Source organism: Myodes glareolus, chromosome 7, assembly GCF_982192425.1.
Source record: "Myodes glareolus chromosome 7, mMyoGla1.1, whole genome shotgun sequence".
NCBI classification, from domain to species: domain Eukaryota; kingdom Metazoa; phylum Chordata; class Mammalia; order Rodentia; family Cricetidae; genus Myodes; species Myodes glareolus.
In genome coordinates, this window is record NC_142032.1 from 49090059 (window position 1) to 49162147 (window position 72089).

At 36.0% G+C, this 72089-nt stretch overlaps 2 protein-coding genes and 3 pseudogenes across 2 annotated transcripts; all 5 read right to left on the reverse strand.

The window, feature by feature from the left end:
• Positions 1-2146: 2146 nt before the first annotated feature.
• On the reverse strand, positions 2147-3083 carry LOC125398041 (olfactory receptor 5B3-like; annotated as a pseudogene).
• Positions 3084-7947: 4864 nt separating this feature from the next.
• On the reverse strand, positions 7948-8883 carry LOC125397665 (olfactory receptor 5B3-like). Its single transcript, XM_048430115.3, has one exon. The coding sequence runs from the start codon at positions 8881-8883 to the stop codon at positions 7948-7950; it is 936 nt and encodes a 311-aa protein (XP_048286072.3).
• A 19865-nt stretch (positions 8884-28748) lies between these two features.
• Positions 28749-29681, reverse strand: LOC125397415 (olfactory receptor 5B2-like). Its single transcript, XM_085692571.2, has one exon. It carries the CDS (start codon positions 29679-29681, stop codon positions 28749-28751), a length of 933 nt encoding a protein of 310 aa, XP_085548697.2.
• Positions 29682-39757: 10076 nt separating this feature from the next.
• Positions 39758-40685, reverse strand: LOC148121380 (olfactory receptor 5B3-like; annotated as a pseudogene).
• Positions 40686-57260: 16575 nt separating this feature from the next.
• On the reverse strand, positions 57261-58186 carry LOC125398031 (olfactory receptor 5B3-like; annotated as a pseudogene).
• Positions 58187-72089: the final 13903 nt, after the last annotated feature.

Consider the following 72089-nt stretch of genomic DNA (forward strand, 5'->3'; position numbering starts at 1 on the left):
TGGCACTGGGTCTTGTTTCGTCTGCATGTACTGGCTTTTTGGGATCCTAGTCTGTTTGGATGCTCAAGTTCCTAGACCTGGAGGGAGGGCTGAGGACCTTGAACTTCCCACAGGGCAGGAAACCCTGACTGCTCTTAGGTCTGGAGAGGGAGGAGGAGAGGGAGTGTGGAGAATGGGAGGATACTGGGAGGAGGGGAGAAAGTGGAAATTTTTATAAATAAATAAATAAGTAAAAAAATGCTGCAGAATTAATCCAAGATAGGTATTTTGAAAATACCTTGGCTTCAAAATTGAAGTCAAAAGGTATGTTACTTTGGAGAAGATATTTGTTTTTGGTTCCACAGAAAATGAGAGGCTGTGGATTTGTTCAGAGTTAAGAAAAATCATCTTTGATCAAGGGAGACCACCTGAAAAATTTACTGTAGGAACAGATGGCCCAGATGTCTGAGTTCTTCATCCAGAACAGATTCAAGACTGCTACCTGAGATGATCAAGACTCACAGGACTTGATCAAAACTCTAAATTTTCTTTAGGTCCCCATAAGATTATCAGCGCCCCCAACCAGCTGGAAGTAGCCTGGAATACTACATCCACATTCCCAAAAAAATGGACTATGGATATTTTCCTTTCTTTTTTTTTTAAAAGAGGGGGAAGTGGTGCAGGAGAATTGTCTGTATTCTGTCAATCATGTTTTAAATAAAGGCTGATTGGCCAGGCAGGAGGTGTAGGTGGGAAAACCAGACAGGAAGTGGAAATGATGCAAGGAGAGCAGGAGACTTCTGGGAAGGAGGAAGCTGATTCCTCCCACTCCTGCCCAGATCACCAAACAGCAGGATGTGATCTGCCCCTGGGTCAAGACTGAAAAAGGTACTGAGCCACATGGCTAACATAGATCAGAAAAAAGGGTTAATCAAGATGTGAGAGTTAGCCAGTAAGAGGCTAGACCTAATGGAACAATCGGCTTTATAACTTACAAAATGGTCTAAGGCATCAAAAGAATTCCAGAAAATCACTTTGCCTAAAAGTAAAAAAGATAAATAAGTATACTGAATAAAACTGTTTCAGTGAATTAGAACACACACACATATCCACATACATGTATGTGGATATGTGTGTGTGTATGCATGTGTGTGTGGTCTCTTAATGCATAGTATATTGATCTAGAAAGTAATATTATGACCAATTAACTATCATAGCTGATAATTCAAAGCTTCAGCATATGTGTTCATTTATTCCAAAGTTTGCTTGTTTTTTTCAACCACTTAACACATATTTATTGAGAAGTTATTATGAAACTCATAAGGTTGATAGTGTCAAGAATTCCATGTAATCATTGCAGATCTAAGCTTGAGCATTTATAGTAATATTCTTATACGTTAAAATTTTTTTATTCTCTAAGATGTTCTTATAAATTATTCTTCTAAAATTAAAGTATGAATGCATTTTTGTATGAAATGACACAAAGAAAAATTAGCCATTTATCTGATATACTAGACTTATACATCTTATCAAAGATACATACCATCAAAACAAGCACTTTCTTTTAATAATTTATCACATTTACTTAATTAGAAATTTATTTCTATTCTGTTGACACTTCAATGAATTGAATCATGGCCTCTTATCTAAATTATGCTTTTGAAAAACTTACTTTATCAATATTAGAATTTTGAGAGGCTACCCTCACAGAAAAGCATCACGCTGTCTATTTGGGTATCCAGTAATGCATTCAAATTAACGTGTGAAGTAGCTTCTACAGTAACCATATTGTATTTAACTCTATAAAATCAGCATCTCCCTATGTGTCTGTATCAGGGGAGACCTGTATAAGTTTGGTCACTTCATGGACTTCTTCACGTATTTGTCTTAATTTTCATTGACATGTGACAAATATACCAGTAAGATGAGTGAATATTTCAGTGTGGAATGAGGGTTTTTGGATCTTGACCTCTAGAAACATTAGTATTTCAGTTATGTCTTTGTAGGTATATCATTTTCTGTTTTAGCAGGAATCAGTCATTGTATATACCAAAACAATCACCTCAGAACTTCAAAATGGACCACAAATGTAACTCAATAGATAAAGAAGATGAGAGAGGAATAAATCCATGGTTGGCATTCCAAATAGTGTAGAAATGAAAATTTCTTAAAGATTAGTTTCTTTCCAAAATATGAATGTGTTCACTAACTTTAATAATACATTCTTGACTTCTTTGTTTCTAAGACTGTAGACCACAGGGTTTAACATTGGAATAACTATGGTGTAGAACACAGATGCAATTTGGTCTGTGTCCATGGAATTACTGGAGCTAGGCTGTAAATACATGATGATAACTCTCCCATAGAAAATAGAGACTGCAGTAAAATGGGAGGCACAGGTAGATACATTCTTGCGATGTCCTGTGCATTCGTAGGATGGTAATAAAAATGAATATGTGAGATATCCAGATGACTATGATAGCAAAAAAGATATTGAAGCTCACTACATAAACAAGAAACAGCTCGTTAATATGTCTATCTGAACAAGAAAGAACCATAACTACAGGAATATCACAAAAAAAATGATGGACTACATTGGATTCACAGAAGGAGAGACTAAATGCATCTCCAGTGTAGATGGAAGCATTTAGGAAACCTAGGATATAGCAGCCTATGACCAGCCATTCACACACACTTGTAGTCATGGTGGTGGAATAGTGTAGAGGCTTAGACACTGCTGCATAATGATCATATGCCATTGAGGCTAGCAAGTAGTTTTCCACACTGGCAAAGGCAGTGAAACAAAACATCTGAGTAGCACAGTCATTGAAGGACATGACATTCCTCCCTACAAGAAGTCCAATCATCACTGTTGGAGTAACAGCTGAAGAAAAACAAAAATCCACCAGAGACAGGTTACCTAGAAAAAAGTACAAGGGAGTGTGAAGCTGAGAGTCCAGAACAATCAGCAGGATCATCCCCAGGTTGCCCACCACGGTGATGGTGTAGATAAACAGAAAGGTGATGAAAAGGGGAAGCTGCAGATCTGGGTCATTACTGAGTCATAACAGGAAGAAATATGACACTTCTGTCCCGTTCTCCATCCAGCTCGTTTGAGATCACTGAGTTCTCTGTGGCATAAAAACAAGAGGAAAAGAACAATAAAAGAAAATGATATGAAAAGTGTAAATTATGTATAGAAGCCACTGAGGTATGACTTGTGCCTTAAACTTTCTCAAACAAAGCCCAGATTTCAGAATCAAGTTGACTGCACTAATTATATAGTGCTATTTTTTTCTACAAATTGAGGAATCCTAATAGATAATATACACAATTTTAAACTTTATAAATTGATACCTTGACAATTTAATAATTTAATAGAAATTACTTGTTTGGCTGAATCTTTTGCCAAGTAATCTCTCTTGAACTAAAGACAGTTGATACTCCCATATAGCTCATGTAAGAAATGTTTGAACATTTTTGAAGTGTGTTTACGGACTTTTCTTCGGAATATATAAATTTACTTGATTGTCACTTTTATTTAAATTATAAGGTACAGAAGGTTGAGCAACTTATTCTAGTTACTAAACTATTACTTGGCACTGTTTTCTTTGGACTCTTGCCAACCATTAAATGATTCTGTGTCTGTTAATTCTCAGTTTGAAATGAATTTAAAACACATCCAACCACCTGAATTCATAAATATTCTTTTGTCACCATTCATGGAAGTCAGTATCTATATTTTCATAGTGAATTAATAAAGTAAATGACCAAGTAGTAATTTCATATTTTCACCATATAGTTTCCTCTCATTGCAAATAAAACAAAAACAAAAACAAAACAAAACTCCAAAGCAAAATGACTCTTCTCTTAAAAGCAAAAATGTTCTTAATGAATTTAGAATTTCTTAATTAGACTAGCTTATGATACATAAAATATTGTCACATAGCAAAAGTCAAATAAACAAGAAGATGGTGATGGCTCATCTTTATCATCTCAAGACAGATTTTCACCATCACCAATATCTTTATATGTTGAGAATTCAAAGTTACATCATAAACTTATGAATTTATTGAGGTGTTTAACTCTTATATGCACAGTAGTTTTGGAGGGATAGTTGGAGTTATGAAAATCAGTTCAACCTGAAAATATAGTTTTTCTGAGTGAATGAATCAAGTGGTTTGGCAGAGACAGGATTTTCACTACTAAAAAAAACAAATATTCGGGTATTGCTTACTATATAGGAGTCACTGTAGCCTCATTTCTCTGAAAATCATTTTCCATCCATAGAATAAAGACAGTCACCTTTATGCAAAACCCAATTTTAATTCAGTACATAAGACACATATGAAAGGAGTGTGCTGGATACCATCACGCTAGTATTAGGATGGGGCCAGGGACTTCACATTAGTTAGAGCAAGGCAAATACTAAATTTAGTGCAGGGCTTCACTTGCATGTCAGTTTTGAAGTATTGAAACTTCTTTCTCGATTTTGTCTTTTCTCCCACATTCCAGCCACTGAACATGTCTATGCTCTCTAGGGTTTCACTGCCTTTACTCAAAGAATAGCATTCTCTTTGATATTTACATTTAGAATATGCTAATTTTTCCTTAAAGTCTGTATTTCACATTAGCAAAGGCCATGACCTCTTAAAATCCATTCTTTATTTTATTAGTGTTGTAAAATAGGCTAAATCACAGATCAGTGGTTAATTTTATTTACTACAGATCTGTTTATTTCAAAGCTCCATAGTTTTAAAAACAATTATTTGAAACTGTACTTCTACAACAAAAATATTATTTCAAATATTCTTTCTGTTTTGAAAAACCCTGGTAGGACATCTATCCCAAATTGAATACTATTATTTACCCCCATCGTTATCAACAATCTTTAACAAGTTCAAATACTTGCCTGTCCTTGAAGATATCATGGTACCCAATTTTAACAAAAATGATCACAATTAGCATTTGCTACAAACATTAGTGAAGGAGTTGTTTATAAATCCCCCCCTCTGTGTGTGTGTGTGTGTGTGTGTGTGTGTGTGTGTGTGTGTGTGTGCTAGGTATTACTATATACATTAGCAAGGAAACTTAGGCTTTCAGAAGTTACACAAGAGCTATAGGATAGGATCCACATTCAAAATGTTAAACAACTTCCCAAAAGTAAGCATGAGATTAAAATAACTTTGAAATTAAATTTGAGGTTTATTAGTTCATAATTTATTATGACCCTTTACAGCTTAGCAAAGTCTCCTTCTACCTTTCTCATTTTTATCTGTTTTAACTCCCAATGAGATGAAAGGTTATATAGAGCATAAAACCATTATCAGCCTGCCTGGATTTAGTGGTTGAAGGAATCATAACTTATAAAATAAACTAATAAATTCTCCATGATATCCATTAAGGCTTTTGTGTCCTACTCTCATCTCAGTGTTTTTAAAAAAATAGTCTTGAACATCTCATTTTCATATAACTTATACAGGATGCAGGCAGTCTATAGTTGTATGAATTTCACTTCCCATTTATGTGAAAACATAATATAGAAGCGAACATTTAACCTGATAAATGAAATTATGTGAATTAGTGAGGAATCATGAGATCCTTGTTTTTTCGCTTACAACTTTTATTACTTTCATCCTTTAATAATCTCATTTTGTATATTATGCATTGTTATTATTCTCACCATATTCTAGTTTATTTTCCTTACACATTCTGCCCTCCAATAAGCTTATTTCACACTATCATGACCTGAGGGACTCATTGAGTTTTACAATGACTATGTATATGGCTTTGGTTTGGAACTATTCATTGGTATCTGGTGGACCAACCAGTGTGTACACAACTGAAGAATATGACATTCTCTCCCTCAGAATCAAACAATGCCAATAGTTCTGGGATGTAAAGAATCTTGCAATCCCCTTCTCTAGCCATACTGACTTACAGAAACCCAATTCAGTGCTATCAAGTTCAGGAAGTTGCTGCTGCACAATCGCAATTGCTATGTCATACCCTGAAGACAACAATTTGTAATCATTTCACTATTTTCTGGCACTCACTCACTTTCTGCCACCTCCTCCTCTGTAATGCTCGCTGATCCTTTGAGTGAGTGGCATGAATGCCCCTTTATAGCTGAAAACCTGTTACTTATTCTTAGCAAGTTGAGCAATCAAGTGTTTCCTTACTCACCACCATAGCAAAAAAAATCCACTTATTAAAGCAGAGAATAGCATTTTTATATGGTTAAAGCTAAGGTATACTATTTTCTACTGATATAAACATAAATATTTATAAAGCAGTTTGCCAGCATTTCCATTTAACTAAACAACAGTAGTAGGGTCCTGACCCCAACTCTCATGGTACAGGACTTCCTCAGTCATATTTTTCCTTTTTAGTGGCAGTAATACCCATGAATTTCCTCTTATATACTAGGCTTCAAATACAGAGGACTGTTATCTATTCCCATAATAGTCAATCTGCTGTTGTACTAATGATTTCAACTTTTCTGAGAGGTTGGTATTTTAATTCATAAACCTCACACTTGGGGCAAAACCATTGAAGACTTTTTTCTCTTAACAATCTGCATGGACCTTTTGAGACCTTCTGCAATTGTTAAATCTCAGTTCCTGGCTAATTTCTTTATAGCTTGCAACAAATGTGAATGTTGTTTTCAGCTATAAGGTCTTATGAACTATTTACACTGAGTAACCAAGAGGAATTACAAGCATCTGTATTGTTTTAAGGCCTCTACAGACTAATAGACCAATAATTAACAAGTCGATATTTTGCAGTCAACACTGAGATTTTTGTAACTCAATAGCATTTAGGGGCAACACAGGATATCTTCCCACTTAAGTATCTTATTTTTATCTTATATGCTTTTATTTGGTTATAAACAATTAGATTTTTACACTTACCCGAGGGTATAACAGCAAATGTTTGCAGATTGTTCTTAGGAATTGTGCTGGTTTAGTACATTAGAGCTTGCAGGCTTTCTTCCAATAACAATTAACTGACTATCTAGGTTTATGTAGTTATACCAAAGAGCTCCATAAGAGCACAGAATCGAGTATAACAAAGACTAATTTATGGGGAATAAGTTCACAGTAAGGGTGGCCATCTGCAGTCCTCTGTGTGCAATAGGAACTGGAACCGAATATGTCAGTAAAAAATGCTGCACATGCATTTCATCTGCCTTTATAGGGTTACTATGCAATGTGATGCAGAGGCATCACCCCTGGATACAATTCTTGGCTGTTGCTATGCTTTGGGAAAAGAGAGGGTAAAGCAGAAGAAAGCAGGATGAATAACATTCATTAACTAATTTAAAGAATGAGGTAGCTTCCTTTACCCTGAATTTTGACTCTATACAGGAGAACAGTCAAGGGATTAAATAACGATGAGAAATGATGTTGTTAAAATTAAGACTGTTTATTTCAAGTAGCTCTTTTTAAAATATATCCTCATATTCTAGTCATTACATAAAATTTTAGCTATGTTCATCTGACTGTCCCTATGAGTTGAGCACATTTAAATGAACACAAAGTAGACACATAACAAATCCATGTTACATTTTATTATGGAAAATTTCCAACCCCCAATTGTATGAGTTTTCACAAGACATGTATGAGTATTATTCTCCTCAATGGGTTACTTTATGTAATTTATTACATTGATGTGTTGATGTGACAGAGGGAGTGTTGAATAAATGAATGAATATGATAATATAGTCAACTATTGTTTTCAACAACTTGACACAAAGCTATCTTAGACATTTTATTTGGATTTCACTCTTCTGAAAAAGGTGTTACGTTTTTGACAGCCTACATATTATTACTGAGGTAAAACTGTCACTTCAATTTCTTGAATGCAGTGAAGGGTAGGTAAATAGGATGTGGTATAAATGTTAAGATGAAAGGAATGAATTAAGAAGTTTTGTAACTGAAAACTTTAAAATCATAGCTATAAAGATCATTTTGACTTTAAAACAATTTTTGTGAATGCACTTTTTACCTCCTTATTTCTTAAGCTGTAGACAAGAGGGTTCAACATAGGAATGACCATCGTGTAAAACACCGATGAAATTTTGTCTATGTCCATGGAGTGACTAGAGCTGGGCTGCACATACATGAATATGACTGTCCCATAGAAAATGGAGACAGCTGTGAAATGGGATGCACAAGTAGAGAGAGCTTTGCGATATCCTGTAGCAGAGTGCATCTTTAGTATATTGGTGAAAATGAACGTGTAGGATATTAAGATGAATATAAGTGCACAAAAGATATTGAGACTGGCTGCATAAATAAGAACTAGTTCATTGACACTTCTTTCAGAACAAGATACAATCATAACTGCTAGAACATCACAAAAAAAATGATGTACCACATTGGACTCACAGAAAGAAAGACTGAACACATCCACAATGGAGATGGAAGCATTCAAGATACCACAGATATAACAGCCAGTGATGAGACATGTGCACACACTTGTTGTCATGTTGGTGGCATAGTGCAGGGGCTTACACACTGCTACATAGCGATCATAGGCCATTGTAACCAAAAGGTAGTTCTCCACATTGGCAAAGGTTGAAAAAAAGAACATCTGAGAGGCACAGGCGTTGTAGGACATGATCTTGTCTCTTGTAATGAATCCAATTATGACCTTCGGAGTAATTGTTGAAGAGTAACAAAAGTCCACTAAGGACAAGTTACTGATAAAAATGTACATTGGAGTATGAAGCCGAGAGTCCAAAAGAATCAACAGAAACATCCCTAGGTTCCCAAACAGGGTGATGGTGTAGATAAGGAGGAAGGTGATAAAGAAAGGAAGCTGCAGATGTGGATTACTGGTGATTCCCAACAAGATAAACCATGTCACTTCTGTTCGGTTCTCCATTAATGATATCATTTAACCAACAAAAAGCCTTAAACAATATTTTAAAAATATATAATAAGTGTCTGGAGAGATGGCTATGCTGGTAGAAGCACTGAGTTTCTATTCCAATAAACTCAGCATATACTTGGCAGCACAGCTCACAACTATGTGAAACATCAGTACCAGGAGATTTAACACTATCTTACAGCCCCAATAAGCATGAGGCACACGTTATGCCTAGACATACATGTAAGTAAATAGCTCATACACATGGGGTTAATTTTTAAGGTTTTTCCCCAACACTTATTTATCTATGTATTTTTATGTACATAAGTTCTCTTTCTTCATACACTTGACAAGAGGGCATCGAAACCCATAAAAGATGGTTGTGAAATACCATGTGATTGCTGGGAATTGAACTCAGCAGCTAGTGCTCTTAAACTCTTAGCCAAATCTCCAGACCAAAGATTACTATTTCTTAAACTTTTAAGAATAGCATAAATAAAAGAATTGATATCTGTGGAATCTTAACTGATTTTCTGTGATAAACAAAACGTACATATATTTGTTAACTACATGTAGACAGTTTTGCAACTGTGTAAAATGTTTGTTTTAAATATATCTATGTGCCAATTCACATTTTCTTGCTTCTATAAAACTAAATTGTGTGTCTCTACCAAGAGCTAATATGAAATCAGCCTCTTCTTTGTCAACAGAATAATGACTTTGATACTGTGTTAATTACAAATAAATTTTGTGACACAAGAGATTTAAATTTTTTGAACATTTGAATAACATAATTAGCAGTTTCTGTTCTGGAGCTGGGCAAACTTTTCAGTCATTGCAGGCTAATAATATAAACTAGTTCAACCTAATTGTCATGAATAATTGTATTCTTTTGTTTAATCACAGTGAACTGAGTGGTACAGTGTGTGGTAATTTCATCTTGGTCATAGTTATAACTGTTCTCATTAATGATCAAGCAAACTAGTAAACCCTAAATGTGAAATGTTTTTTACTAAATACCAGAAGTTTGTTAATCAAGTGATGAGATTAAATTGCACTTTAATTCATTCCACTTACATTCTCATGATTTTAACACAGCACAACTAGATACACTAATAAGGATATATCCAGAAACATGAAGTTATGATTAGCTCAAAGAAGGCTTTATCTTGAGTTAACATTGTTCAATATTTAACATATTAGATTTGTTAAGCTTAAAGGTATTTCAGGATCCTATTCAACCACATAAACGGTTTGGAATAAAAACTATTATTAATTAAAAAACAGAGAACAAAAGTTCTTGAAAGATATACATAACAGATCATCCAGACTACCAAAAAAAACCTTAACTCTACTAAAAACCACATTGTCATCCTTAAAATTAGGACTGTAATGAGATTTAATAGAGTATTATTGTGAAAATAAAGTAGTATATCAGAGGCAAGAAAATACTGTCTGTTAAACATGCCTAACTACCAATCTTGTTGTCATTGCTATGTGATAATAGCATGAAGAACTTTAATTATCATTAAGTCTTAAGAATTCTCTATCCAAACGACCATTTGTACATTTGGGGCCCCAGTGCCTGTATCTTCTCATGAATCTTGGTTTGTTTATTTCTTAGGATATCAATACTGGTCGTACATTCTCATGGGCACCATTATTTTCAAAAGGTTTTACTTTTACCCATTACTTGAGACAAAATATTTTTCTTCTCTAAATTTTTAGTTTTACTTTCTCAGCATATTATCCCACAGCAATAGCAGAGACCTTGGAGACCAAACTTCCAGTTTGGGTGTCATATTATTTCATAAACGTTCTTACAGTCTAAGGACACTTAAACATTCTTGTTTTGCTTGGCATATTTGGAAGAATATCTACTCTAACTGTTATTTCCTCTAATCATTTCATTTTCTTGATAGTTTTGGTCACTTGAATTATCTACATATAGCTAAGAAATATTTTAGTTGCCAATTTTATCTCAGATGATAATCCTCAGTATTGACATATTATTTGCAAATGGAGTTTGTGCATAAATTATAATTGAAAATATTATTTCTTACTTTGTTAGTAGGACAACTTGATATCTTATTATTTACATAGTTATCTCAATTTTTTGAAGCAATATGAAAAACACTCAGGGTGTAGAAGTTAAGATTACATCCAACAGGGTGTCTGACCTCATGGCAAAAGTGTTGAAATGTGATTGAGAGAATATTCATTTATTTCTAAGCACTCATTAGTGTGAAGAAAGATTATTTTTTTCTTCCAGGTATGTTTGTGTCTTTCTTGATTTTTTTAACTCCAAGTAAATCAAACATATACTGAACAAAATAAAATTACAACAGCAAAATTACATTTTATATTCTTTCTAAGAAGAAAAACTTATTATATAAATCATTAAATCTCCAGTAGTATTTTGACATCTTTGTTTAAATTCTACAGTTTCAAACTAGTTTTATAAGAGTAACCTTTAGCCTCTGAACTGTTTTATCCCTCAAAACTATTTTTAAACAACTGTTCTCAAGAAACTCATAGTAACTATACACAGACCACTTCTTTTCTGGGAATTTTACTTCTCACTATTATGGCTAGGGAATGTAGGTAACCTGTCTCTAGTAGTGATGTATTTTATATGGGATGGTCACTCCAAAACATTAAAAATCCACTATGCAATATTTCACAAACCCTCTTAAAAGAACATGCTAGAGAGTGATCAATATTTCAATATTATCTAAAGAAAGAGAGGAGGACAGAACTTCTTCACAGACCATGTTCTGAATTCAACATGCATTTCTCTCATTCCCTTGGAAGAGTCACTTACCTCCTTACTAGGAATTCATACTACAAGAAACTAGACAAGATTGCTTCTCTCCCAGAGTTCATAGGTAGTATCTGTATATAAAAATACAGAAGTCTGTAAGGAAATCCATGACTATTTTGCCAGATAATAGTTAATCAATCTGATGGTTATCTTTGAATTTTTTCCTCCCCTGACTTGAAGGCCCATCGCTGATTTCAGGTTTGTTCAAAGACCTGCATGTGTTAACAATGACTACCATTTAGAAAATAAATAGCATCTAATGAATGAAACTATACAATATGTCCCTTGGTCTGCCACATTGGGATTTCAGAGGCCAGTGCATAGAGATGGAGTGAATTATAGACACCCACAGGCCTCTGGAGAGGTCTCCCAGAGTGAATGTGAAGATCTTCATCCTGTCTTCTTAGGGAATAGCAATTAACAGGCCTTGGAGACCAAAGTGATTTCTGTTTCTTAGAATGTATTTTTTTCTTGATAAATGGATAAATAAAAACACAAAATCTGTACATATTAATAAGATACCATTCAATATTTCTATACATGATGTATTTTTTAAAAGTTAAGCATATCATTCTTCATAAGCACCATTTATTCATAATAAAATCTTTCAAAATTATCCCTTCTAGCATTTTTTTTACATTTCTTCTGGTCTTTCCAGAAACATAATACATTATTGTTATCTATAATAAACCTTGTTTCCAGTAATACATTTCAGCTTCTAGTTCAGGTAACTGCACCTTGATAATATATATATCCTTGACCATTTTTTCTGTGTTGTCCCTTATAATACTCTACAGAATTTTGTGAAATATATTTTACTAAAGTGTCTAATTATTTCTACTAACAACTGGCCAAATTTTTATTTTTTGTTACATTGATATGTTACTTATTCTATTGCTTGTTTATTTGTGTTGTTTGATTATAGAAACCAGAATAAATTGCAAAAATCAATTTTTTCCCACATGTAGGTTCCAGGATTTGAACTCAGATCATCAGACATGCAAACAAGCTTCTTTACCCACTGAGCCATCTTACATGTGCCTGTTTATCAATCATGTATTATTGAGTTGTATAATTATATTTTTATTTGGAAATTAACCCTATTTTGGGTATAAAAATTTGTCTCTTTTGTGTTTACTATTTTATTTATCTAGCATAATTTTTCTGCCTTGAGACAATCATATTTTTCTTTGTTTCTACTTTTTTGTCCTCTAATTTTTTAAATTTTATTTAGAGACATTAAAACTAGATTTAGAAACACTGTCGTCCAAGGGAACATAACTAGTAATTTCCAGAGCTATGTTTTTTTATTAGAAAAGATAATATTGATTTTATTTCTTAAAATGACTACAACATATAGTATAAATAAAAGCAAATATAGATATTGTTTTTTTTTTTAATTTCCACCTTCTCCCCTCCCCCAACTCCTCCACCCCCTCCTTCTCCAGGCCACAGAGCAGTCATGGTTCCCTACCCTATGGGAAGTCCAATATCCTCCTCGTTCCCTCCAGGTCTAGGAAGGTGAGCATCCAAACAGGCAAGACTCCCACAAAGCCCGTCCATGCAGTAGAATCAAAGCCCAGCGCCATTGTTCTTGGCTTCTCAGTCAGCCTCCACCTTCAGGCACATTCAGAGAGTCTGGTTTGATCACATGCTCCAGTCCCAGTCCAGCTGGCCTTGGTGATCTCCCATTAGATCTGTCCCACATTCTCAGTGGGTGAACACACCCCACACGGTCCTGATTTCCTTGCTCATGTTCTCTCTCCTTCTGCTCCTCATTAGGACCTTGGGAGCTCAGTCCAGTGCTCCAATGTGGGTCTCTGTCCCTATATTCATCCATCACCAAATGAACGTTCTGTGGTAATATGCAAGATATTCATCAGTGTGGCTATAGGACAAGGCCAGTTCTAGCACCCTTTCCTCTGTTGCTCAAGGAACAAGCTGGGGACATCTCCTTGAATACCTGGGAACCACTCTAGAGTCAAGGCTCTACTCAGCGGTAAAAAACAATGACATCTTGAATTTTGCATGGAAATGGATGGAAATAGAAAACACTTTACTGAGTGAGGTAACCCAGACCCAAAAACAGGAATATGGTATGTACTCACTCATAAATGGATTCTAGTCATAAATAAAGGACATTAAGCCTATCATTCGTGGTGCTAGAGAAGCTAAATAAGAAGGTGACCCTAAAGAAAAACATATAGTTATCCTCCTGGATATTGGAAATTGAAAAAATTGCCGGGCAGGTGTTGGGAGCACGGGGGTGGGGGTGAGGAGGGGATAAAGGGAGATGGGGGAGAGAAAGGAAAAGGGGAGGATAGGAAGAGCTTGAGGGAATGGGATGGTTGGGATGAAGGAGGGGTGGATGTGGGAGCAGGAAAGTATATATCTTAATTAAAGGAGCCATTTTAGGGTTGTTTCTACTTTTTAATGTTTTCTGTGTGGTCATCTGCAAAGCAAAGCAAGAAGAAAAATCCTCCAACCATTATAATGCAATGTTTCTAAGTGTCTTACCTTAGTATCTTCATAGTAAGTGTCTTTCATTTAAGTCATCCATTTATATTGAAGATATTCTTGTATCTGGCAAGGTGGGGTGTTTTAATCTTTATGTTTTGGTTCCTAGATGATAACATTTATTGAAGACATTCCCTTGTTCCAGTGTATTCTCTTAGGAAATTTTCAAGAATTACTTAGCTATGTATACATGGTTTCGTTTCTATAATCTCTGTTTTATTAATCTTTGATCCAGATCCAATATATATATATATATATATATATATATATATATATATATATATACATATATGTTATATAAATATATAATATATTTAATTTAATTGATTTAATTTCTAAATACCTTGTTGAGGAATTTTTATCTACACTCGTCAGAGATGTTGAGCTGCCACTTGCCCTTTCTTTGTTCCCTCTTTTAGTTTCATTTCCTGTTGCTGTAATAGAATGTTCTTACAAAGTAACTTAAAGGTTAGATAGTTGATTTTGGTCACAAACCCAGGTAATAGTCCATTATTACAGTGAATTCAAGCCCTAAAAACCTGAAAGAGCATTTCACATTAATCAAAGTCAAGAATAGAAAACAATGAATTAGAAATTCATACTTAAGCTCAGCTCACTTTCTCCACTCTTACAAAATTCAGGATCTCTTGCCCAGGGAAAGATCCCACCCACAGGGCATAGGCCTTCCACTAAATCAAGACAATTGCCCACAGTCATTCATAGGTCAGCCTAATCTAGACGATCCTTCACTGAGACTCCCTTCCCAGGTGATTCCAGTTTCTTTCAAATTGCCAAAATTAGCCATCACATATTCTCACCTGATTTTGGCAACAAGTTAAAGCTAGTTTCAAAGAATTATTTGAATTAACTTCTTACCTCATCTATAGTGTTTTATTTAATAAACAATTAAAATGTATTAAAGAAAAAATTAAAATATAATTAAATAAAATTACCCCCTTTCTTTCTTCTCTCTAGCCCTTCTTATATACCCCAAATCCAAATGAATCAATGATCTCAACATAAAATCATATATAATTAAGCTGCTAGAACAGAAATTGGAAATTAGCCTTGAACTTATTGGCTCAGGAGACAATTTCCTGAAGAGGGCAATGATGGTGCAGTCACTAATGCCAGCAGTTAATAAGTACAATTTCATGAAACTGAAAAGTTTCTGCATGAATAAGGACACTTTCTGACAAAGCAGCAGCCTACAGAATTGGAAAATATTTTTATCAATTCTACATCTGATTGAGGACTGATGTCTAAAGTATATAAAATAATCCATTTTAAGATGAAGTAGAGATCTAAACAAGGAATTCTTAATACAGGAAACTCAACTTTCTGAGAAGCAAATAAAGGTTTAATATTCTTGCTTATCATGTAAATAAAAATCAAAACTCATCAAAGTTCTATCTTACATCTGTTAGAATGACGAAGGTTAATAGCACAATTGACAGTTTATATTGATGAGGATGTGAATAAGATAAACCCTTACTTGTTGTTCATGGAAGTGCAATGTACAACCACTAGCAAAATCAGTGTTGCAGTTTCTAAGAAAGATGAGAATTGGTCTATCTCAGTACACCGCTCTACCACACTTGGGCATAAACCCAAAGGATGCTTCTTCCTACCCCAAGGACAATTTCTCAATCTTGCTCTTTGCTACTCTATTAATAGCCAAAAATGGAAACAACGAAAGGAAGTCAAAGATGTCTGTCAACAAAAGAAATCCAAAGAGAATGTATGGTTACAAAATAGTGTCTTATATAGATGTCAAATAAAAAACATGAAATCTGTAGGCAAATGAATAAAGCTAGAAAAAAATCATGAGTTAGGTAACACAGACCAACGAAGATAAATATTGTGTGATACACTTATATGTGAATATTACCTTCTAAATAATAGATAAAAAAGCTACAATCCAGAACAACAAAGAGGTTAAGAATGGAGGAACAAACTAGAGGAGGACTCATGGGTCTCTCTGGCATAGGAAAATAGAACAGATTATATGAACGAATCAAGGGCAGAGGAAAGAGGAACAAAAAGGAAAGTTTAGGTGGGGAGAGAGAGGGAAGATGGGGTTGAAATAAAGAATGCAGGTATGGACAGCTAGAACTGAGAGGCATTTGAGAGGTATTATGTAAAAATAGTGCAGTGGAAACCGCTTAAAATATATGAAGGTAACTTTAATGGATTCCCCCCAAAATGGAGAAGACAGCTTGCTATCTCTTCATAAAAAATGAATCTTCTATTACCATGATTGGGTGACAACTAATTTAGTTGCTGGCCAAAGGGATTCCATTGAAACTGTCAAACAATGTGGGTTGCTGTCAGTCAGGAAAAAAAGGTTGCTCTCTACAAACCAACAGCAACACCCCATTGCTGAAGACAGCATCTACACAACACACAGAATGTGGAAAGATCAAACTGGTTCCTACATAGAACTTTCACACCTATATTCTACTGTCCTCCATACAGAAAGGTACTCTGAAGGCTACCAAAAGAAACATGTAATCACCAACCCAACCGCAAAATTCTTTTGGTACAGTGTACTCCTACCTGCAAAATTTGTCAGGTCAATGATGGAAAAAAGTGTTTGGGAAAAACTGACCACAACTGATCTGACTTAAGAGTCACTTCACAAAGTGGAACACACACCCAACACTGCTTAGGTTATCAAGAACCAGAGACTATATATCCCAGAGACATAGTTTGAAACAAAATATTAACGGTCTTTAAAACAAAGAAACAAAATATAGTTATAAAATGACTTCTAATGATAATGAGCCTTATTGAGCCATCATCAAAGGAACTTCCTCATGCAGGAATAGGAATACAAACAGAAACCCACACCATACATTAGGCAGAAGAGCAGACCTTGGAACACTCATCACTAAGTAGGTTGTCCTACATTAAATCTATTCCCTTGGAGCTCATGGAAAGAGCTGTGAAACCGGAGCCAGAAATGGTGCAAGTGCCAGAGGGGACAGAATTCACCAGGTGAAGAAGACCCTCTAAATCAAGTGATCAAAGCTCATATGAACTCACAAAAGACTAAACAGAATACACAGGGTCTGTGTAGTTCTGCACCAGGTCCTCTACCAACATATTATGGCTTTCTAATTAGTATTTTATGGGACTTCTGGATGTGTGAACAAATGGGTCTCTGATTCTTCACTATGTAACTTCCCTTCAGCTCTATTCCTTCACTATGCTTTGGTGGGGTTCTGGAAACCTATTCCTCATATAGAGTTGTCTTGCCTAAGCCTTAACAAGAGGTGAGGAATTTAATCCTACCACAACTTGATATGCCTTGCTTTGTTGACACCCAAGGGAAGCCTGCCCCCTAAATCTCTTTTGACAAGTCTCTCAATTTATAGAGCATGTGTTCTTGTCAGTGACCTGTGTGATTGATTTGATCTTCAGATTTTCAACTCTCCCAGGCCACAGGCAAGCAAACAGTCAGACTTCTGTGCCACAAATGGAGACTGGTATAGTGATTTGTTTTGATTCCCTATCTGACAAAGAATCAAAACTAATATACAAAACAAAGAATATCATTATAATTCCTAGAGAACAATGAAAGCCATTAAAAGATGAACTAGGAATTTTGTTGCCATAGGAGGCAGTCATGTTTTTTTTTTCTCAGTTACTTTTGTCAACCAAAACACTCATAGCTTACTTAATGATTAGTACATTGTTTATTGGCTAGAGGAAATACAGTACTAATTCATCCCTTTTAGCAACTAAAGGGGTTTCCAGCAGACCCAAGCCTTCCTAACATGACTAAATATCTAACATGCCAAACATGACTAGAAGTTTGTTTATTATAGACAACTAACCACTAACCTGTTTGTGTTATTTATCCTAAATAGTTTGCAATAATAACTTTCAAGTATTATATATTTACATTATTAAAATGCTACATAGGTTCAATGTCTTGAACAAAAATTAAAACATACATATATTACAACAAAATATCCTTAAATTTGTATCAATATTCAAAAATCCATACTAATGTAAAATATTTGACTAATAGTTGCTTTTTTAGTTTAAATTAGATACAATAATCTGCCCTTTCAAAGTATCACTCCTATATTCACCTTTTCCTTTTCAGAAAGAATCTAACCTCATTTGCTTAGTTTTTCCCTGACCATGACCAGTAGCAACTTGCAACCAATCCCCCTTTAATGATAACAAGCTTATATAATTTATGAAAAATCATCCAGCCCACTTCTTTGAAATGTAGATATCATGCTTTCTCTACATCTTTCTGTTGTCTGGGCAATAGCATATTTAGGGGACTCTGAGAAAATTGAGATAATTATCAAGTCCTGGGAGAGCTACCTATATTATTTTTTGTTTAATCTTATGTGATTGGAAAGTGTAGAGCTTATCTGAAGTCCTGGATGAAGTAGTCTATGAGACTGAACCACCTCAGATAAGTGCCTTGATACTGTCCTGAGCAGTTTGTAGTTCAAAGCTGAATTTTTGGGGGTGTTTGTCAGCTTAATGGCATTACCAGAATCCAGGAGGAATAGTTATAGTAGGGCAGCTCCCTTTTTGGGACTTCAAACATTGCTTTTAGGAATGTCCATAGTTCACTACTTACATTAAAGAACCACAACCGATTAAATACACCTAGGGTAAACAGGCTTAGTCCCTAGTTACTTGCTTTAGACTCAAGCCTGAAATCATGTACAGGAAGCTAGAGGATGCCTATTTATAGAATTAGATAGTAAATTATATGATAATATCATGACAGTATATATAAGGAATACAATAAATATTATAAATTATGACAATATTCATAACTCAAAAAGAGTTTGTAGGGGTTCAAATAAAAACCAAAGATTAAAAGATTAGTGGTAGTAGAATAATTTCTTAACCTTGATTTTCTTCAGTTCTATAATAGTTGGCTCTTCTGACATATGTCAGATGTTTGGACATGTTTTGGATTATAGAAGGAGAGAGCCACAGTCCAGCACCAAAACCATCTTTAATTTTAATTTAACTGGGTCTGCAAAAAGCCATCTGCCCTATGTGACTGTAAAGAAGAAAAGAAGCAAACATTTTGAAAGATTTATCTATTTTTATGCTGTTGGAAATGAGCTATACCATTTGAAAAATTTACTCTTTTTCATCAAACATCTTTTGTGGATAATCCTCTTCTTTTTCTTCTTCTTCTCCTCCTCCTCCTCCCTCTCGTTCTTTAAGAGTTTCATTTGTCCAGTGTTCTTCAGATTTTTTAGTTGGATTCATTTATTCTCCAGGAAAGACAAAAACAAAACATTTCCTCAAACTTAACATGGAGTAGCTTTCCTTAGTCAGAAAATGAAAGGCATTTGTTAGTCTTATAAGTTTGGAACTAATTATTGCATCTTCTAATCAAGAGGTCTCTCATGTTAGAATTTAATCTTTACCAATTTTGATGGTATCCATAGGTTTTCTTCTCCTATGGAAGTGGAAACAAAATCACTTACCCAACGTAACATATACACAGATTTCCATTCGAAGGTCAACACATCCATAAATAATGCAGGCTGATTTAATTGAACAATCTTTCCAACTGTCAAATATCTATTCAGTTGCCATTCCTTTTACTTTAGCATTCAAAAATTTAGTTTAAAAAGCAGTGTATAATCTGTCTCTGGGGGTTTTTATTACCCCTTTCTATTTATTTATTTCTTTATTTATTTTTAAAGTAAATTTTATTAAATTATAAAAGTTTCCATTTCCGACCCTCTTCCCAACACCCTCCCACTCCCCCCACTCCCTCTCCTCCTCCCTCTTCGTCCCTTAGGGTAGTCAGGGTTTCCTGCCCTGTGGGAAGTTCCAGTTCCTTCCACCTCCCTCCAGGTCCAGGAAGGTGAGTGTCCAAACAGACTGGATCCACAAAATCCAGTATATGCAGAGGAAACAAGTCCCAGTATCATAGTCAATGGCTTTTCAGAAAGACTTCGGGCCAGCCACATTCAGAGAATCCGGCCAAATTCCGAGAATCTGGTTAGATCACATCCTCGTTCAGTCCCAGTCCAACTGGCCTTGGTAAACTCTCATTAGATCCGTTCCCTTGTATCAGTGGGTGATAGCATCCCTCGCAGTCCTGATTTCCTTTTTCATGTTCTTCCTCCTTCTGCTCCTCATTTGGACCTTGGGGGGCTCAGTCCGGTGCTCCAATGTGGGTCTCAGTCTGTATCGCCGTCCTTCGCCAGATGAAGGATCTATGGTGATAAGCAAAATATACATCAGTATGGTTATGGGCCACAGCCGGTTCAGGCACCCTCTCCTCTGTCCAGAGAACAATCTGGGGGATCTCTCCTTGGACCTGGGATCCCATATATAATCAAGTCTCCTGTAAACCCTAAAATGACTCCCTTAGTTGAAATATATTCTTCCCTGATCCCATATTCATCCTTCCTCCCTCTCATCCCCATCCCAGGCCACCGAGCTTTCCCCATTCCTCCCCTACTCCCTTCTCTCTAACCCTCTCCCCTTCCATCAACCCTCCCACTCCCTCCCATGCACCCGAGGTTACCTGGGACTCTTGTCTATTTCCTACCTCCTGGCGGATAGCTAAATAATCTTCATCAGGTCCATCTTCTTATTTAGCTTCTCTGGGATCACGAATAATAGGCTCAAAGACCTTTAATTATGGTTAGAATCCACTTATGAGTGAATACATACCGTGTTCCTCTTTTTGGGTCTGGCTTACCTCACTCAGTAAAGCGTTTTCTATGTCCATCCATTTGCATGCAAAATTCAAGATGTCATTGTTTTTTACCGCTGAGTAAAACTCTAATGTGTATATGTTCCACACCTTTTTTAACCATTCTTCTATTGAGGGGCACCTAGGCTGTTTCAAGGTTCTGGCTATTACAAATAGTGCTGCTATGAACATAGTAGAACAAATGCTTTTGTAGTATGTTAGGGAATCTCTAGGGTATACTCCCAAGAGTGGAATTGCTGGGTCCTGAGGGAGATTGACTCCCAGTTTCCTGAGAAACCGCCACACTGATTTCCACAGTGGCTGCACGAGTTTGCATACCCACCAACAATGGATGAGTGTTCCCCTCACCCCACATCCTCTCCAGCATAGGCTATCGTTGGTGTTTTTGACTTTAGCTATTCTGACAGGTGTAAGATGGTATCTCAAAGTGGTTTTGATTTGCATTTCCCTGATCGCTAAGGAGGTTGAGCATGACCTTAAGTGTCTTCTGGCCATTCGAAGTTCATCTGTTGTGAATTCTCTGTTCAGTTCAGTACCCCATTTTTTAATTGGGTTAATTAGAGTTTTAGTGTCTAGTTTCTTGAGTTCTTTGTATATTTTGGAGATCAGACCTTTGTCTGATGAGGGGTTGGTGAAGATCTTTTCCCAGTCAGAAGGCAGCCTTTTTGTCCTACTGACAGTGTCCTTTGATTTACAGAAGATTCTCAGTTTCAGTAGATCCCATTTTCATTGTTTCTCTTATTGTCTGTGCTGCTGGAGTCCTACTTAGGAAGAGGCCTCCTGTGCCTATATCTTGTAGACTACTTCCCACTTTCTCTTCTATCAGGTTCAAAGTGGACGGATTAATGTTGATGTCTTTTATCCATTTGGACTTGATTTTTGTGCATGGTGATAGATATGGATCTACTTTCATTTTTTTACAGGTTGACATCCAGTTATGCCAGCACCATTTGTTAAAGATGCTTTCCTTCTTCCATTGTATACCTTTAGCTCCCTTGTCGAAAATTAGGTGTTCATAAGTTTGTGGGTTAATATCTGGGTCTTCTATTCGATTCCATAGGTCGACTTCTCTGATCTTATGCCAATACCAAGCTGTTTTCAATACTGTAGCTCTATAATAGAGTTTGAAGTCAGGGATGGTAATGCCTCCAGAAGTTCTTTTATTGTATAAGATTGTTTTGGCTAACCTGGGTTTTTTGTTTTGCCATATAAACTTGATTATTGTTCTCTCCGGCTCTGTGAAAAATTTTGATGGGATTTTGATGGGGATTGCATTGAATCTATAGATTGCTTTTGGTAGAATTGCCATTTTTACTATGTTGATTCTCCCAATCCAAGAGCAGGGGAGGTCTTTCCATTTTCTGGTATCCTCCTCAATTTCTTTCTTCAAAGACTTAAAGTTTTTGTCAAATAGGTCTTTCACTTCCTTGGTTAGAGTAACCCCAAGATATTTTATGCTATTTGTGGCTATCATGAAAGGTGATGCTTCTCTGATTTCCCTCTCTGCTTCTTTATCCTTTGTGTATAGGAGGGCCACTGATTTTTTGGAGTTGATCTTGTATCCTGCCACGTTACTAAAGGTGTTTATCAGCTGTAGGAGTTCTTTGGTAGAGTTTTTGGGGTCACTTATGTAAACTATCATATGGTCAGCAAATAACAAAAGTTTAACTTCATCCTTTCCAATACGAATCCCCTTGATCTCCTTATGTTGTCTTATTGCTATTGCTAGAACTTCAAGCACTATATTGAAGAGGTATGGAGAGAGTGGACAGCCTTGTCGCGTTCCTGATTTTATTGGAAAGGCTTTGAGTTTCTCTCCATTCAGTTTGATGTTAGCTGTCGGCTTGCTGTATATTGCTTTTATTATATTTAGGTATGATCCTTGTATCCCCAGTCTCTCCAACACCTTTATCATAAATGGGTGTTGAATTTTGTCAAATGTTTTTTCAGCATCTAGTGAGATGATCGTATGGTTTTTTTCTTTCAGTTTATTTATATGATGGATTACATTGATAGATTTGCATATGTTGAACCAGCCCTGCATCTCTGGAATGAAGCCGACTTGATCATAATGGATAATTTTTCTAATGTGCTCTTGGATTCGGTTTGCCAGTATTTTATTGAGAATTTTCGCGTCGATGTTCATGAGTGAGATTGGCCTGTAATTCTCTTTCTTGATTGTGTCTTTGTGTGGTTTTGGTATTAGGGTGACTGTAGCTTCATAAAAGGAGTTAGGCAATGACTCTTCTGTTTCTATATTGTGGAATATGTTAAGGAGTATACGTATTAGCTCTTCCTGGAAGTTCTGGTAGAATTATGCATTGAAACCATCTGGTCCTGGGCTTTTTTTGGTAGGGAGATTTTTGATAACAGCTTCTAATTCTTCGCGACTAATAGGTCTATTTAGATTGTTCACCTGGTCTTGGTTCAACTTTGGTATATGGTACTTATCTTAAAAAAAGTCCATTTCTTTTACATTTTCCAACTTTGTGGCATATAAACTTTCATAGTAAGATCTAATGATTCTCTGAATTTCCTTTGTGTCTGTGGTTATGTCCCCCTTTTCATTTCTGATCTTATTAATTTGCATGTTCTCTCTCTGCCGTTTGATTAATTTGGATAGGGGTTTGTCAATCTTGTTGATTTTCTCCAAGAACCAGCTTTTTGATTCATTGATTCTTTGGATTGTTTTCTGTGTTTCTATTTTGTTGATTTCAGCCCTCAGTTTGATTATTTCCAGTCTTCTAGACCTCCTGGGTGAATCAGCTTCTTTTTTTTCTAGATCTTTCAAGTGTGCTGTTAAGTCTCCAATGTGTGCTTTCTCTGTTTTCTTTAATTGGGCACTTAATGTTATGAACTTTCCTCTTAGCACTGCTTTCATAGTGTCCCATAGGTTTGAGTATGTTGTGTCTTTGTTTTCATTAAATTCAAGGAAGACTTTAATTTCTTTCTTTATTTCTTCCTTGACCCAGGTGTGATTTAGTAGTTGACTGTTCAGCTTCCATGAGTTTGTTGACTTCCTGGGGGAAGCATTGTTGTTGAATTCTAATTTTAATCCATGGAGATCTGACAAGACACAGGTAGTTACTAATAATTTTTGTATCTGTGGAAGTTTGCTTTGTTACCGAGTATGTGATCAATTTTCGAGAAGGGTCCATGAGCTGCAGAGAGAAAGGTATATTCTTTCCTATTTGGATGGAGTGTTCTATAGATGTCTGTTAAGTCCATTTGATTCAATACCTCCAATAAATCTCTCAATTCTCTGTTTGGTTTCTGTCTAATTAACCTGTCCATTGGTGAGAGAGGAGTGTGGAAGTCTCCAACTATTAGTGTGTGTGGTTTGGTTTGATGACTGCCTTGAGTTCTAGAAGAGTTTCTTTTACATATGTGGGTGCCTTTATATTAAGAGCATAGATATTCAAGATTGAGACTTCCTCCTGATGAATTTTTCCAGTTATGAGTATGAAATGTCCATCTCCATTTCTTCTGATTGATTTTAGTTTGAAGTCGATATTGTTAGATATTAGAATGGCCACACCCGCTTGTTTCTTAGGTCCATTTGCTTGGAAAACCTTTTCCCAACCCTTTACTCTGAGTAGGTGTCTGTCTTTGTGGTTGAGATGTGTTTCTTGTAAACAGCAGAATGTTAGATTCTGTTTTCGTATCCAATCTCTAAGTCTGTGCCTCTTTATAGGTGAATTGAGTCCATTGATATTAAGTGATATTAATGACCAGTGGTTGTTGACTCCGGTCATTTTTTTTTTTTAGGTAGTAGAGTGTATGTGTTTTTCTTCTTTGATTTTTGCTTGTGAATGTTTGCTAGATGTTCGAGTTATTGTAGGCCGTGTTGGGAATGTTGGATTCCTTTGGTAGTGATTTTCCTTCTAATATTCTCTGTAAGGCAGGATTAGTAGCTACGTATTGTTTAAATTTGTTTTTATCCTGGAATATTTTGTTTTCTCCGTTGATAGTGAACAATAGCTTGGCTGGGTATAGTAGTCTGGGTTTGCATCCATGGTCTCTTAGTTTCTGCAGTACCTCTATCCTGGATCTTCTGGCTTTCATGGTTTCCATAGAGAAATCCGGTGTAAGCCTGAAAGCTTTACCTTTATAAGTTACTTGACCTTTATCCTTTGCAGCTCTTAAAATTTTTTCTTTAATATGTATGTTTTGTGTTTTGATTATTATATGGCGAGGGGATGTTTTTTTCTGATCCAGTCTATTCTGTGTTCTGTATGCTTCTTGAACCTTCATAGGAATATCGTTCTTTAGGTTGGGAAAGTTTTCTTCTATAATTTTGTTGAATATATTTTCTGGGCCTTTGATCTGCAGTTCTTCTCCTTCTTCAATCCCTATTATTCTAGATTTGGTTTTTTTATTGTGTCCCAGATTTCCTGAATGTTTTGTGTAGAGAATTTGTTGGATTTGCCGTTTTCTTTGACCAGAGCATTTATTTTCTCTATGGTATCTTCAGAATCTGAGATTCGTTCTTCTATCTCTTGTATTCTATTGGTTATGCTTGATTCTGTAGTCTCCATTCGTTTACCTAGGTTTTCCATATCCAGCCAGTTCTCCGTTTGTGTTTTCTTCATTGCCTCCATTTCAGTTTTCAATTCTTGGACTGTTTCCTTTACTTGTTTGATTGTTTTTTCTTGGTTTCTCAGGATCTCATTCACGGATTTACTTATTTCTTCAAACTTTTGTTATATTTCTCATCTAATTCTATACTCATTTCTGCAAACTTTTTGTTATATTTCTCATCCAATTCTTTAAGGGAGTTATTCATATCCTATTTAAAGGACTCTATTGCTTTCATAATGGCACTTTTTTCCACTTCTTTTGGGTTAAGGTGTTCAAGTCCTTCTATTGTAGGGTCCTTGGGATCTGGTGTTTTCATGTTGTTTTTCAGATTGTTGGATAAGGTCCTGCCTTGGCGTCTGCCCATCTCTTACTTCAAATGTTCTCTATTGGAACTTCTGTTCCCGGGTCAGGTTCCCTTCTTGGGCAGGGATTTCACTGACAGAATGCCCACCTTTCCTCAGGCAGGCTATTGAAGCACAGGCACTCCCTCTTTCCGGGATGTGCTTACAATGCAGGCCGAGCTTGCAAGGCAGCTGAGCTGGGGAAATTTTATGGCCCCAGGGAGAAGGGAGAAATATAGGAATTCGTACCTGGATGGGAGCTGGGATGGCACGCCGGAGCGGGTAGCCAGCACTGCAGGGCGACCTGGGTGTCTATGGGGTCGGGGAACGCCCAAGCTCCTCCTCACCGGGACCCTGCCCCGGTCCTAAGGAAACTCACCCCTCAGATAGCCCTCTGCTAGAAGTCAGGGCCCCTGCTGGTTAGGAATGTGGCTGAGCTGGCCCCTCACCCCTTTCTATTTATTAACCATATTTTAAAGAACAATTATAACTTTCTATAACTGTTGTTTTGTAGGATTATGTGGTATAATTATAATATGCTTTATGTTAGAATATGTAAAAACTGTTTCATTTTCCTAGAGAGATATGCTGGAGCATTGTCATCTTTATTTGTACAGGTATCCCCTAAAGTTCATTACTTCTAATAATTTATAATTATAGAATCAGCATTTTGAGAACTTGAAGCAGTCACCCATTGAAATTCTGCCTATATATCTGTTGCATGATGGACATATTTTAATTTTCCAAACTTTACAAAATGGGATACATGAATTTGCCAAATTTTATTTCTTTCAATACATTTTGGGTTAGTTCCTACAGGAAATGAAGCTTGATTATACAAAAACATGTAGGGCATTCCCTTATAATATCCTTGACTTGTTACTGAGTGATAGAAAAATCTTCCTCCAAACCTTTGCTATTAACATGGTATTTCTTATAATTTTCTGAGGTTTCTATCACATTTCCTACTGTTATCTGATCAATACCATCATTGCCTTGTGCTAGGGATCCCCCTAGACATGTATGAAATCTGATATGTGTTATATATAAGGGATGTTTTTTGTTTCTGATTATGTATTTCATTTAATTAAATAAAAAAGTTAATTCTGAATCATCTGAAATAAGTTCAGTAGTATTGATATATAAAACAACTCTATATTTTGAGAGTCTGTTACTATATAAGAGGCTCTGGAGAATCAATCCATGAATATAGCATATAATTCTGACTTTTAAACCTTGCTTTCCTGATTTATTTACTTCAATATAAAATACAAGGGCTCCAGAAATTGATGTTCCCCATACAATGTCAAGAGGGAAATGAGTTCTATTTGTAAACTGAATTCTTTGCTTTAGGGATACTGATTGCTAATCTCTACCAAGAAATTACTACAAGCTCTTTGCCAGTTTTTATTTTCTTCTCATAATAAAACAATTATAGCCTTATTAAAAGGCAGAAAATAAAAGTGTTAAAGTGTTAAAGCATAAGCAATATAAAACCACTAGAATACTGCAGAAGTTGGTGACACATTAAGGTCTTAAAAGATGAAAAGTATGGAACACTCCTCATGTATATAGAACTCATCAGATTAGCCTCTACAGAAACACAATGGCCCTTGGAATTTAACAAAGGATTGCTAAGCGTGTTTACTCTGCAGTTGACTCAAATTAACACCTATTATGTGAGCTATAACTTCATTTTTCTAGTAATTATCACTCATTCTTGTACTTGCTTCACAGATATATTTATAACAAATCATTTGTTTCTTTTCGGGGAATACTAAGAAAAGTTATTTTGATTTCTCCACTAAGCATTTACACTTGGGCAATTATGTTTAAGGAAATTTCATCATTTTCCCAATGTAGAAAATTTTGCACAGTTCTATTACATTATGAAATTTTGATAAATAAACTTAGTGATAAATATGAAAAACTTCAGTAGACTTATGAGTAAGACACACATAATGCCATGGACAAAAGTAGAAATAATATAGAAAGTCAATTCAAGAAATTTTAAAAGGTCTTCAATCTCAATGAATTTTTTAAAAATATAATAATATGGAGTATATTGACATAGTTCTTCCATTGTTAAGGATAAATTGTTATATCTGTCCTTTTATTTAAAATAAAAAGGTTCATGACACCTGTGTCTTCTTCAGATTGTGTGGGACAATGTATTCTTCATTTAAGTTTTTTCATTAAGACCATATATCTAATGATCTGAACATTTTAATTCTGAGTTAGAAGCAATAACAGCAGATCACTCTATAGAAGAATATTCTAAACAACCTACAAAGCATCATGTTGCATAACAGAAAAGAATATAAATTTGTGAATGTATGCACATTAGCAATATTAACTTCAGAAAAGAGAAAAAATACAGAAATGAAGTTAGTAATAAAAACATTCAAATAAAGACAATTCCAGAGATAGGGAATATTAGTGCTAAATTCTCCCAATACATATCTCATAGTAATATCTGAGTTGAAAGAAAATGATAATATAATGATTTGCATTAGATTCTTAGGGCTGATGCAACAAAACACAACAAACATGGAAACATCTTATGTCACATCCTGAAAGGTATATTTTAATGAACATAACAAACACAGTCAATTTGACAGTAAATATTAACTATCACACGATACCAGAAAAAGAAAGTAAAAAGAAATAATTGAGTATTGGTAAAAAAAATGTTTGACAAATGAACTAAAAAATTAAAAATTATGTTTTTAAATATGATATTCCTTGATTCTCAGGACAAAATGATATCCAGATACACGAATAATAACTCAGATCTTGAACTAGTATGTTTAAAATACAACACAGTACATCAGAAGATCTGACAAAAATGAATTTTAATATTGTATATCATAAAAAAGTAATGTCGCAACCATAATGATTATTTTTCCTTTAGAAACATTTTCATGAATGCTCTCTTGACCTCTTTGTTTCTCAGGCTGTAAACTAGAGGATTCAGCATAGGGATGATCATTGTGTAGAACACAGATACAATTTTGTCAGTGTCCATTGCATGTTTAGAGCTGGGCTGCAAATACATGAAGATGATAGTTCCATAGAAAATAGAAACTGCAGTGAAGTGGGAAGCACAGGTGGAAATAGCCTTCTGATGCCCTACTCCTGAATGCATCTTTAATATCGTTATAATAATTATAGTGTAGGATACTAATATTATTATGAGAGCAAAAAAGATAGTGAAACTGGCTAGACAAATAAGAATCAGTTCATTTGCATGTCTATCAGAGCAAGAGAGAGCCATGACTGCAGGCATATCGCAGAAAAAGTGATGAACCACACGGGAACTACAAAAGGAGAGACGGAATGTGTTTCCAGTGTAGATACAGGCACTCAAAAAGCCACAGGCATAGCACCCTGCAATCAGCCATATACAAAAACCTGTAGTCATGTTACTGGCATAGTGTAGGGGTTTGCACACTGCTGCATAACGATCATAGGCCATTGAGGCCAACAGATAATTTTCCACAGTAGCAAAAGCTGCAAAAGAAAACATTTGAGCAGCACAGTTATTGTAAGACATGATCTTATCTCCTACTAGGAGACCAGCCATGACTTTGGGAGTGATAGCTGAAGAGTAACCAAGATCAACAAGGGAAAGATTACCCAGGAAAAAATACATGGGGGTGTGAAGCCGAGAGTCCAAGAGAATCAACAGGAACATTCCCAAGTTTCCCACCAAGGTGAAAGTGTAGATGATGAGGAAGGTGATAAAGAGGGGAAGCTGAAGGCCTGGGGTATTGGTGAGTCCTGTAAGGAAGAACTGTGTTACTTCTGTCATGTTCTTCATCATTATCATCTGACTGCTTATGAATGTTCTCTGAAAATTAGAAAGAAAAATAATACAATAATAATAAACATGAAATTGATAAGTATAAATATAATATATAGATATTCACTGTGCTAACAATTTCTTTGGAAAGATTTTTTTTTTACAAAAACCTGAACCTTAATTGCCTATTTAATGTGCTAGCTACAAATTTAATTTTATGCTATTAAATCTCAAGAGATCTGATGAAGAGTACATTCAGTATAAAAGTGGTCTCTATCAGCGTGCAAAGAGTGAAGAACTTGGCGCACCTTATCCTAAGTGGGATGTCCCCAGCAAAACTCCTACTTACAGTGCTCAAGGGATTATGTAGAAGAGGATGTGGAAAGACTGTAAGACTTAGAGAGAATGTATGACTCCAAGGAAACAGTGTCTTCCAGATACAGCAGGATTGATATACATATCAACTCACAGAGGCTAAATCAGCATGCATTAATTCAATCAGATGGGCCTCAATACGGAGAGGGGAAAGTAGACACATGCTACAACTTGCAACCAAGTAGCTATCTGTAAACAATGCACACTGGCAAAGAAAAAAAAATCATAGTTTTTCAAAATAGTCATACTGAGTATTTCAACCACACTCCAGAACCATTACCATAAATAGGAGTAGTTGACCTTTACAAAAGGAACTCCACGGATTTCTGGGATTTTTGTTAATTAGGGGATAACTTTAGCATTTTTGTCCTTTTGTTTTTGTTTAGTTGTTTTGTTTTTCCCTTTGTATGTATTTTTAGACGGAGATAGTAATGGAGAAGACATAAAGTTCGGGGGTGGATAATGATGGGTACAGAAGGAGTTAAGGGAAAAGAAAAAGATGATCAAAATATTATACCACATGAAATATTTAAATTAGAGAGAAAAATGGCTCCTCTATATGTAAACTAATTCTTAAACAATTAAATAAATGGACAACAAATAAATATATCTTTCAATTCACTTCTGAACTCAATAAAGCTTGACAATTCCACATTTTCCCCCTGTCAAGAACTGTTTTCAACAGTTAGATTGTATTCACTGTCTCCTCTCAATGATAAGAATTTAAAGAAAATGATAAAACAAAGGATCTCTCTGGTAATTTATTCAGGATCATTTTAACATTTAAACAAGGATCGTAACATTTTCTTCATTACATATATGTATTATGTTGTCTGTTTATTTTACAGCCTTCTATGATAGATAAACATATTTTAAATATACATCACCAACTAATCTGTCAGTATTATTTTTATCAGTTTTCACCTTAGCTTTGCACACCATATAAAGACATTAAGTAAATTACCTATGGTGAAAATTTCTGTAGGTATATCTCAGTTAGGACTTGTTTGTGGAAACAATGGAAAACAATATTTCCGTAAATCACAGTTGGTGCATTTATCCCTGAATGACAGAATTAAACTTCTTACTGTATACTCATCATTAACAGCTGTCTTGAAAGTGAAAATTTGTTTACACAGCTCACTCAGCCTGACATTAAGTCACCGAAGGAATGTAGCCTAAATATGATCACAGGCACATGCTCTCTTAGTTGCATTCAACAAAATCTCAGTCCTCTGCAGAAAAAAAGAATTAGATTTAACATGTATTAATGTTCTGATTGACCATAAATTCTCTCTTCTTCATCGGTAACATCACATTTGCCACATATTTTACAGATTCTAGCTGCCAGGCTAATTAAGAGACATCAGTGAAGATCTCAAGACAAAGTTAACAATTTAAAAGTATATCAACCTAAAGCTTATCTTTGAATTTCAAAGTTTAAGTGTGTAATATTTATCTTTGTATATTTTATCTCACCATGCTTGAGGATCCTAGTAAATCCTCTGGTCTGAAGGCTTCATGGTTAATTATTACCACTGAATAAAAACATTGACTATCTAAGTAACATGCGAACTTAGTTCCTTCAAAACCATGGCATCAAATTGTATTTGTGATTCAGAAACTCCTGTATGCATATCTGGAGCAAATTATATAGTCCTGGCAAGCACTGGAGACTTCTCTCAGGAGTGTACCTTTAGTTTTTCAGCCCCTACATTGTGAGGAGAAATAATTAAACGACCCATGGGAATTGCATTGGCTACTTTAATGTGAACACATTTTTGCGTTAATATTATTAATTGGTTTTGAAACTGAAGATTTATAATGGCTCTTTTACCTTATGCTCATTTTCAGACATTCTGTAACATATTTCAAGAAATAACATTATATTCTTAATGGATATTTTATTTTATTTTTATAGAAAACAAATTCTTCTCTCATACAATACATCCTGACCCAATTTCTACGGCACTTTAAAACTGTGTAAAATTAATGTGCTTCTTGTTAGGGCATTTTGATACTTTGTTTTTGTTGGCTCTCCTCTATAGTCCTTTGTTTTACCTCAATACACCACTTTAATGCTGGCACCCTTCCTTCCCTCGGCAATGCTCCTTCAGAAAATAGTTTTCTGCTTTAACACCTATATTCTCACAATCTCACTTCAATCCTAGGAATGAATTTTTGTAATAGGAAATAAATTCATGCTTTTTATTACACATGATCATAATGAATTTATAAATACATCCCCAAACACAAATTTGTTAAAGAAATGGACCTCTCCCACCCAAAAACATGTGCAGCTAAGGAAGGTAAATATAGGGAAACACACACACACTACAAAGAAACGATAGAAGGTAAATATAGTGTCACAGAACCTAAAGGAACACACATCTTGCTACAACCATAGGGACAGGATTCTGAGGATAATGGAAGATTTCTCATCAGGAAACCTGGAAGCCATAGCAGTAAGTTTTATAAAAGGCAACAACCATCTTTGAAGACAGATGAGTAAAAAGATTCTTGAGAACTGACACTGAGGCTGTATTTTTTATTACATGTCGATGGTGTAATAATTCCTGGTGGATTTTTCAACATTCATAACTATATGGAGTTAATTTCAAACAACAAATGTCTCCTTTCTGCATCTCTGTCTTTCTGATATCTGTCTACACATACAGAGACACATACACAGATGCACCATGACTACACACTTTTTATTTCTTTAATTTTTGAGTGACAGCAATTTTCATTAGGATGCAAGTTATAAGAACTTATAGTTCAATTGTCAAAGTAAAATTTATTTGTCCCATCCAACCGGAGACACTACTCTGTTTACAATCAATGTTCAGGATTTTTTATTGATTTTTATTGAGCTCTACATTTTTCTCTATTCCCCTCCCTGCCTTTCTCATCACCCTTTAAGTCCTCCCACAAGGTCCTATCTATGAGTACATAAGAATATAATTAGCAATCATTTTATTGATTTTTTTATGTCTCTCTGGGTCTATCCAGGTCTCTGAACTATTCAGCCTTCTGTTCCTGGATCCAGGCAATCTCAAAAATGGGCTTGCTTTCGTGGTATAGGCCTCAAGGTAGATCTGTCACTGACTGGCCACTCCCATAAGTTTTGTACCTATCTTGCCCCATCATATCTTCCAGACAAGGATAGATAAAAATTTGAAGGCTTTGTAGCTGGGTTTGTGCTCCATTCCCAATTCTGGAATCAGTCCCTCATTCGAGAGGATGGCTGGAGAAGGCTTTGATTACTCCATTATTAGGAATCCTCACTATGATCACCCTTATAGAACCCTTAGAGTTTCCTACTGGACTAGGTTTCCATATAACCCCCTAAATGTCCTCGAATTCTAGTCATTTTTCCCCACGTTCTGTCACTCCATCCCTCCACACACCTTATCTCTCTTGTTAGCATTCACACCCACCCCTGTTCACTCACAAAATCTATTCTATTTTCCCATTCCAAAAAGATCCATGTCTGACATGTAGAGTCCTATTTGTTACTTAGCATTTCTGGGTCTGTAGCATAGGATTGTTTAGCATGATTATCATTAAGTTAAGAGGTGATATCTATTTATGACTGAATACATATCATGTTTACGTTTCTGGGTCTTCGATTCCTCCATCAGGATGATTTTTTAATCCCATCCAATTCCCTGATAATTTCATGATTTTGCCATTTTTGACAGCTGGGTAATATTCCACTGTGTAAATGTACCACATCTTTATCCATTCATTGTTTGTTTTCAGGTTCTGGATATTACAACTGCTATGTATACAACAGAGCAAATGTCCTTGTGGTATGATTGAATACTCTTTCAAAATCTGGCCAAGAGTCATATAGATGGGCTTGAAGAATCCCAGGTTTCTGAGGAAATGTTATATTGATTTCCATTGTGTCTGTACAGGTTTGCACCTTGCACGCTCACCAGCAATGGAGGAGCATTTTCCTTACTCCACATCCTTTGCCTGCATGAGCTGTCATTTGTTTTGTTTATCTTGACCATTGTGACAGGTATAATATGGAATCTCAAAGTAGATATGCACTTCCCTGATGGCTAAGGAATTTCAACTTTTCTTGAAGTTTTTCTACGCTATTTTGCTCCATTCTATTGAGAATTCTCTGTTTAGATCTGCACCCCATTTTTAATTGGATTATCTATTTTCTTTATTTCCATTTTCCTGAATTCTTTATATATTTAAAACGTTAGCCCTGTATCTGATGTGGAGCTGGTGAAAATCTTTGCCAATTTTGTAGGATGTGTTTTTGTGCCGTTGGTATCCTTTCTTTAGAAAAGTTTTTCAGTTTTATGAGATCCCGTTTATTAATTTTTAATACTAGTCCCTGTGTGGCTTTTTATTATTTAATTGAAATTTTATATACAAATCCCAGTTCTCACTCCCTCCATTCCTCCTGCCCCCTCCACATTCCATCACACACCATCCCCCATAAGTTCCTCAGAGAGTGTAAAGCTTCCCATGGGGAGTTAACAAAGTCAGTTTGAGGCAAGACCAAGTCCCTCCCCACTATATATATCTAGACTCAGCAAGCTATCCCTCCAAATAGAATGGGCTCCAAAAAGACAGTTCAAGTAGTAGAAAACTCCTGGTCACACTGACAGTGGCCCCACAGACTTTTGTAGCCATATAACTGTCACATACATTCAGAGGGCCGACTTTGATCCAATGCTGATTATCATGTTATCAGTCTGAACTCAGTGAGCTCTGGTCAGCTAGATCAGGTCAGTTGTTTCTGTGGGTATCTCCATCATGGTCTTGATCCCTTAACTCATGTTATTATTTCTCCTTCTCTTATACTAGATTTTGGGAGTTCAGGAAAGTGCTTTGCTCAGGATCTCTGTATTTCCTTCCCTTAGTTTCTGGATAAAAGATCTATGATGACAATTAATGTAGTCATTAAGCTTATTGCAGGCTAAGGCCACTTCAGGCACCTTCTCCACAATTGTTTAGGGTCTTAGCTGGGGTCATCCTTGTTTATCCCTAGGAATTTCTCTTAGTGCCATGTTTCTTGCAAGCCCATAATTGGGTGAAATTATTGTTGCATCTATGCTCCTGTCCAATAAACCTTCAACCATAATACCTTTAGCTTTGTTCATTTATCACCCGTAGAAGTTTGCCAAAATGTTTTTTTTATAGACTCTCTGAAATTTTTTGTCTGTCTATTGAAGCTGTCAAGTCATTCAGAGCAGGATGGTTTTCAAAAATATGCATTGTTTTTTAATTGCTGTGGAGGGATTTTTCCCAGTGCTAATAGGAATGATTGATCCAAAATTGACATTTATACTTATGAGAGGCCTCTTAGGTGTTTCACAATAGCTAAGAGTTCATTCATCTGTCTTCATTTGTTAGTCTAAACCTGGTCTTGCCACACCTTCTTCATATTCAAGAAGTTTGTGGCCTTCTGTTTGGATTATGAAAAAAAAATTCTTCCAGAAATGCCTTGTCTGCAATCCTTTTTCTAGTCCATCTTGTTTACCGCAATAAAATATCTGACCTTTTGATTTTTCTTAAAATTTTAGAAAACACTTATCCTATCTAAGTATTATCACAAGTGGGTTCTAATCTTGTTTTTTAAAAGCCTAATTAACATTTGACATCATGAAGTACTATTTTTAAAACTCAAACATTCAACCAATATTTGTCCAGATACTGGGTCTCATATCATTATTTATAGATGAACTCAATCTTTGTAAAAAAAAATCAGTAAAGTCTTCTTTTGTGCCTTCTATAATTTTTATAAATGACTCAGTCCTCTATCCTCATTTTTTAAGCCTTTTCCAAGCATTCAAATCTGCACTATGGCTTAGGACCAATGTGTGATTATCAAATGTGAACTGTCTTTGTAAACCAATATATATACAGAGTTATATGCAATATATATATAATATATATATATACCAATATATATGTATATACAATATATATATATAATTGTAAACCAATTATATAGAGAGACAGAGTTTCTCTGTAACTTTGGAACCTGTCCTTAAAACAGCTTTTATAGACCAGGCTGGCCTTGAACTCACAGAGATCTGCCTGCCTCTGCCTTCCCAATGCTGTGTTTAAAGGCATGTTTTTGACCTTAGCCATTCTGACTGGTGTAAGATGGTATTTCAGAATCATTTTGATTTGCATTTGTCTGATGGCTAAGGATGTTGAACATTTCCTTAATTGTCTTTCTGCCATTTGAGATTCTTCTGTTGAGAGTTCTCTGTTTAAATCTATACCCTACTTTCTAATTGGATTATTTGGAATTTTGCTAACTTCTTGATTTCTTTATATATTTTTGGGGATCTGTCCTCTATCTGATGTGGAGTTGACGAAGAACTTTTCCCATTCAGTAGAATGGTTTATAGAAACTTCTCAGTCATTGCTGATGGAAATGGAAACTTGTACAAGCACTCTTGAAATCAGGATGGCAGTTTATCAGAAAATTGGGAATCAGCCTATTTCAGGACCTAGCAATATCACTCTTGGGCATATACCCAAAGGATGCTTGGTCATACTACAAGGGCATATGTTCATAGCAGTAATAGTCAGAACCTTGAAAAAACCTAGACACCCCTCAAGTAAAGAATGGATAAAGAAAATGTGGTACATTACACAATGGAGTACTATTCAGTGGCCAAAAGCAATGACATCTCAAAATTTGCATGAATTTGAAATGTCTGTCCTGAGAAAAAACTGTCCTGAGTAAGGCAACCCAGACTCAGAAAGATGAACATAGTATGTACTCACTCATGTATTTGGAAAGCAAAAGATAATGAGCCTGTAGTCCTCAACCCTAGAGAAGTTAAGTAAGAAGGTGAACCCTAAAGAAAACATATATAGATTCCCCTGGGAAAGGGAAATATACAAGATCTCCTGAGACAATTGGGAGCATGGAGCCGGGGAGAGAAGGGAGAAGAGAAGGGGAATAGGAGGGAAGAAAGGGAGGGAAGAGGAGAACTTGTGGGAATGAAATAGTGGAGATGGAGGAAGGACAGGGGTGGAGAACAAGGAAAGATATTTTGAATGAGGGCACCGTTAAAGGGTTACCAAGAAATCTAGCACTAGAGAAATTCCCAGGAATCCGCAAGACTGACACCAGCTAAGACCCTAAGCAATAGAAGGGAGGGTGCCCAAATTGGCCTTGCCCTGTAGTCGGATTGATGACTATTTTAAATGTCACTATAGAATATTCATCCAGCAACGGATGGAAACAGAGGCAGAGACTTGCAGTGGAGCATGGGGCTGAGCTACCAAAGTGCAGTCAAAGAGTGGGACAAGTGAGAATATGAACAAAGAAATCAAGACCATAATGGTGACAACCACTTAAACAGTATGCCTGAGCTAATGGGAACTCACCAACTCTAGCCAGTCAGGGAAAGAAACCAGCACAGGACCAAACTAGAACCTCTGAATGTAGGTGACAGTTGTATGGCTGGTTCAAACCGTGGGACCACTGGCAATGACACCAGGATTTATCCTTACTGCTTGTACTGGTTTTTGGAGCATATTCTCTTTGGATGATACGTTGCTCAGAGTAGATATAGTAAGGAGTGTCATAGTCCTTTTTTAAAGCAATGTACCTTACACACTCTGGAGAGTGGATAGGGGTGGAGTGGGGGGAAAGGTAGAAGGAATGGGAGGAGGGAAGTGAGTGAAAGCTGGAATTGGTATGTAAAATTAAAAAAGATAGTTTTTCTTTTTAAAAAAATAAAAAATAATAATTCCCAGGTGTCTCATCAGATCTGCTAATGGTCACAGAATAATACTGTGGCAAAACTTTATTGAGGTAACCAGCTGTGGACTTGGTAGTCAACTATGAGGGGGAATGGTCAGGCAGCCGAACTAGCCCCACTGGACTAAGGCAATTATACCAGGCCATGCAGGACTGACCTGAGAAGGGCCAGGCATATGTTTTATGAAGCCATCCAAGAAGCTTGTGCCAGACCATGCCGTAAGTGGGAGGGAGATGGCTGAGAAGTATACACAAGGGAAAAACAAGCACGAGATGCCCTGCAGGGTGGCTATACATTTGTGAGCACTGGGAGCACTGCTGTGAGGATATTCGCAATGGGGAAAAGCCCCAATGGGACAAATCAGCGACATGCAGTGGAGGGGAAGAGGTAGTGCCGTTGTTTGTTGTTGTTGTTGCTGTTTCTAAACTGATCTCATTTCTTTTGGATTTTTACTTAGTAGCAGAATGTAGGATTCTCCCTATAATTATCTGTAGTGGTAATATTAATCTATATTTTTGTCAAAAGTATGTAGCAATCACCATTATCTATGGCTTCAGTATAATAGATTATGTAATAAGGCAACAACCACCTGTGGTGTGGACTATCTGTGTGCCAGGATTACGGACATCTGGCACCCTGCTCATATTATGCATAGGTGCTCAATATCTAAATTCATAAACTTATGCTCATACAGCAAGTGATTTTCAGATGAATCATCTCCCAAGTTTTTCAGATTTTTTACTATAAGTTCATGAGATTAGGATAGTGAGACCTATACTGAACCATTTATAATATAAAGAGCCAGATCCGGCTTGAGCTCAAAGATCTGATAATGTATTTTATCATTATAAATTAACTCTGAAATTAGGATGTCTTATAGACTGAAAATGAGAGGGTAAAGGAGAAGAAAGGGGAGATAAATATAACACAATAACTATTTTAAAGAAGGAAGTACCTCGTTTTTCATAACTTTTGACTCTATCTAGGTGAGCCCTTGATGGGTTACATGATAATAAAGATTGACAGCTTTTAACTAAGGCTGATTGTTTCAAGTAACACTTTTTAAATATAGCCTAATATGCTAGTCATTAAATAAAATTTAATGTTATCCCTATTAGTTGAGAACAATTAAAAGAACATAAATGCAGACACATAACAAATTAATGTTAAAGTTTATGTAGAATTTTTCTGATATGAATTAGTATGTTTCAATGAAAAATTTACTAATGTGTCACATCTTCAATTGGTTTCTTTATACACCTAATTACTTTGATTTTTGCTGATGCAACAGAAAAATGTTGTATAAAATGTTTGAATGTGATAATATTGTCAATTAGCATATTCATAAGCTATCCTTAAGTTATCATCGACTTTTGAGTAAGATTTCTGTCCTGCCCAGTCCCACAGACATTCAATACCAAAGAAAACATGCAGAGGTCTACATTTATCAAAAGCTTATTGGACTTAATAGGCTTAATAGGTTCAGGCTTCTTATTAACTCTTATAACTTATATTAACCCATAATTCTCTGTATTATTCAAATGACTTGGCACCTTTATCAATGAAGCATCTTCATCTTGCTTCCTCTACAACTGAGTCAGGGCTATAGACTCACTCTTTACTCATCCCAGAATTCTGTTCTTGTTATCCTGCCTCAACTTCCTGCCTGGTCACCCCACCTATACTTCCTGCCTGGTTACTGGCTAATCGGAGTTTTATTAAAGTACAAGTAACAAATCTTTACAAGACCATAGTCCCACAGCAATAGACATACTGTTTTTTGCTTCACTCTTCTAAAGATGATGTTAACTTTTTCATAAACAACACACTATTAATGAGGTAAAGAAGCCAAATAAAGTTCTTGAAGCCAATGTAGAGTAGGAAAACATGATTTCGTGTAGAATAAAGATGAAAGGAATAAATTCAGATATTTTGTAACCCAAAACATTACAATCAAAGCTATAAACATTATCTTGACTTTAATACAATCTTTGTGAATGCATTCTTTACCTCCTTATTCCTTAGGCTGTAGACCAAAGGATTCAACATAGGAATAAACATGGTGTAGAAAATGGATGCTATTTTGTCTGTGTCCATGGAATGACTGGAGCTGGGCTGCAAGTACATGAATATGAGTGTCCCATAGAAAATGGAAACAGCTGTGAAGTGGGAGGTACAAGTGGAGAGAGCTTTACGATATCCTGCAACAGAGTTCATCTTTAGAATGTTTTTAAAAATGAACATGTAGGATATAAAGATAAGTATAAGAGCAAAAAAGATATTAAAGCTGGCTAAATAAATAAGAACAAGTTCATTGATATGTTGGTCAGAGCAAGATACAATCATGACTGCTAAAACATCACAGAAAAAAATGGTGGACAACATTAGACTCACAGAAAGAGAGACTTAATGCATCCACAGTATAGATGGAAGCATTCAGGAAGCCACAGATATAACAGGCAATGATGAGACATGTACACATACTTGATGTCATGGTAGTGGCATAGTGCAGAGGCTTACACACGGCTACATAGCGATCATAGGCCATTGGGACCAAAAAGTAGTTCTCCAAATCAGCAAAGGTTGCAAAAAAGAACATCTGAGAGGCACAAGCATTGTAGGACATAATCTTGTCTCCTGTAAGGAATCCAACTATGACCTTTGGAGTTACTGTTGATGAGTAACAAAAGTCCACAAAGGACAAGTTGCAGAGAAAAATGTACATGGGGTTGTGAAGCCGAGAGTCCAAAAGAATCAATAGAAACATCCCCAGGTTCCCAACAAGGGTGATGGTATAGATGAGGAGAAAAATGATGAAGAAGGGAAGCTGCAAATTTGGGTCATTTGTGATTCCCATAAGTATAAACTGTGTCACTCCTGTCCTGTTCTCCATCAATGATATCTGTTAATCAACAGAAGGCCTGAAACAATTAAATAGAATATAAGAGATTGGAGAGCAGTCAAATTCACTGGATTTCTATTCCAAAAGGCTTAGCACCTAGCTCACAGATTATGACTGTCTGTAACTCCAGTACCAAGGATCTAAAATGATCTTCTCACCTCTGTAAGTAAAAGGCAAACATTATGCACAAACACATATGAAGGAAAAGAACCCATATACATAAAATACAAGCCTTAATTTTTGTTCCAAGATTTACTTATGTTTGTATTTTTATCTACATGAGTGATCTTTCTTTATGCACGAGAAAAGGGCATAAGTGATTGGTGAAAACTGAACACAAGACCTCTCAGAAAGGAGGCAGTGCTCTTAATAGCTGAGCCATCTATCTGGTCCTAAGTTAATGTTTAATTTTTTAAAAACAATCTGTGAAAATGGAGTAATTAAGGAATTAGAATCTGTGGAACTTCAATGATTTTCTACTAAAAATCAAAAGTATATATTTTAACTATATATAGACTGCTTGGTAACTGTGTTGAAATGGTTTGTTTTAATAAATCTGTGTGCCAATTAACATTTCCTGGGATCTATAAAGCTAAGACTACTGTGCTTCCCCGACAAAATGTACTATAGAGACAGTATGCTTTCTGTTACTAAGTCTTTGATAAGTTAATACATTCATGTGAATTGTGAGACACAAGAGATGTAAAATTTCTGCATATTTAAATACCCTAATTATCAGCTTCTCTTCTAAATCCAAAGAAAGTATTTGCCCACTGTAACCTTATGATCTAAAATAATTAATCTTAATTATAATAAAGAATTATTTTTATGTTTAATCAGAGTGGACTGTGTGGTATACTGTGTAGTATTTTTTCTTGCTCACTATTTATCTGTTCTCATTAAAGATTAAAGAAGTGATTAATTCCTAACTGTAGAATGTGTCTACTGAATATTTAAAGTTATTAATGAAATTATGAGCTTTAAACATTTTAAGTCATCTTTCCACAAACATTGTAATGCTTTTAATACAGCATAACTAGATATATTGATAAGAGTACACTAGAAGCAAGAAGTTATGATTAGTTCAAGGACAGCTTTATCTTGAATCAGTATTGCCAAATGCTGTACATACTAGATTTGTTGGGCATACATATATGCAGAGAGAATGTTCCACCTCAGAAGCAATTTGGAATGAAGAAATATTGCTAACAAAATCTCAGAGAGTTCAAGTTCTTCGAAGATGTACATACTGAGATCATCTAATGACTACCTAGAAAGTACCTAGCTCCTCTAAATACCATATAGTTATCTACAAAATGAAGACATTAATGGGGACCACTTGGGGTATTATTGGGAAAATAAAGTAGCAAAACAAAGGAAAAACTGCTTGTTGTTAAGGATAGTTTGTGAGTACTTCTGACCTTGTTATCATAACTATGTGACAATAGTTACAGTATTTTAGTTCTGGGTAAGTTTAAGTCTTCAGAAATAATTTTCCAAATTGTCTTTTCTACATATGGGACCCTAGGATTGTCTGTGCCTTGTTATCAATCTCAGTTTGATTGTATTCTTAGAATATTAGTGCTTGTCTTATAATCTCAAGTACATCATTGTTTTCAAAAGTTTAATTCTTATAATTCACAATTTTAAATAAAATATTTCTGTTTTTTAATTTTTAGGTTTTCTTTACTCAGGATATTGTCCTTCACCAAGAACAGAGATCCTAGATCCCAAGTTCCTTGATTCTGGACTTTCTTTATCTCATATACATAGTGTTCCTATAGTCTAATGATATTTAAACTATGTTTGATTGGCAATATTTAGAAAGATATGAACTCTAACTCTTATTTCCTATAATTATTTTCTTCATCCTTTGGTCATTTAATTATATATGCATTCATTGAAAAGATTCAGTTGCCAATCTGATCCTTATGTAGTAACTTTCATCATTTTCTATATTATCTACAAAAGGTAGGCTTGTCTTTGTGCATGTGTATGTGAATCTCTCTCTCTCTTTCTCTCTCTCTCTCTCTCTCTCTCTCTGTGTGTGTGTGTGTGTGTGTGTGTGTGTGTAAGTAGAACAGGAAGTATGTGTATGTATATAAAGTAGAACAGGAAGTATTATTTTGTACTTTATTAGTAGGAAAATTTAAAATGTATGAAGTTACATGGTAATCTCAATATTATAAGTAGTATCAGAAACACTCAAGGTACAACAGTTACAAATTTCTTTCAACAGTAAGATTGAACTCATGGCATGAGGGTTGAAATGTGGTTGAGTGAATATTTATTTATTTCTAACCCTTCACCAGTGAGCAGAAAGATTATTTCATTTAGTAATATATTATTTGTATTTTAATAAATAAATCTTGCCTGAAGATCAGAGGCAAAGCTAAAGCCACTAGAGGTCAGGCAATGGTGACACTCACCTTTCATCCCAAAATTGGGGAGACAGAAGCAGATGGATCTATGTGAGTTCAAGGCCACCCTGGGATACACAACATCAATGAAAAAAGTCCAGGTGGTGGTCGCCTACACGTTTAAGTCCGGTACTAGTGAGTCAGACACCTTTAATCCCAGCCCTAGAGAGGATATGAAATGAGAGGACAGACAGCCTTAGTCTGGTAACTCTGTGATTTCCCAGCTTTGGTAGAGGTAAGACTTCTCTAGAGGCTTGGCTGCTTACTTTTCTGGTCTTCAGGCAAAATTTATATATCAAAATATAAATATTATACTATTACAGTTTTATTTTCTGGGTTTGTTTTTTTGTGATTTCTTTTATCTCCAAATAAATCAAACATATAGTGAACAAAAAAAGTTACAGGAACCAAATTGCATTTTATATTCTTTCTGAGAAGAATAACTTATTATATGAATCACTACATCACCCGTAGTATTTTGAAATTTATACCTAGACTCAGAATTATAAAAATAGTTTCATAATAACTCTTAGCCTTTGACCTGTTTCAGCTCTCAAAATTATTTTTAAACATCTCTTCTCAATAAACTCATAGTTGGTATACACATCCCACTTACTTTCTGAGAAATATACTTCCCAGTAGTATGTTTATGAAATGTAGGCAGTCAGTTTTAAGTAGGGGAATATTTTACAGAGAATACTTATTCTAAAACTTTAAAAACTCACAATGCAATATTTCACAAACCCTTTTCCAGGAGCTTGCTATTAGAAAGTGATCAGTTTTCAACTCATTTAAAGCAAAAGGGAAGAACAGAACTTATGCACAGATTAAGTTCTGAATTCACCATGTGTTACTCCTTTCCTCATGGCAGAATCACTTACCTCCTTATTAGGAATACATACTACTTCAAAATCATACAAGATTACTACTCTCTCATAGTTCACAGGTTGTGTATGTACACCAAAAAAACTGAACTCTGTAAGGAAACGAATGAAGAACTTGCCAAATACAGTCAATAGGATATTTTCTCTGACTGTTTTACTTCAGCTTGCTTGAAGGCCCATTGCTAATCTTCAGATTAGCAAGAAAAGTTGCATTTTTAACAATGAGTGCATGCATTAACAATAGCTGCCATTAGGAAAATAAATGACTTCTAATGGTAATGGCATGCAGTTTTACCTCTATTGTGCCACATTGGAACTTCAGAGGCTAGTGCATTGAGATTTAGAGAGATGTACAGATACTCAGAGAGCTCTGGAGAGTTCCCAGAGAGTTTATCTCAAGATCATCAACCAGTCTTTTTAGGGAAAAAGCAATTAATCAGCCTTGGGGAGCAAACTAGTTTCTGTTTCTTAGAAGTTTAATTTACTTCTTAAAGGGCAAATGAAAAAACAAAAGCCATAAATATTAATGAGATACCTTGCAATGTTTGTATATGCAATGTTTATTGGAAAATTCAAGTTGGGTTAAGAATGCCTGTCTTCTCAAACACTATTTCTTTGTGATAAGCTTTCTGAATCCTTCCTTCTAGAATTTTCCTTTTAATTCTTTCTGCATTTTATTTTAATTCATTCTAGTATTTCCAAAAGCATAATACATTATTGGTATCTATAGTAAGCCTTGTGTCCAATAGTGTATCTCAGGTTTTTGTTTCTAACTAACTGTACTTTCCTTTAATATTCAAAGACCTTTGATGAATCTTTTATATGCTATTCCTTATAGTACTCTACAGGATGATGTATGTCACATTTTACAAATATGTCTACTTATTTCTATTGACCACTAAATAAATATTTTATTTTCTATTATACTTATGTGTTATTTGTATATTCATTTATTGTATATTCACATTATTATTATTGTGTTTGTGTGTAGAAGGTAGAATTACTTGAAGAAATCGTCTCTCTCCTTTCCTCATGTTGGTTCCAGGGTTTGAACAAAAATCATAGTCTTGGAAACAAGTTCCTTTAACTACTGGTCCCTTCATCAGTGTCTCTGTATTAATTATTTATAATTGAATTCTATAATTATTTTCTAAACTGTAAAACAACCCCTTTTAGATGGTCAAGTTTGGCTGTTTCCTATTTTGTATGTTTTTAGTTTTATTCTAGACACTATTCTCTTTGCTACAAAGATTTTTTTCCTACCTTGAGACAATCATATTTTTTATTTGTTTCTGATTGGTTATGTGTTCTGTTGGGTTATTTGTAAACAAAACAAGAAATAAATTGTACCAATTGCAATAAATGTCATCAAGTGTGTCCCCTATGCTTTCCTATAGTATTTTCATAGTTTTTCTCTTTCATTTAAGTCGTTCATTTATTTTGAAGATAGTCTTGCAGCTGGAAAGTTGATGTGGATGTAGTTTTCTTCTTGTGCATACCTGGGTACCCAATATCATTGTCCCTTGTTCCAGTGAATTTTCTTGAGACATTTTTAAGCATGACTTGGCTATGGATATATGACTTTATTCTAGAATGTTTGCTTTATTAATTTTAGGACAGTTTGCATTTGATCATGGTAAACATTTTTCTAATATACTTCTTGATTTATATTCTAAGCACCTTGCTGAAAAGAAAATTGTATACACTCATGAGAGATATTGAACATCTACTTTTCTATTAGTTGTACCATGTTTCAGTTTCATTTCCTGTGGTATAATAAAATGTTCTAACCAAAACAACATAAAAGTTAGTTAACTTGGGTCTTAATTCCAGGTTATAGACCTTGATTACTGGGAATTGAAGGCTACAGAAACCTGAAGGAGCACCTCCCATTAATGAAAATCAGGAACAGATGTCAAAGAAAACAATGCCACATGCTAATGCTCCATCCACTTTCTCCACTCTTACAAAATCTAGGATCCCCTTAAAAGAGTAAGATGCCACCCACAGTGCACAGGTCTTTCAATAAATCAAGACCGTCCCCCACAGACATTCACAAGCCAGCCTAATCTAGACAATCCCTCACTCAGACATTTTTCTCTGTGACTCTAGATTCTTTCAAGTTACTGAAACTAACCACCATATATACTTTTTTCCCACAGCATAGTCTCTTTTATTTTTTTGTTTTTTATTTATTTATTAAAAATTTCCACCTCCTCCCTTCCTCCCATTTCCCTCCCACTTCCCCCACTCTCCCTCTCCTTCCCTCTTCAGTCCTAAGAGCAGTCAGGGTTCCCTGCTCTGTGGGAAATCCAAGGTCCTCCTCTGTAAGCTTCCGCACTTTTCTGTGGACACCCGAACCTCGAAACAGGCGCGCGCTTTCCTGACTCGAGCCCACTAGAACGGACGCATGTCCTAGGGGTTTGAACAGACGACACACACACAAAGAGACCGGCTCATCTGCCAAGAGCAAGTGGCAAATGGCAACTTTATTAAATTCAAGTCAGATATTTATACCAGTGGGCAACCAGGATAAAAAAGGCAAGGCCTCCTCCCAACCAGAAGCAGGAGGAGAAGATTAAAGCTTCCCGGCCCCTCGGGCAGGGTCAGCCAGGGGAGGCAGGCTAAGGGCTCACTGCTAAGACCTTGAATACAGGTGGAATCACCATAACAAAGAGAACCAGGTTCTTGCTAAATTATCCCCTCAAGCCAGAGCTGGTGCAGAGACTCCAGGAAGCCGGAGGTCACACGGCCCTGCGAATCGCCAGGAGAGAAGGGAAGAAACTTTGCTAGCTACACTCCTCCCTCCATCCAGGTCTAGGAAGGTGAGCATCCAAACTGACTAGGCTTCCACAAAGTCAGTCCATGCAATAGAATCAAAACCCAGTGCCATTATCCTAGTCTTCTCAGTCAGCCCTCATTGTCAGCCACATTCAGAGAGTTCGATTTGATCACATGCTCTTTCAGTCCCAGTCCTGCTGGCCTTGGTGAGCTCCCATTAGATCAGTCCCAGTGTCTCAGAGAGTGGACACACCCCTCGCGGTCCTGATTTCCTTGCTCATGTTCTCCCATTTTCTGCTCCTCATTTGCATCTTGGGAGCTAAGTCCAGTGCTGCAATGTGGGTCTCTGTCTCTACCTCAGTCCATCACCAGATGAAGGTTCTATGGTGATCTGCAAATATTCATCAGTGTGGCTATGTGATAAGACCAGTTCAGGCACCCTCTCCTCTGCTGCCCAAGGAACAAGCTGGGGGACATTTCCTTGGACACCTGGGAACCCCTCTAGAGTCAAGTCTCTTGCAAACCCTAAAATGGCTCCCTTAATTAAGATATGTACTTCCCTACTCCCATACCTACCCTTTCTCCATCTCAACTATCCCATTCCCCAAAGTTCTCTCCAATCCTCCCCTTCTCCCTTCTCTCTCCCCATCTCCCCTTACCCCACCCCACTCCCACCCCAGTGCTTCCAACTTTTGCCTGGCAATCTTGTCTACTTCCAATATCCAGGAGGATAACTATATGTTTTTCTTTGGGTTCACCTTCTTATATAGCTTCTCTAGGATCACGAATCATAGGCTCAATGCCCTTTATTTATGGCTAGAATGCACTTATGAATGAGTAAATACCGTATTCATCTTTTTGGTCTGGGTTATCTCACTCAGCAAAGTGTTTTTTATTTCCATCAATTTGCATGCAAAATTCAAGATGTCATTGTTTTTTACCAATGAGTAAAACTCTAAAGTTTTTATGTGCCACACCATCTTTATCCATTCTTCAATTGAGGGGCACCTAGGTTGTTTCCAGGTTCTGGATATTACAAATAGTGCTGTTATGAACATAGTTGAACAAATGCTTTTGTAGTATGATTGGGCATCTCTTGGGTATATTCCCAAGAGTGGAATTGCTGGGTCCTGAGATAGGTTGACTCCCAGGTTCCTGAGAGACCGCCACATTGATTTCCAAAGTGGTTGCACAAGTTTGCATTCCCACCAGCAATGAATAAGTGTTACCCTTACTCAACATCCTCTCCAGCATAGGCTATCATTGGTGTTTTTGATTTTAGCTATTCTGACAGGTGAAAGATGGTATCTCAGAGTTGTTTTGATTTACATTTCCCTGATCGCTAAAAAGATTGAGCATGACCTTAAGTATCTTTTGGGCATTCAAACTTCTTCTGTTGAGAATTCTCTGTTCAGTTCAGTACCCCATTTTTTAATTGGGTTAATTTGAGTTTTAGTGTCTAGTTTCTTGAGTTCTTTATATATTTTTGGAGATCAGACCTTTGTCTGATGTATGGTTCATAAAGATCTTCTCCCATTCAGTAGGTTGTCTTTTTGTCTTAATGATAGTGTCCTTTGCATTACAGAAACTTCTCAACTTCAAGAGGTTCCATTTATTCATTGATTCTCTTATTGTCTGTGCTACTGGGATTCTACCTAGGAAGTGGTCTCCTGTGCCCATGTGGTGCAGACTACTTCAGAGAGGGAAATCAGAGAAACTTCACCTTTTACGATTGCCACAAGTAGCATAAAGTATCTTGTGGTAACTCTAACTAAGGAAGTGTAAGATCTATTTGACAAAAACTTTTAAGGCATTTAAGAGAGACATTAGTTGGGGCATTCTCATTACTGATTTTCCCCCAGGAGTTTTCTTTTGTTCTAATTTTGTTTTGACATATTTTTGGCATATAACTTAAATTAGTCTTAAACCACTAATCCATGGATATCAACATCTGCAGTACTAGGAACTCATGAATTTGCCATCATATATACTTTTTTATTAAAGAATTATTTAATACACTTAAAATACACCATAAAGCTATCACCTAAAGGGAAGCATATTTCATCTTGAAAAATTGTTCACATCTTTATCAAAGTGTAATCCCAAATAAGGGACATTTCATGGACTTCTAGACATGGTTTTTACTATATTCTTATTTTACAAATATTTGCACTGATACAAGATAGAAATGAAATGGTGAAAGACGAGCTAGTATATCATTATTTTTTTTAATTTGATAAGAAAACCCCAGTACTTTCAGCATTTTCATTTAGGTGCTCTGATTGAATATCTCTGTTTTTCTACAAGATATCACTACAGGGAATTGAATTAATTCTTGTTTCTTTAAGTGAAGGCGCAGAAACAAAAAAAAAGTATGACTGCTCAATGACTGGGGGGGATGGATTTTATTATACATAAAAGATAACAGCCTAAGACATCTAAAAGTGTCCAGAAAAGAGACATTGTCTGTGCAACTTGAAAGACAAGGAAGAATAGCAAGAGAGAGAGAATAGCAGCAGTACAGGGGTTATGGAAAATGCCTTATATAAAGAACCAGCAAGTATCACTGAAAAAGGAAACCTGAGATCTGCAACATCCTTTGAGGTAACATAGTTAAGGAGGAGTCAGGGCAGGAGAGAAGGACCAAGAAGTCAGAATTTCAGAAGGACTCTGAAATGCATAACAAATATATGTATGTAGGAACTGAAAGAGTCTGGAGGTCAACATAGACTATGATATACATCCACATGTACAGACAAGAGGATTGCCAATTTTGGAAAGCAGAACCCAGTTTTCTCGCAGGTTCCCGGAAAATGCTGTTGCTTGGCCTTTACCTGTCCACCAGAAATCCTCCTATAGGATAGCTTGAACTGAGCCTCGAAAGTCAGTTCGGGACATGTGCACTGACATTTGGAGTTTGAGAAGTTGGATTTTTTATTATTTATTTATTTATTTATTTATTAAAAATTTCCACCTTGTCCACGCCTCCCTTTTCCCTCCCCCTCACTGCCTCCCCCTCCCTCTCTAGTCTTAAGAGCAGTCAGGGTTCCCTGTGCCATGGGAAGTCCAAGGTCCTCCCCCATCCAGACAGGTCTTTAAAGGTGAACATTCAAACAAACCAGGCTCCCACAAAAATAGACCATGCAGTAGAATAAATATCAATGCCGTTGTCCTTGGCTTCACAGTCAGTCTTCATTGCCAGCCACGTTCAGAGTGTCCATTTTAATCACATGCTCCATCGCTCCCAGTCCAATTGGCCTTGGTGAACTCCCATTAGATCAGTCCCACCGTCTCAGTGGGTGGACGCACCCCTTGTGATCCTGACTTTTTTGCTCACGTTCTCCCTCCTTCTGCTCCTCATTTGGACCTAGGGAGCTAAGTCCAGTGCTCCAATGTGGGACTCTGTCTCTATCTCCATTCATCACCAGAATAAAGTTCTATGGTGATATGCAAAATATTCATCAGTATGGTTATGGGACAAGGCCAGTTGATACACCCTCTCCTCTGCTGCCCAGGGAACAGGCTGGGGATGTCTCCTTGGACCTGGAACCCCCTCTAGAATCAAGTCTCTTACAAACCCTAAAATGGCTCCCTTAGTTGAGATATTTACTTCCCTTCTCCCATATCCATCCTTCCTCCCTCCCCCAATCCCATTCCCCCAAGCTATCCCCTATCCTCCTTAATGTATTTCACAATATAGAAACAGAAGAGTCATTGCCAAACTCTTACTGTGGATTTTCTTGTTGAGCATGAGATTTTTCAAATGTGATTCAATAATACCAAGTTTTCTCAGTGAGAAAAGGTGCTGATTACCAAAGCTGGGAACCTAAATTTCATCCTCAACCCCTATGTGGTAGGAAGAGAAAGAATTGTCGCCTACAAACTAGCTCTGACCTTCGAATTAATGATGTGGCTTGTCTCACACACACAAGTGTGTATACAGACAGGATCACATGCACATACTCACATGCAGATGACAGAAATACAGACTGATGTTGATGATAGGTAGATAGATAGATAGATATATAGATAATAGATAGATAGATAGATAGATAGATAGATAGATAGATAATAGATAGATAGATAGATAGATAGATAGATAGATAGATAGATAGATATAGATAATTAGGTTATGAAAACACAAAAAATCTAATCTGAGTCAGTGAAAAGATTTGAGAGAAATGAATCTAGGTATAGCACAACTCAAATATGTAAAAAATAATATAACAAATGCATTTTGTCCTGAAAACAATCTTTCTGAATGTGTGATAATTTCATAATTTTTCTTGCTTCATAACAGAGGGTTCAGCATTTGAATGGCCATGGTGTAGAACACAGACACAGTTTTACCTCATCCATGGCATGACTGGATCTAGGCTGCAAGTATATAAAAATTACAGTCCCACAGAAAATAATAACAACAAGGAAATGGGAGGTACCAGTAAAAATGGCCTTTGGATATCCTGTAGCTCAGTGCATATTGAGAATTGTGGTACAAATTATTGGGTAGTATACTAAATGACTATGAGGGGGAAAAGATAAGAATACTATGAGAACAGAAAAGAAAAGGAATCATATCATCTGACTGTCAAAGCAAGAACATACCATGACTGCAGTCTGATTAATGAAAAAGCGATGGACCACCTCCACCTTACAAATGGAGAGACTGAAAGTGACCCCAGTATGGGCACAGGTATTCAAGAAGCCATATCCTGCAACAATCCATGTACACATACCAGTAGTCATGGTGGTGGCATAAGAGGGGATTACACGTGGCTACAGTGCCATTGAGACCCGCAGATAATTTTCAATAGAACCAAGATTAAAAAAAGAATTTATGAGAACCCCATTCATTGTAGGAATTGACCTTGTCTCTTATAAGAAACCCAGTCATGACTGTGTAGGTAATGACTGAAGAGTAACAAAAAAACAACCAATGACAGATTGGAATGCCTAGGCAAAACTACATGGGTGTGTAGAGTTGAGATACAATGAAAATCACCAAGATCATCTAGGAGAGGGCACAGAAGGGGGATCATTCATCTTGACTGAATGTAAGAGAGCTTAAGCCTACTCCTGTGCTTTCAAAGATATTGATGAGTTTTCTGACTTAAGGAGTGGGTACAAACAAGGTATCATGACCTAGGGTGTGGTAACTTAGTGTTTTGGATATTAAAATGTTCCATAGAGGTGGATCCACTCCACCTTAACAAAACTCAGAGAATTCAAGTCTATTCCTGCTCTTTCATTTTAAGACAGGAGTTTGATCCAAGAAGTGTCAGCCTACAGGATACTTGGTTTAATGTGTATTTGCAGCATGCCCTGTCTAAATCATTAGAATGCTTATCACAAGACAAGTACTGAAGCAGGTAATTGTTCTGTTTGCCCTTTGTGTCCCATTAAAGCAGTCTTTTGACTTCTTTTTCCCTTTTTTGACTGGGGTATATAAGCATATGGAAAATGAAAGTGGATGTATTCAGTATTCAGGGTTAACTGGATAGTCCTGCCTGTTCTATCCTATGTCTCTGTATTTCTTTCATATGTCTACTCCTCTTGTCTAATTTTTCTAATACATACATCCTTACCCTGGAACATGAGAACCCCATTGAGGCTGGTCCTTGACAGATGTCATTCTGGTATGTGGTTGCAATAGATGGTGCCCAGATGTGTGGCCAGTGGTACAGGGATGATGGGTTGGAGACTGCAGATGAATAAGACACGGCAGGTGTAAGTAAAAAGGGAAAGCTTAGGTAAAAAGTGAAATTAATGTATGGTAAATAACTTGGTAGTAAAACTGTAAATATTTGTAGATATGGGGTAAGGAAATAGTATTTAACTGTCTGTACATTTGGTGGATGTATTTTGATACTGAGAGGAGCTGAAGTGGAGCAAAAACATGAAAAAAAATCGAGTTTGTAGATAGTTTAAACTTCTCACTTGCTCCCACTTTATCCACACTGGTGGATAAACAGCTGCCCTTTGGGGTCTGTTTCGGGGAAGGGAAAACAGTGGAAACCCTCCAAACAGGCCAAGCCTATAGATGCTGAGATGGTGACTGCCCTACAGTCACCTCCAGGTGGGAGTGGTCAGAGCCTACATTGCCCATGAGCCCCAGGAGCCTGTACAGCAAATCGCTTTTAGTGGAGGAGACTATATAGGAATTCTCCTTATTTTGTGATTGAAAGATTTTAGAAAGAAAAATGGGAGTAGTAAATACAGCATGGCTATGGTCGCCTAAGTTTCCAGCCACGCAAGCCTGTAGATGGTCTCAGAGCCATGACAAGGTGCTCATCTGGGAACATAAGCTGCAATTAAGTTTATCAGCTGCTGTTAATGCTGGCCTTGGTGGGACAACTAAGTACAGAAAGCACAGCCTGTACCCCACCCCAGGGGACACCTAGTGACCACTCCCAGAGAAATAACAGAGCTGCAGAGAACTTATCATGGCTCTGCCTGTCCATTAAGCATTGGTGAAAATACAAATGTGCAAATGATCCCTGTCAGTTAGTGAGAGCTCTTACAGCTTGGATTAGCAAGATAGCTCACACACTTTTAGCGATTTCCACAGGATGTTTGAGAGATATCCAATGACTATGGTCCTATTTCATAATGTTTACAGGGTTTCTTGAGTCCCTCACTGTCCTAATTTCCCCAGGCATCTGGCAGAAGCTGCTAAAGAAATTGCCAGCTCTAATGAAGCACATAATTATCATACTTATTGAGCTTTAACAACACAATTTCAAAAAAAAAAAATAAGGAGGAGATATACTCTCAGTCTACACTGGAAAGACCCTACCCCCATTTTAATAATGGGTCGAAAGCAAGTCTGCGTTTTTTTTTTCCACAGGAGGAGAATAAATCATGATGATTTCCAGAACATCTGATCTGTAGCAAAAGAATGGCATCCCTGATGACATCATAGCTGCTGGTGCCACTACAGAAGAATTGAAGTGAGACGACTAAACCTGCATCCATGACCCTCTTATGTCATCATACTGTAGTCTGAGATGAGAAGGAAGGCAGGGGTAATGACTTGTGATTTCCAGCTTCTCATTGGATCCACTGCACAAACTTCTAGACATCAGTGAGTCCTATTTTCTCTGAAGCTAGGTCAAGAATGTTGACTAAATATTCTCAGTTTATCATACTATATCTTGGGACACAGAACTCATATTTGCCAATATTGTGTTCTGCTGTTAAAAGAAGGGACATAAGATCTGCGACTTCAGAAGATTTCTTGTCTGGAGGAAAGAGACATTCAAGCAATGGAACACTAATATGGAGGCAAAGAGTTACTGTAGCCACTCTTCACAGATGAGGAGAAATGGCATGAAAGTTTTCGCTGCCACTCAGAGACTGGTACAGTTCAAATTCATCTTTGAAGGTTAATAGCAGCAATGCAATTGTGAAAGAAGAAAGCACTCATAGCTCACCCAGCACAGAAACCTTTTCTTGTATCTTGATTAGAACATATTTAAAAGCGTTGTGAATTGTCAAATTGTGTGTTTATATTTAATTTCCACACTAGAATTGTGGTATTGACCTGTTAATGTTAGTAACTGCTTTTGTTCAGTATGAAGATGTTACTGATTAGAAAAAGGTTAGAATTTGTCTGATAAAAATTTGACATGATATGTTCTTAAATTTGATATGTTTAATAAGACACATTTAGGTCATAATGCAGGTAAAAACTGTTAAAGGCATCCCCATCTTGAGGATCCTCCACTCCTTTATTAGGAGATATTGTAACCATAGGAACAAGTATATAACAAAGCATTCTCTGCATGCATATGATCATACAGTTGTTGATGAATACTCTTGATAAAAAAGACAGCTAAGAGGCACACAGCACATAGAGATGCATTCTCTCATAAGCTTTTATTTACAAAGGTTAGTAGTCAAAGATAGGTAAGCTCTCCCCTCACTCTTGCCAGGCAACCTAATAGAGGGTATACATGACAGAATGTATGTACCAATGACTGTTAAGTCTGGAAACTGACGAAAAGGCCCCCAAAGCAGGCAGAGTCATCTATCCTGCCGAAGAATCACTGGGTTTGCTATCTGTATTAAAAAGAGAGGATTGTGTGGAGGCCCAAAGAAGTAGGTCCACCCCACCTTGATTGAAGTTCAGAGAGCTTAAGCCTACTCCTGTGCTTTCAAAGTTCTTAATAAGATGTCTGAAATAAGGAGTTCCTATAAAAAATATATCCTGACCTAGGTTGTGATTACTTGGTGTTTTGGATATTAAGATGGTCCATAGAGGTATATCCACTCTACCTTGATGAATGGTCAGAGAATTCAAGCCTATTCCTTCTCCTTCATTTTAAGACAGAAGGTTTAACCAGGAAGTACATGTCTACAGGAAGCTAAGGTGTATTCTCAACTTTCTGAGATACTTTCCTACTGATTTCCAGAATGATTATAAAAGTTTGCATTACTACCAGCAGTGGAGTAGTTTTTTTCCCTTACTACACATACGCTCCAGTCTAAGCTGTCATTGGTGTTTTTGATCTTAGCTGTAATTTATTTATATTACTCAGATATGAGATATCAGTCTTATCTTTGGGTCCATGACTTTTTAAACCATGCTGATTCCCAAGTATCAGAGACCAAACAGAATTTTAATTAAATTGAAAATAACATAAAATAGAATTGACTGCCTTTATCAGATTCAGCATTATTTGAGTTACAGAGTTCTGTTTCAATTTCTAAGAATATATTCCTGGAAAAAATCTTTTGTCCTAGAATAGAGTATCCTGTAAAATAAGTACTGTGTCTTAAAACTAAACACATTTCCCTTTTTAAATCTATATATTCAATATTGATGAAAGCATAGGTTGTCAGAAACACTGAAATTCCTCATTCTTTATCCAAGTCCCACATACTTTCCTCAAAGCAGCAGCCTAAGGATCACAATTGTTGAACATAACAATTTCTTAGATATAACTCAAAAATATTATTTTTCCATTTTCTCTATATCCTTCCTAAAATCATCTGCTAGATTTGTGAGTCACTTGTATTCTTTTCTTTCTCTCAAACTCTAAGAAAATTATCCTCAAACTTTCTGCTGTGTATATTTCTAAAGTATCTCATTAATGAGAAAAAACTGAGTGGAGGAATGGTTGATAGCTATGTAAAAGATTAGAATATCCCTACATGTAGTAGACATGTTAGGATAACTGGAGTGATGGCAACTTCATCTCGATGCCTTCTGAAAGCTGTATGCATATAATCATGAGCTATAGCATGCAGAGGCAATTTTGGTCGATTCAGTATTTAGGATTCATTGGTCTTGACCCACCTTTACAGACCACTGAAAATTCAACAGTGAAATAAGAGTAGCTTGAGGTATTCTAGTGAGAAGCCAGCAACATGCTACAGAAGATAGTAAATTGTGGGTCTTGAGCTTTTCCAAGTTAGGTTTCACATTATGTTCGGATAAAAAAATGGTATGGTTTTGTGCTAATTTGATTTACATGGAGACTGGCAACAAGGCTGCTAACATCACAAGAGATTTACCCTTCCCTCCTCATGTTGTTTTTTTATCCTGCAATTCTGTCAATGAGATTCTATTCTCTCCAGTGTATTTCTGCCTCTTCTGAACACACTGATTGCTGCTCCTGCTATTTGCTGTGACCCAATCCGTCTCAAATTCTTACTGGATAGGTATTTTTTCATGTCATGAAAGTCTACATTCAAATAAAACTATTATTTTCCTCCTGTTGTCATACAGTAACAAAATTACCAAGATGAAAAGAAAATTGGCCATTTATACTGCTGTCTTTGTCTCATAGATCTCTTTTAATATGTTCTTCTTTGTAAAAACATTTAATGCAACCTGTCTGTCATACAATAACAATGTTTCAATATTCAGGTTTTTGTTTGCTTGAATAATGAAATTTGCTAAATCATTTAGTGTATAAGACAATATAGACTTGCTAAAATTCTTAGCACATTTAAAATACAACCAAATACTCTAGTAATTAAATAAAATGTAATGTTTGGTATGTTCTTCTGGATATCGATATGAATTCACTACAATTTAGAAAATATAAATGCAGAAATACAACAACTTCATGTTAAATTTTTTGCATAATTTTTCTAACATTAATTTGTATAATTCTTGAAAAGAAACCTATGAGTGTGTCTTCTCCTTAATGGGGTTTATTAAATACCTAATTACAGTGATTTGTGCTAAAATCTCAAAAAGAATGTTGCTTTAAATTGATTGAATAGGATAATATAGTCAATTAGCTTTTTCACAAGCTGACCTAAAGTTATCATAAACACTTTATTTAGGTTACACTCCTCTGAACAAGATGCTAACTTTTTCACAAACAACTTACTACTACTCAGGAAAAGATGACACTTCAAGTTTTTTAATTCAATGAGGGTAGGAAAATGAAAGTCCATGTAGAATTAAGATGAAATTAATGAACTCAGATGTTTTGTAACCCAAAACGTTAAAATCAAGGCTACAAGTGTTATCTTGACTTTAATACAATCTTTGTGAATGCACTCTTCACCTCCTTATTCCTTAAGCTATAGACCAGAGGGTTCAGCATAGGAATAAACATGGTGTAAAACACAGATGCTATTTGGTCACTGTCCATGGAGTGACTGGAGCTGGGCTGCAGGTACATGAATATGACTGTCCCATAGAAAATGGAGACAGCTGTAAAATGGGAGGCAAAAGTAGAGAGAGCTTTGTAATATGCTGCAACAGAGTTCATCTTCAGAATGTTGGTAAAAATGAACATGTAGGATATGATGATATGTATAAGAGCAAAAAAGATATTGAAGCTGGCCACATAAATAAGAACCAGTTCATTGACATGTCGGTCAGAGCAAGATAAAATCATGACTGCTAGAACATCACAGAAAAAATGGTGGACCACATTAGACTCACAGAAAGAGAGACTTAATGCATCCACAGTATAGATGGAAGCATTCAGTAAGCCACAGATATAACAGGCAATGATGAAACATGCACACACACATGTGTTGTCATGGTCGTGGCATAGTGCAGAGGCTTACACACTGCTACATAACGATCATAGGCCATTGAGACCAAAAGGTAGTGCTCCACAATGGCAAAGTTTGCAAAAAAGAACATCTGAGAGGCACAAGCATTGTAGGATATGATTTTGTCTCCTGTAAGGAATCCAGCTATGACCTTTGGAGTGACTGTTGATGAGTAACAAAAGTCCGCAAAGGACAAGTTGCAGAGAAAAATGTACATGGGGGTGTGAAGTCGAGAGTCCAGAAGAGTCAATAGAAACATCCCCAGGTTCCCCACTAGGGTGATGGTGTAGATGAGGAGGAAAGTGATGAAGAGGGGAAGCTGCAAATCTGGGTCATTTGTGAGTCCCATGAGGATGAACTGTGTCACTTCTGTCTTGTTTTCCATCAATGATTTCTATTTGTAGAAAAAAGGCCTGAAACAATTAAAAAACAGAATATTACAAGGGCATGGAGAGATAGTTCAGTTGTCAGAAGCAAAGTCTTCCTATTCCAAAGGACTCAGTGCCTACATATCAGCTCATAACTGTCTTTAGCTCCAGGACCAATGGATCTAACACCATCTTCTGGCTTTTGCAAGTATGAGACAAATATTACACATATTGTTATACATGTAGGCAAAGCACCATAAACATATAGTCTTTTCTTAAGTTAATTTTTCTGAAATTTATTTAATAATATATTTTATGTACATGAGCACTCTTTCTTAATACACATGATAAGAGGATATCTGTTCACATTGCTCATGGTTATGAACCAACAAGTGGTTGATTGGAATTGAACTCAGAACCTCTGAAAGAGCAGGTATTTCTCTTAAGAGTTGAGCCATCTTTCCAGTCCTAAATTATTGTTTTTTTTAAAAAAAATATGAGAATATAGTAGAAGAAACTGGAATCTTTGTAACTTCATTGATTTTCTACCAAAATAGAGAGAGAGAGAGAGAGAGAGAGAGAGAGAGAGAGAGAGAGAGTTTAGTTTCCATGGAAATTGGTTTATTTTAAAGCATTATTGTGCCAGGTAACTTCTTTTCTTGGGCTTTATAAAACTAACAAAACTGTTTTTCCTGCCAAGAGATACAATAGGAATAGTCTTCTCTTGGTCAATAACATGTCTTTGACAATTTGCTATATCCATTAAACTGTGTGATATAAGAGATATAAAATTTATGCATATTTATATAACATAATTACCAGTTTCTATTCTGGATTCATATAAACTTTTCAAGGAAAGTTACAGATCTAAAATATTTTAACTTAATTATAATGAAAAATTATCTTCTTATATCTAATCAGAAACAATTGAGTGGCACACTCAGGAGTAATTTTATCTTGTTCACTGTATATCTGTTCTTTTTAAAGATCAAACAAGGGATTAATCCCTACTTGTGAAATGTTCCTTCTGAGTACTAAAAAGTTCTGAAAGATATAATGGGCTTGAATTGCATTTTAACTCTTCTTTCCACACACATTTCAGTGTTTTTAGTACAGGATATCTAGATACTTTGAGGAAGACATACCCAAAAGCAAGAAGTTATGATTAGCTCAAGGATGACTTTCTCTTGATTCAATATTACTAAAAACTGTACATAATAGATTTGTTCAGCTTACAAGTATGTTGGAAGATCATTCAATCTCAGAAGCAGTTTGGAATGAAGACACATAAATAACTAAAACACAGAGAACTCAGGTTCTTGAAAGAGATACACACTAAGATCTACCCCTGAAGACGTAGAAAGCACCTAACTCTTAAATAACATATACCCGTTTACAAAATGAAGACAGTAATGAGGCCTATTTTGGGTATGATTTTAAAAAGATACTAGTATATTAAAGGCAAGACATGATAATTGTTAAGCAAGGTTAAGTGAGTATTACTTATGTTGTTGTCATTAATATGTGACAATAGCATATAGGGCTTTATTTCTGGATAAGTTTATTTTTTTGTCTTTTTTTTTGTAATTTTATTAAATTATAAAAAGTTTCCATTTACGCCCCTCCTCCCAACGCCCTCCCACTCCCCCCCTCCCTCTCCTCCTCCCTCTTTGTCCCCTAGGGAAGTCAGGGTCTCCTGCCCTGTGGGAAGTCCAAGTTCCTTCCCCCTCACTCCAGGTCCAGGAAGGTGAGCATCCAAACAAACTGGATCCCAAAAATCCAGTATATGCAGAGGAAACCAGTCCCAGTGTCATTGTCAATGACTTCTCGGAAAGACTGCAGGCCAGCCACATTCAGAAAATCCGGCCACATTCAGAGAATCTGGTTGGATCACATGCTCGAACACGACAAGGCTGTCCACTCTCTCCATACCTCTTCAATATAGTGCTTGAAGTTCTAGCAATAGCAATAAGACAACATAAGGGGATCAAGGGGATTCGAATTGGAAAGGATGAAGTGAAACTTTCGTTATTTGCAGACGATATGATAGTGTACATAAGCGACCCCAAAAACTCTACCAAAGAACTCCTACAGCTGATAAACACCTTTAGTAACGTGGCAGGATACAAGATCAACTCCAAAAAATCAGTGGCACTCCTATACACAAAGGATAAAGAAACGGAGAGGGAAATCAGAGAAACATCACCTTTCACGATAGCCACAAACACCATAAAATATCTTGGGGTTACTCTAACCAAGGATGTGAAAGACCTATTTGACAAGAACTTTAAGCCTTTGAAAAGAGAAATTGAGGAGGTTACCAGAAAATGGAAAGACCTCCCCTGCTCTTGGATTGGGAGAATCAACATAGTAAAAATGGCAATTCTACCAAAAGCAATCTACAGATTCAATGCAATCCCCATCAAAATCCCATCAAACTTCTTCACAGACCTTGAGAGAACAATAATTAAGTTTATATGGAAAAACAAAAAACCCAGGATAGCCAAAACAATCTTATACAATAAAGGAACTTCTGGATAAGTTTAAATCTTGAGAATTCTCTTTCCAAATTGTGTTTTCCGCATTTCAGCTCCTGGGATTGTCTGTGCTTTGTCAAGAATCTCGGGATATTTTAACCCTAAGAATATCTGTGCTTTTCATGAAATTTCACGCTCATCATTGTTTTGAAATTTTAATGTTTGTAAACCATAATTGTAGATAAAATATTTCTCCTTTCTTAACCTTTGGTTTTACTTTTCTCTGGACAACATCCTTCAACAAGAATAGAGACCCTGAAGCCCAGGTCCCTAGTTAATGGTCTTTGTTTATCTCATAAATATAGTGTTCTTATAGTCTAATGATACTTAAACTTTCTTGTTTAGCTTGGCATATTTGGAAGGATATCCACTCTGTGATTTCCTATCATTATCTTGAGCATTTGGTTATATTTTTTTGTGCAGGTATAGATTTAAAACTTTAGTTTCCAATTTTTCCTCATAATGACTTTCATCATTTGCTATATTTTATTTATATATGTAATGTATTTGTGTGTGTGTGTAAATTAGAACAGAGTATTTTTATTACCTTATTAACAGGAAAACAAGATTTATGAAGTCATATGCTAATCTCATTTTTATTAAGTGGTATGAGAAACACTCTTGAGTTACAGATTATATTCAACAATGATCCTGAACTCATAGCATACAGGTTGGAAATGTTTTAGTGAATTTTAATTTCTTTCTGCCCCTTCATCAGTGTACAGAAAGATTATTTGTCTTCTGCGTTTATGCCTTTTGTGAATTATTTTACCTCCAAGTAAATCAAACATATAGTGAACAAGATAAAGTTATAACAACCAAATTGAATTTTATATTCTATCTGATTAAAAGAATTTACTATATGAATCATTAAATCTCCTGTAATATATTGACATCTACACCTAGTCTCAGAATTTCAAAACTAGTTTTAGAAAAAACATTTAGACTTTGAACTATTTTAACTCTCACAATTATTTTTAATGTCTATTCTCAATAAACTCATAGTAAACACATCCCACTTACATTATGGGAAATATACTTCACAATAGTATATTTATGAAATGTAGGTAGCCAGTATTAAGTAGAGAAATATTTTACAGGGAATTCTCATTCTAAAAATTTAAAAACTCACAGTGCAATATTTCACAAACCCCTTTACAGGAGCTTGCTCTTAGTAAGTGATCAGTTTCCAACTCATCTAAAGCAAGAGAGAAGAGCAGAATTTTTGCACAGATCAAGTTCTGAATTCACCATGCATTGCTCCTCTTCTCTTGAAAGAGTCACTTACCTGCTTATTAGGAAAACATCCATAAAACCAGATAAGATTGCCTTTCACCTGTGGCTCACAGGTTGTGCCTGTATACAAAAAAGAAAAAAAAAGAAGTTTGTGGGGAATCCTATGAGAAACTTTCCAAACTCAATTAGTCAATGAAATTTTTTTCTATGACTGTTTTACCTCAGTTTTCTTGAAGACCCATAGCCTATCTTCAGAGTAATTAGAAAAACTGAAAATAATAGCAATAAATGCATATATCTACAAGGACTGCCAATCAGAAAATAAATATAATCTAATGGAGATGCTATGCAGTACTTCTCCAAGTGTGCCACATTGGGATTTCAGGAACTAGCAAATGAGAAATATAGATACTCAGAGAGCTCTGGAGAGTTCCCCAAGAGTTTATCTGAAGATCATCATCCAATCTTCCTAGGGAAAAAACAATCACTCAGCCTTAGGGAGCAAACTAGTTTCTGTATCTTAGAAGTTTAATTTACTTCTTTATGGGTAAATGAAAACATAAAAGTCATACATCTTAATGAGATACCAAGCAAAGTTTCAGTACATAATGTTTATTATAAATAAAGGTTCAAGTCTGGTTAAAATATACCTGTCTTTTCAAGCACTATATTTTTGCGGTAAAAACTTTGAAAATCCTTCTTATAGCATTTTCATTTCTTCTAGAATTTTCTTTTTATTCCTTTCAGCATTTTCAAAACATAATAATTATTGTTATCTATAGTAAACCTTGTGCCCAATAGTACATCTCACCTTCTTGCTCCTAGCTAATTGTTCCTTGGAATAATATCTAATGATCTTGAATCATTCTTTAATGTGCTATCCTTTAGTGTATTCTAAATACATAATTTACAAATATGTCTACTTACTCCTTTTTACAACACATAAATTTTTTAAAATTATGAATACTTTTTTGTTATTTGTGTGTTCATCTATTCATTTATAGTGTGTGATTGTGTGTGTATAAAGCAGAAAGGATGACTTGCAGAAATCAGTCTTTCCTTTCTACATGTGTGTCCCTGAATTTGAACACAGACCACTGTTCCTGGAAAGAAACACTTTAATCACTGTTCCATATCAATACTCCCCACTTATTAATTATTTATTATTGAGTGTATAATTATTTTTACAATCTGAAAATTAACCCCATTTGAAATAGATAATTATGGCTATGTTTTTCTAATTTGTATTTTTTTCCTTTTATTTTATACACTATTTTCTTTGCCACGCAGATTTTTTTGAACCTTGAGTCTATCATATTTTTGTTTATTTCTGCTTGTTTATGTTTTCTTTGAGACAATATAGAAAAAAGCTCCACGTATTACAGTGCAATGTCCCCAGCTGTCTCCCGTATATTTTCCTCTAGTATTTTCCTAATTTAGACTATTATTTAAATAATTCGTTTATTTTGAAGATAGTCCTGCATCTGACATGTTGAAGTTTATGCAGTGTTCTTCTTCATGTGGATATGTGGGCCTCCCAATAAAATTTACTGAAGACAGTCCCTTGTTCTAGTGCATTCTCTTGGGATATTTTCAAGCATGACTTGTCTATGAATATAGATATACAGTTTTAAATTTAGATTGTCTGTTTTATTAATGTTTGGGACAGATAGAATTTGATCATGATATTTTTTTCTTTTATTTCTCTCTTAAGTTTTATTTTACATTCCAACCTCAGTTCTCTCTTCCACCCATAATCCTGACACCTTCACCTGCCCCTCAGCTCACTCACTATCCACTCCTCCCAAAGGGTAAGGTTCCCCATGGGGAATCAGCAAAGTCTGACCCATTAAGTTATGTCAGGACCAAGTTTCTCCACACTTCACTAAGACTAAGCATGTCCTCCCACAAAATGGAATGGGCTATAACAAGCGAGCTCATGTAGCAGGGAAAGATTTTATTCCCATTGCCAGGGCCCCCTCAGATAGACAAAGCTACATAATTGTCTCCCACATGCAGAGGGCCTAGTTCCTTCCAATGGAGGCTCCACAGCTGTTGGTCTAGAGTTCAAGAGTTCCAAAGAGCTTGGTTCAGCTGTCTCTGAAGATTTCCCAATCATGATCTTGACATCCCTTGCTCATAACCACCACTCCCATTGTCTGGATTAACCAGATGCGAGCCTGGTATTTGATTGTGAATCTCTGTATCTGGTTCCATCAATTACTAAATGAAGACTCTCTGATAACATTTAGGCTACTCACCAATCTGAATACAAAGGAAGACCAGTTCAAGCACCCTCTCTGTTATTGCTAGGAGTCTGAGTCGAACTCATCTTTGTGGATTCCTGGGAATTTCCCTAGCACCAGGTTTCTCCCTAACCCCATAATGGTGTTCTTTTTCACGAAAACTTCTTCGTTGGAGTATGTTGTGTCTTTATTTTCATTAAATTTAAGGAAGACTTTAATTTCTTTCTTTATTTCTTCTTTGACACAGGGGTGATTCAGTAGGTGACTGTTTAGCTTCCATGAGTTTGTAGTCTTTCTGGGGTTAGAATTGTTGTTGAATTCTAACTTTGTTCCATGGTGATCTGACAAGACACAGGTGTTTATTAATATTTTTTGTATCTGTGGAAGTTTGCTTTGTTACTGAGTATGTGGTCAATTTTTGAGTAGGTTCCATGACCTGCAGAGAAGAAGGTATATTCTTTCCTATTTGGGTGGAATGTTCTATAGATATCTGTTAAGTCCATTTGATTCATTACCTCTGTTAATTCTCTTATTTCTCTGTTGAGTTTCTGACTGATTGACCTGTCCATTGGTGAGAGAGGTGTGTTGAAGTCTCCTACTATTAGTGTGTGTGGTTTGATGACTGCCTTGAGTTCTGGAAGTTTTTCTTTAACATAAGAGTGTGCTTTTTTATTAGGGACATAGATATTCAGGATTGAGACTTCCTCCTGATGAATTGTTCCTGTTATGGGTATAAAATGTCCATCTTCATCTCTTCTGATTGATTTTAGTTTGAAGTCAATTTTGTTGGAAATTAGAATGGCCACACTTGCTTGTTTCTTAGGTCCATTTGCTTGAAAAACCTTTTCCCAACCCTTTACTCTGAGTAGATGTCTGTCTTTGTGGTTGAGGTGTGTTTCTTGTAAACAGCAGAATGTTGGATCCTGTTTTCTGTAAACTTTAGAGGTTACTATAAGAAAATTTATTATTCACTGTGGAAAATTTAAACATTATTTATATAAAAGCAGAAAGGTTAAATTTTGATAGATGTGTATTCAAGAAAAGATATCTTAAAGACAAAAAAAAAGTTATGGTGAAAGTAGAGTTTTTGAAAGGAGGGTATTGGCAACTGTACTCCCTAGATTTTTTTTTTGTCCTTTTATTCCATACCAGTTGTCACACCTGGCATGAGACAGAAAATCTGAGTTTTCCTTTTAACAACATGTTTGTATTTAGAGAAAGAGAGAATGAACCAGAGTCCAAATCCAAAGCCATCTTTGATTTTTAAATGAGTCAACACTACCATTATATTGAGAAGAAAGGAGATATGTATTGTTATGTAGTGATATATTACCCTGCAGAGAATATTGGTATCATAAGTCAAATTTTTCTTTGCTTAGTGATTCCTTCTTAATATTTAACTTTTTATCTTTAGATAGCTAGATGTTTAAAGTCTCTTGACTTTTTTTTTAAAGTAATTTTATTAAATTATAAAAGTTTCCATTTCCGCCCCTCTTCCCAACCCCCTCCCACTCCCCCCACTCCCTCTCCTCCTCCCTCTTCGTCCCTTAGGGCAGTCAGGGTTTCCTGCCCTGTGGGAAGTTCAAGTTCCTTCCCCCTGGATCCTAGAGAAGCTAAATAAGAAGATGAAGCTGATGAAGATTATTTAGCTATCCGCCAGGAGGTAGGAAAGAGACAAGAGTCCCAGGTAACCTCTTGACTTTTTAAAGATGGGAATTTTATACTTTCCTACAAAATCAATAACTGAATCCTGCCCCAACACTTGTGAGGTTTTATTACAACTTATAGAATTGTTACCTTTGTGGATGAGATGTTATTTTTCTTTTTCTTTTTTTGTTTTTTTTTAATTTGGTTTTTTTAGATTCTTTTTATTTATTTATTTATTAAAAATTTCCACCTCTTCCCTGCCTCCCTTTTCCCTCCCCCTTCCCACCTCCCCCTCCCCATATCCGCTTCCCTCTCTAGTCTTAAGAGCAGTCAGGGTTCCCTGCCCCATGGGAAGTCCAAGGCCCTCCCCCATCCATACAGGTCTTTAAAGGTGAACATCCAAACAAACCAGGCTCCCACAAAGTTAGTCCATGCAGTAGAATTAAATCCCAATGCCGTTGTCCTTGACTTCTCAGTCAACCTTCATTGCCATCTACGTTCAGAGTGTCCATTTTGCTCACATGCTCCATCGCTCCACAGTGAATAAAAATTTTCTTATAGTAATCTCTAAAGTCTATATTAAAAAATTGGGCCCCCAAAACAATTCTACCAGGTTCATATGATACCATTCAGCTGATAGCACCACTTAAAATTCAGCTTTGGACTGCAGACTACTCTGGATAATTTTGAGGTGACTTGCAGAGATGATCCAACCTAACAAATTACTCTAGTAAGGACATGAGACAAGCCCTGCTCCTTGGACAACCGTACAACAGAAATTGGACAAAGCTATCTCTCTCAGTATTTAATATTTAATCAATTTTTTCAGAATTCTCTAAAAATACCATTTCCCAAAGAAAGCAAAAAGTAAATTTGAAAATAGGATGCCCACATTCCCAAGAAGTTGAGATGGTTTTTGGTCGTTCAACAAACTATGGATATTTGTAATTGTTTAGGGATGTTGGGTACAAGTTATTATTTGTAATGGTCAGAAAAGTTAAACAAAGGAAATTAAATTCAAGGTTCTTGTTTTGAAAAGGAAAAAGGTATATGATAGAATAGAAGGGTATATTATTGGATCTATTCTGAAAAGAAAAAAATAGAGAATATAGATAGATATGACAAAATAAAATGGTAGATTGTTGAATCTACTTAGGAAAAAGTAACTAAAAATTTTAAATGTTTTTTATTGGATTGGTCCTGCATATATTGTATGAAAATTTTGTATATTAATATAAATTTGAGATTAAGTTTTTAAAATATACTGTATACACCATTTTAATTTTGTTCAAGTTGTTATAACTATATAGCTCACTCAGCAATGTAATGCAAATCTCTGTTTCTTGAAACTTGTATTTACATCAGTTTAGGATAATAAGAAAATGCAGGCTAACAATTAGTAACCTATTATTATCAAACTTGCAAGCAAGTTAGGTATGTTTTAAAGGCCAACCAAAGATAATTTTAGATAGGTCATCTTCAAACACTTCAGAAATCTAAAGATATGGCATTTAATATGCTCTAATACCTAGGTTCTTCTTTTTTTTTATAACAATGAGATTTGTCTGCTCCTGGCAGCAACAATCTGCTTCAGAGAATATTATGGCATCAAAGAAACTCCACATGAGGTTTACTTTCTTTGTGGCAAAATTAAGTCAGTGTGCAAGAAAATGCCCTTGCCTCAACTGCTGACAGTATGCTGTCCTAATCAGACACGTAGGACATAAAGAAAGTGACTGGCAAACATTGAAAAGACAAGGAGGGACAGCTTTTCAAAATAATCTGCTTAACAGAAAAGTCTATTGAATACTCTAGGCCTGGAGACTAAAGAAAAAAGGCCCAATATTGCAGCAGAAATTTGGATGATTGCCCAGGCAGCCAGCATATTCTGTCATTTCTCAATTTTTTGGAAGTCACTTGCTTGCAGTTCCTGCTTACACTGTTAATATTATTTCTTCCTTAAGTCTCTGAGGGAGGTAAAGACTAGATAGTTATACTTATTATTTTCCTTTTTACCTGACGCAGAAAGCAATTTATGATTAAAAAGTAAATTGGTACAAGATTTTGTCCTTACCAAGATAGGATAGATAAGTAACATTTTCTATGAATGTGTAAATGCAAAGAACTGGACATTGTTGATGTATTTATTGCCATATTTGTTGTATATAGTCATTGTATTTATTATATATATATTCTTATTCTTATTTGATTTATAGCCTTCTTTTTATTTTAGACAAAAGGGGAAATATAAAGATACATTAGTTGTATTTTAATAAATAAAACTTGCCTGAAGATCTAAGAATAAAACAGCCCTATAGGTCAGCATTACTGACTAGGCAAGGTGGCACCTTTAGTCCTAGTAGTCACACTTGATTGCCATAGAACCTGGTGGTAGTGGTTCACACCTTTAATTCCATCCCTAGAGGGGAATATAGGACAGGAGGAAACAGCTGTCAGACACAGGCCCATTCTGAGGTTCTTGGAGGCATGATCAGCATTTCAGATTATGATAGAGGTAAGAGTCAATTGCTGTCTCTTTTGCTTTTCTGACATACGATTTGAATGTAATATCTCTCTCTGGGTTTTTATTAATTTTGCTACAGAATGGAATGGTTGAGTTGGGGAAAGGATAGAATGGGAGAGCAATGAAGGAGTTATCATGAAAAAGAACGCCATTATGGGGTTAGGGAGAAACCTGGTGCTAGGGAAATTCCCAAGAATCCACAAGGATAAGTTCAACTCAAACTCCTATGGTGCGGGAGAATTATCTGTATTCTGTCAATCATATTTTAATAAAACGCTGATTGGCCAGGTAGGAAGTATAGGCGGGTCAACCAGACAGGAAGTAGAGGTGGGGCGATGAGAACAGGAGTATTTCTTCTGGGAAGAAGGAGGTTCCTCTGTGACTCTTGCGCAGACCACTGAAGAGGCAACATGTAAGCTGACAACTGAAAAAGGTACCAAGCCATGTGGCTAAGATAGATAAGGATAATGGGGTAACATAAGTTATAAGAACCAATAAGTAGCCTGACCTAATGAGCCAATCAGTTTATAATCTTATAGAGATCTCTGTGTGATTGATTTCTCTTTGGGATTTGCCAGCTGTGGGGTACCGGGCAGGGCAGGGCGGAAACCCCAACAAGCCGGCCCCTCATGTTACACTCCTAGCAATAACAGAGAGGGTGCTTGAACTGGCCTTCTTCTGTGATCAGATTGGTGAATACCCTAAATATCATTAGAGAGCCTTCATCCAGTAATTGATGGAACCAGTTGCAAAGATCCACAATCAAGCACCAGTACAACATCTGGGAATCCAGAAAAAGGAGGAGATTATGAGTTGCTACATCCACGGCTGTCATGCCAGTGTAGCAGAAATGCTGACTGGGCAGTCAGGTGTTGCCAGAGGATTGAGATCTGTGCTTCTTGGAGCTGTGTTCCAGGCAGTCCCTTGGCAATCAGCTGTGGTCATGATGCCACCTGTAATTGCTACCTGTACTGACTCGACCTGACTGTCCTCGGAGCAATATATGTCTTTTCCCTTGTCTGTGTGTTCTTTGTGATTCTTACATATTTCTAACAGATCAGACTATTCCAGGCAGTTGCAGATACAAATAAAACTGCTGAGGACATTTTTGAGCTCTGCCCCACTATTCATTAAAGCCTTAAAAGAAGTAGCCAGTTCTGGGAATTGGCAGGGTCATCATTAGGATAATTCCTTGATGATGTGGAACAAAAGGAGTTAATTTTACCAGGGAAAACCTTAGAAGCCTTAGGCATTTGCCTGGGAAATATGTACAATTGTAAACAGAAGGCCTATGAAACTTTTCTCGTGGGAAGAAAAAGACCTAACATAAGCTGACAATATCTGAGCCAGAGAATTGAGAAGGGAGGAAAGTTGAAGTTAGTGATATGGAGCAAATTTCAGAGAGGTTCGAGACTGTGTCTTAGAAATTTCCTAGCTGAAAGTTTTCCCAGGAAGATAGTAGCCTTCTTCTTTCTCACCCAGGCACACAAAGTCACTTAGCTCAAACCAGCCAGCCACCTGGTACAAGTTGATAAAGATAGACTAGCTCAAAGGCAATAGCCTCTCTGAAGGCAAGAAAAAAAAAGTTTATTTTACAAAATATGAGAGAGCAGAAGTCCTTGTGCCCAAGTCAAAGCATCTTCAAAGATTCTTTTTGTAAACTGTTTTATGCTGTTTTATGATTTGATGATGTATGCCTTTGCCAAGTTATTTGATTGTAAAAAAATATATAATCCTGCACTGAAAAAAGTAAAATCACAGCAGCATTCTCAAATACATTGAGGGTGGTCTGTCTGTCATTCCTCCACCGTATCCTGAAATCTCCTGTCCTTCATCCTGTTCCCCCACGGTCTGAGTGGCTCCCCAGAGCCGGTCCGTGGCAATGAGCCAGGTGGGGGATTATGAGAAAGGGATTTCAAAGTCATGAGGCAGAAATCTTCAAATCCAGTTGAACCAAGTTCTTTCGAACACATGAAGTCTACATCAACAGCTGCAGAGACTCCAAGGGAAGGAACGATGCATGTGGCATACAATTAAGCTTAATCTATCTTAGTAGCACCTGCCAGTGGGAATAAAATCTCTCTCTGATACATGAGCGCTATTGTTGGAGCTCATTCCGTATGGTGGGAGGACATTCTCAGTCTTAATGAATGGTAGAGGGGTTTCTTCCTGACTCAACTTAATGTTTCAGACTTTGTTGACTCTCCATGAGGGGGGCCTTAGCCCACTCATGGGAGGAGTGGATGGGCAGTGGGCTGAGGAGGAGATGAAGGTATCAGGAAGAGTGGTGGGAGAGAGAACTGAGGTTGAAATGTAAAATATAACTTAAAAAGAGAAATAAAAGAAAAATATTTATAATGATCAAATGCTATCTGTCCCAAATATTAATAAAACAGATATTTGTAATTAAAATTAAAACAAAATTAAATTAAAATTATAATCTGTACTCATAAGCAAGCCATACTTAAAAATATCCTGAGAGAATACACTGGAACAAGGGACTGTCTTCAGTAAATATTATTAGGAGACCCAGATATCCACATGAGGAAAAACATTGCATAACCTTCAATGTCTCAGACACAGGATTATCTTCAAAATAAATGAATTATTTAAATAATAGACAAAATTATGAAAAGGCAACAGGAAAAAAAGGGAGACAACTGAGGACATTGCATTGCAATATGTCTAGTTTTCTATTATGTTGTCTCACAGAAAACAAAACATGCAGAACCAAACAAAAATATAATAATCTCAAGGTTTAAAAAATCTACTTGGCAAAGAAAATAGCGTATAAAATAAAAGGAAAAATACAAAATAGAAAGCATAGTCAAAATTATCAATCTCAAATGGGATTAATTTCCAGATTATAAAATAATTATAAAGCTCAATAATAAATAATTAATAAATGGGTACTATTGATATAAAATACTGGTTAAAGGAATTTTTTCCCAAGCCTTATGGTCTGTGTTCAAATCTAGGAACCTACACGTAGAAAGGAAAGAACTGATTTCTCTAAGTTATTCTTCCTGCTACATATATGCACAGCATAAATGAGTAGATGAACACAAAAGTAACAGAAAAATGTAACAAGAATTTTAAAAATTTAATTTGTTGTAAATAGGAATAAATAGACTTATTTGTAAAATGTGATATATAGCATTCTGTGGAATATTATAAAAGATAGCACATAAAAGAATGATTAAGGATCATTAGATATCATCTCAAGAAACAATTAGCTAGAAACAAAAAGCTGAGATGCACTATTGGGCTCAAGGGTATAGATAACAATAATGTACTATGTTCTGAAAATGCTGAAAGGAATGAAAAAAAATCTAGAAGAAATGAAAATGCTAGAAGAAGGATTTTCAAAGATTTTACCACAAAAGAAAATAGTGCTTGAGAAGACAGGCATTTTTAACCAGCCTTGAACATTTATAATAAACATTATGTACTGAAACTTTGCTTGGTACTTCATTAAGATGTATGACTTTTGTAAATCATTTACCCATTAAGAAGTAAATTAAACTTCTAAGATACAGAAACTAGTTTGCTCCCTAAGGTTGATTAATTGCTTTTTCCCTAAGAAGACTGGATGGTAATCTTCAGATAAACTCTTGGGGAACTCCCCAGAGCTCTCTGGGTGTCTATATTTCTCTCTACATCCACATTCAAGAGTCTCTGAAATCCCAATATGGCACACTAGGAGAAGCATAGCATTGCCATTAGATTC

Coding starts and splice junctions, on each gene's coding strand:
- LOC125397665 (XM_048430115.3), bottom strand. CDS start 8,883: ATGATATCATTAATGGAGAACCGAACAGAAGTGACATGGTTTATCTTG.
- LOC125397415 (XM_085692571.2), bottom strand. CDS start 29,681: ATGATAATGATGAAGAACATGACAGAAGTAACACAGTTCTTCCTTACA.